Source organism: Somniosus microcephalus, unplaced genomic scaffold (assembly GCF_052327205.1).
Source record: "Somniosus microcephalus isolate GS21.2 unplaced genomic scaffold, FLI_Smic_1.0 unresolved_chr3, whole genome shotgun sequence".
NCBI classification, from domain to species: domain Eukaryota; kingdom Metazoa; phylum Chordata; class Chondrichthyes; order Squaliformes; family Somniosidae; genus Somniosus; species Somniosus microcephalus.
The window spans coordinates 8,767,250-8,839,338 of NW_028225181.1; the positions used below are offsets into that span (position 1 = coordinate 8,767,250).

General features: G+C 46.9%; 1 protein-coding gene across 1 annotated transcript; it reads left to right on the forward strand.

Moving 5' to 3' along the window:
• Positions 1 to 36,773: 36,773 nt before the first annotated feature.
• LOC147091188 (putative G protein-coupled receptor 139) lies at positions 36,774 to 41,890 on the forward strand. The gene is made up of 2 exons (XM_085976520.1): positions 36,774 to 36,944; positions 40,793 to 41,890. Exons 1-2 carry the CDS (start codon positions 36,809 to 36,811, stop codon positions 41,692 to 41,694), a joined length of 1,038 nt encoding a protein of 345 aa, XP_085832646.1. The 5' UTR covers positions 36,774 to 36,808; the 3' UTR covers positions 41,695 to 41,890.
• The last annotated feature ends 30,199 nt before the right edge of the window (positions 41,891 to 72,089 follow it).

Here is a 72,089-nt window from a genome sequence, read left to right on the forward strand (position 1 = left end):
TGCCAATCCAATTGTATTTTTCTGATCCATTCACATCCCAATAATGGTGGTCCTCCATCTTGTAGTATATATAGATACAGTTTCTGTGTTTCCTTGCTGTTGTATTTAACGGGCACCCTTATTTTTCATCTGGGGTAGACTTTTTGCCCAGTATATGTCTTCAAGACAATGGACGTGTCCTTCAAGGGTATGTGTGAGAATAGCCGCTCATAGTCTCGTCAATTCATGACAGTTAGGGCTGATCCTGTGTCCAATCCCATCTTTACTTGGGACCCTGCTATCATGAGGGTGACCCAAATGGTTCAGTGATCCTCCTTTGCGATCACATTGTGTAACTTTAGACAACTTAGTCTCCTGCTCCCGGAGTCATTATCACCCTTCTGATCTTCTGAACTACTGTCCGTCATCTTTTGTACTTTCTTGTACTTTTCCTTAGTGGTTCTTTTAGTGTTGGTTTTCTTTCCCGACCTGCAGACTCGTGCTATGTGTCCCACTTTTCCACATTGCCTGCATACTTTGTCCTTAAACCAGCAATCCTTCTGGTCATGGGTTGTTCTGCCGCAGCGATAGCACTTTTCTGCTCCATATGCCATTTCATTGGTGCTATATTCTTGCGGTTTCTGTTGTATTTCCGCAGCTCCCCATGCTGCTGTTTCATTGGATACTGCCACGCTGAAAGCCTTTTCTAGCGTGAGGTCCTTTTCCGAAAGTAGTTGTTTCTGGGTTCCTTCACTCTGGAGCCCGCAGACAAACTTGTCCCTTAAGGTATCTGCCAGTCCTGCTCCGAACTGGCAGTGTTTTGATAACTTGCATAGTTCCGTAAGATAGTCAGCATTACTCTCGTCTTTGTGCTCGTTTCTTTTATGGAACTTGACTTTTTCTGCTATCAGCAGCCGTGTAGGGTTTAGATGTTCCTGTAAGATATTGACAATCTCTTCAAAGCTTTTCTCCATTGGTTTAGCTGGGGTAATTAAATTCCACAATAGGCCTTACGTTCTCGCGCCCATCAAATTCAATAATACCGATGCCTTCTTTTCATCGGCCACCTCATTTGCCTTGCAGTACACTTCAATTCTTTCCACATACGTGGTCCAGTCTTCTATTTCGTTGTCGAAAGCAGTGATGCTGCCACTCTTCGGCATCTTGGGTGGTTTAAAATGGCGCCTTCCGCGCTTTTCCTTCTTCTCCAATGGATTAAAATGGCGCCTCCTGCGCTTTTCCTTCTTCCCCCTGCTGCCAATGCTTCTCCTAGCATTCTAAATAGTAATGGCGGCGCCCCGCGGCTTTCTGCGCGTCTCTCTTTTGTTAATTAATTTCCTTCGTGTTATTCTTCTGCAACACTGTCCACTGCGCATCTCTTTTCCTTCCCCATTTCTTATTTTCTTTAACGCTGCCTGGCTCTTGAGCACCGGCCGCACCCTGTGCGCTCCACCTTCTCTCTCTCTTTTCCTGCCCGACGATGCTGCTCGGACCCCTTGCAGAGCTGTTCGATCGAGCTCTAGCCCACGTCAGTCCAGGAAGGGTCAGTGCATTACCTGCTACCAGCCCGATTTGCTGGAAAACCTTCACTGGGGAGCCAAGCCCAGCTCTCCACAGCTTCCCCTGTGATTCTCTGAACTCCGATGGATCACTGGGCTGTTGCCCACGGTCGATGCCCGTTGCTCTGGCTTCGACTTCCAAGAAGCTTCTTTCCAGGGATGGATCCCCGTGAGGTGATGCAGTGCTGCAGGTGAGTTTGAACCTGCTCATCGCCACTGTAGTGTCCACGTATCAATAACACACGGACTGCAGGAGAACGGTAATAACAGGTGTTTACTGAACAGAGGGTATGCTGGAACTAACTGTACAAATTACTACACGGTGTTATATACAGGTGTGGTCACTACTGGTACTGCAGTATACAGGGACTGTAAAAGATAGTTCCTCTCTTAAAGGTACATACATTACAGATATGTCTGATCAGCCTGAAGGCAAATCAGCTGGGTTTTACTGGCAACCCAAGTAAAACCGCCCCACTGGCAACACCCAGGGAAAGGTTGGTCAGGGAGTCAGAGGTCCCACGACAACCACCTACAGCTCCGAGCTTTCAGGAGCTCTGGCAGCAAGGTGGGGTGGAGGATAGGAAGGTAGAGGAAGCACAGCAGGCCCCGCTAGATAGGCCGGGACCAGGACCAGTGTACCCCCTCCGACAATGGAGGTACGGCCCGCCTGTTGATGAAGATGACCCAGGGATCATCCAAAATCAGTTTCTGGTGCTGTATGGCACCCACCAGTTCAGGGACATAGTTAGGCACGTCCCCAAGCTCACTAAAAAGGGAGACCCCTCTCTGCACATCAGGGAGATAGGGCAAGCAGCTTGTGTAAACGACTGCGATGAGGCAGAGCAAGCAAAAATGCTGCTGTTTTCCCTGGCAGGTGACCTCCTCCAGTCCCTATCTGGCGAGTGCAAAAGGGGGCAGAGGGATTATGAGGGTCTCAAGAATGAGGTATTGGAGGCAATGGGACTCAATGATGGTAGCCCGTTCGCCCGGGTGGAAAGAATGGTGCAGCTCCTAGGGGAGTCCCCGCAGGCATTCGCAGACTGTCTGTGGCCAGTCTATTGGAGCGCATGCCCGGGAATGCCAGGGCGGGCAGCACTGGACCCAGTCCAATTGACTCATTGGCTCTGGTGTCTCATGACAAACAGCCGACCCCAGATCCAAGCCCAGATCATGGCTTGGTTTGACCCCCGAAACCCCCAGACCACTGAAGAAGTGGTGATCCGCTGGCTCACAGTAGCCTTCAGGAAAATGAGGGGTATTGAGGCTCCCCAACCCAAGGGAAGAGTCCATGAGGTTAAACCTGAGAGCCAGAGTAAGAAAGAATGGCACCAGGAGGGGGACCGGCCCTCTCAGGCTCGGGTAAATAGCTACTGGTTTGGGAAAGATGGTCACTGGAGTAAAGACTGTAAACGTCCTTGGAAAGACAGGGGAAAGGAACCCACAGCCCCAGCCCAAAAGGCAGGGCCAAACCTCCCTCCCGCAGCAATTGAGTCATTTTTGTGGTCCCTAAGGTCTCTTCTGACCAACCAGGGAAAAAGAGCAGCCACCACCGGTGCTGTGACCCCGTCTGCCCCACCGCACTCCGAGCAATGATTAGAGCCAGCGCAGCCTGTTGACCTGTGTCCCCGTGAAAATGCTGAGGGGAGCAGGCCCTATGTTGAGATGGGGGTGGAGATGGTGCAGGGGAGATATTTGGTGGAGACTGGAGCCTCCAGCATGGTGGTCCACTCAGAGGGCCTGACCCACTCACCCCGGTCTAACAAGATCCCATTTAGCTTAATGGGACCCACAGGGAAACAGGCGGCTGGGTGTGAACGTAAGAATAGTAATCCCCAGCCCACAGCAGATCCAAGTTCACAGGCTGCACAGGCAAGCACCGTGGCTTGCGTTAGGGGAGGAGCTATTTTTGATTTTGAACAGGATTACTGGCAGGCAGCCAGTTATATCATACAACGCGGTTTGTTTAAGCAGGGGGCAGGGGAACAAGCAGCTGGGATTATAGAAGCTCACCAGCACTTGACCCGAGCAATCCCCCCTCTCTTGTGGGACTCTGGGGAGGAGCCTGAACCAGGTTTTAGAACTGAAGGGGAAGGCTCTCAGCCACCGGCAGCCAGTGGCAAGGGATTGCCTGTCCCCAGCCCAGGTTTGGGAAGGGAGGGACCCGAAGGAGGAGATCCCCAGCCAGCAGGGAGTGTGACCCGAGCTAAGGGCCTGCTCAACAGGGTAGCCTCACCGGCGACACTCCCTAGGAAATCTCTTTGGGTACCCCAGCCCAAGGAAGTATGGTCACCCACTGTCCAGTGGAGTAGGGTGGTCTCCTGAGTCAGGGAGAGGCCAAAAGGCAGAGGTCCCCAACTGGCAGCCATAAGCTGTGAGGGACTGGAAGCTGGAGTCAGGGCAGCCATGTCACCAGAAGCAGCCTGTGGCAGCCCAACCAGCGATTAAGCTGGACGCCCGGAGATGGGCGGAGCTTGTATATAGTTTTGGTCAAGTAATGTGTGATTAATGAATTAAGGTAGAACGTGTTATTAAGGTAGAACGTGTTAAGTTTAGTTTTTATATTGAAATTAATATTAGAGTATAAGTTTTAAGTGTGGTACCGGTCCAGAATTATATTGTGGATCAAGGTCGCGGGACCTGGTTACACTTCCCCGAGCCAGGGGACCTGGCGAGATGTTTTCTTTTGTTTTTTCAGAGTTCTGGAAGGCACCCATGACCAGCATGTTGTGAGACCCGAGGAAGAAAGCACTCCCAGCTCGCGAAGAAAAGTGGACCGCGGGAGGCGGATGCCCACAACATTTAAACTGTTGCTGAAAACACAGTTTACCGAATTTTTACTGCTTGTTTGGAGTTAGGGGAACGGATTGCATACGCCTAGGAATTGTTGTGCCTGCAGTCCAGGAATATTTAAAATACATTTCTGGCTGAAGAACAGTGCCATTTAATAAAGTGCCTCATTGTAATAAAAGGAAAAGGAAGCTTGTTGTCTTCCATCTGTTTTTTTGGAGATATGTTGGCTGGGTGACAATCCCTATAAAGATGTTAAAATTATGTTTCAAGCGGTGCAGGGGTGTAGGACCCCCTCCATGCTTGACTTACTATGAATATAAGCGGTGCTGGGGTGTAGGATCCCCTCCATGCTTGACTTATTATGAATATAAGCGGTGCAGGGGCGTAGGTCCCCTCCATGCTTGACTTATTATGAATATAAGCGGTGCAGTGGCGTAGGATCCCCCCCATGTTTTGATTATTTAATTAATTTTGGGTTTTCTTTCAACAGATGCCTGCCGTACTACGATTCTCTCTGGGCAGGGGAGATGGAGGTGTCGGGGGATCAAAGATAGATTTAGTTAAGTATAAGGGAAGGTTGTTTGTGGGGGGTCAGAAATTATTACACACTTTTGGCAAGGAAACTACAAGCAAGTTTTAGTATCTGAGGGGGGACTGCAGGATTCGCAATAATTTCAAAATTTCCTACAGCTCCGAAGATAAATTTTGATTGAAGAATCCCTGGGGGATATATCTTTAAGAAATCCATGGATCAAAGTGGTCTTCGGACTGCATAGCCGAAGACAAAAGGACTTGGAAACAGCTTGCTGTGTCTGTGGAAAAAAAGGTTTAATGGGACAGTCTATCCGCCAATCAAAGGGGATTTGCTTCCGGCAACAGACAATCGACGTGTTTACAGAAACTGATACTATGTTTACAAACCACTTAGGCTGCGGTTTCAGCCTGACCAGAAGAACAATGGCTTTTGTTTACACTAGCCTCCCAAGCTGTTTACTCAGCAATCACAGGAAGACATGTTTTTATCACACCAAGACAGCTCCATTCAAACCCATCATTGATAAATGGAAATACATTCAAAGCCAAACACAGACAATTGAAGAGACATTTAAACTGAGAAAAGGAGCAGTTTAAACGAATGGATAATTCATCAAAACGCATTACAGACACTGGGCAGTTTGGATCTCTTTTGTTTAGCCCAGATACATCTGGATCTGGGCGGGCTCCAAATGGGGTATAAAAGATAGCTTCCCAGAAGCATCTCTCTCTCTGTGGCCTCGCCTCCGTGCTCTCTACAACACAGGAGTCTGCCTGAAGAAGTGGAACACCAGCAGTTTACTTTTAAAACACTGGGGTGTTTATATTTCAGGGCAGTGAAGATCAAAGATTGCAGAGCACGGTGCAGGCATTTTTTCATTGGTGAGCATATATTTTTCTGGCCCATTACAAGGCAACTTAGACTAGGTATAGGGGTGGGAATTTATGTGGGAATTTTGTTAGAACTGTGATTTTAGTCAATTTTCTCTCGTTGTGTCTGTTCTCTCCTCCCCTCTTTAAGTAACACAGAGTTGCACTGAGCAGAGAAGTGCTCCAGTGGACACTGAGAATAGCTGTATTTAAAAGTGCTGTATTTTTACTAAAGGGGTGCTGCACTGAGCAGAGAAGTACTCCAGTGGACACTGTCGCTGTTTTTAAAGTACTGTATTTAAAGGAGTGTTGCACTGAGCAAGGAGCGCTCTAGTGGACACTAAGTGTACTGCGTTAAGCAAAAGTGCTGTACCAGGCATAGGTGTGTTGTATCATTTATTTTAAATTGTTTATTTCTTTTGTTTCAAAAAATACTGATCTGTTTTGCACCCAAAGCATGATTCACGTTTTTCTGTCTACATCGCTACCGAATAAGTCCGGCAGTCAGAACCAGGAATAGGGGAGCACTTCAAAACCGCACGGGGGTCCCTGGAGCAGCTCAGAGGCTTCTGACTGGCCAGAGACAGATAACTCCAACCCCACTAGCGTGTGCTAATTCCTTACACTACAGGTTAGATACAGTGTAAAGCTGCTTCTACACTGTCCAATCCAACACTCCTAGTTGCGGTAAAGCAAAGGTTAGATACAGAGTGAAAATGCCCCTACATTTTGCCATCAAACAAGCCCAGGGCAGGTACAGCAAAGGTAAAACCCCTCTACATTGTCCGGTCAAACACTCTCAGTGCACAGGTTCGATACAAAGTGAATCTCTCTCTGCAATGTTGCAACAAACACTCCCAGGGTAGGTACATCATTGGTTAGATACAGAGTAAATCTCCCTCATCACTGTCCCATCAACTACTCCCAGGGAAGGTATAGCATGGGTTAGATATAGCGTAAAGCTCCCTCTACACTGTCCCATCAAACACTCCCAGGGAAGGTATAGCATGGGTTAGATACAGAGTAAAGCTCCCTCTGTACTGTGTCATTAATCACTCCCAGGTCAGGTACAGCACCGTTTAGATACAGAGTAAATCTCATTCTACACTGTCCAATCCAACACTCCCAGGTGAGGTAAGGCACGGGTTGGATACAGAGTGAAAATCCGTCTACTTTGTGCCATTACAAAATCCCAGGGCAGGTACAGCAAAGGCTAGATATAGAGGATGGCTGCCTCTACACAGTCGCATCAAACACTCCCAGACAGGATAGATACAGAGTAAAGCTCCCTCTATCACCCCACTCCCCCATTCTCTGGTCCCTCCCCCAATCTCTCATTTACTGGCCCCTTCCCCAATCCCCCATTTACTGGTGCCCTTGACCCATCCCCCATTTACTGGTGCCCTTCCCCAATCCCCCATTTACTGGTACCCTTCCACAATCCCCAAATACTGGTGCGCTCCCCTCCATCCCCAATTTACTGGTGCCCTTCCACAATCCCCCATCTACAGGTGCTCTCCCCATCCCCATTTACTGGTGCCCTCCTCTCAATCCACAATTTTCTGGTGCTTTCCCCAATTCCCCATTTACTGGTGCCCTTCCCCAATCTCCCATTTCCAGGTGCTCTCCCCATCCCCATTTACTGGTGCCCTCCCCTCAATCCACAATTTACTGGTGCTTCCCCCAATTCCCCATTTACTGGTGCCCTTCTCCAATCTCCCACCTACAGGTGCTCTCCCCATCCCCATTTACTGGTGCCCTCCCCTCAATCCACAATTTACTGGTGCTTTCTCCAATTCCACATTTACTGGTGCCCTTCCCCAATCCCACATTTACTGGTGCTTTCCCCAATTCCACATTTACTGGTGCCCTTCCCCAATCACCCATTTACTGGTGCCCTCCCCAATCACCCATTTACTGCTGCCCTCCCCATTCCCCCATTTACTGGTGCTTTCCACAATCTCTCATTTACTGGTGCCTTCCCCAATCACCCATTTACTGCTTGCCTCCCCATTCCCCATTTACTGGTGCCTTTCCCAATCTCCCGTTTACTGGAGCCCTCCCTAATCCCCCGTTTACTGGTGCTCTCCCCCAATCCCCCATTTAATGTTGCTCTCCCCCAATCCCCCATTTACTGGTGCCATCCCCCAATCCCCCATCTACTGGTGCCCTTCCCCAGTCACCCAATTACTGGTGCCTTCCCTAATCCCACATTTACTGATGCCCTTCGCCAATCGCCATTTACTGGTGCTCTCCCCAACACCCTATTTACTGGTGCCCTTTCACAATCTCACATTACTGGTGCCCTCCCCCAATCACCCATTTACTGGTGCTTCCCTCAATCCCCCATTAACTGGTACCTCCCCATGTCCAATATTTACTGGTGCTCTCCACAATCTCCCATTTACTGATGCCCTGCAATCTCCCATTTAGTGGTGCCTTCCCCAATCGCCCATTTACTGGTGCCCTCCCCAATACACTTTTTATTGGTGCCCATCCCCAATCCCCTATTTACTGTTGCCCTACCAATCCCATATTTACTTGTGCCCCCTAATCCTCCATTTAATGGTACCCTCCTCCAAGCCCCCATTTAATAGTGCCCTCCCCAATCCCCCATTTACTGGTCCCTTCATCAATCCCTCGTTCACTGAGGCCGTCCCATAATCCTCCATTTATTGATGCCTTCCCCAATCCCCCATTTACTGGTGCATTCCACAATCCCCCATTTACTGGTGCCTTCCCCATTCCCCCATTTACTGGTGCCTTCCCCATTCCCCCATTTACTGCTGCCCTCCCCAATCCCCCATTTACTGGTGCCTCCCCCAATCCCCCATTTACTGCTGCCTTCCCCAATCCCCCATTTACTGGTGTCTTCCCCAATCCTCCATTTCCTAGTGCACTTCCCCAATCCCCCATTTACTGGTCCCTTCCCCCAATCCCCCATTTACAGGTGCACTTCCCCAATCCCCCATTTACAGGTGCACTTCCCCAATCCCCCATTTACTGATGCCTTCCCCAATCCCCCATTTACTGATGCCTTCACCAATCCCCCATTTACTGGTCCCTTCCCCAATCCCCCATTTACAGGTGCACTTCCCCAATCCCCCATTTACGAGTGCCCACCCAATTCCACATTTAATGTTACCTTCCCCCTACCCCCATTTACTGGTGCCTTCCCCATCCCCCATTTAGAGGTGCTATTTCCCAATAGCCCTTTTACTGGTGCCCACCCAATGCCACATTTACCTGTGCCCACTCCAATCCCCCATTTACAGTTGCCATTCCCTAATCCCCCATTTACGGGTGCCTTCGCCAATCCACCATTTACTGGTGCCATCCCCAAACCCCTATTTACTGGTGCCTTCCTCAAACCTCTTTAATGTTGCCCTCTCCAATCTCCCATTTACTGGTGTTTTCTGCCAATTCCACAATCTATTGGTGGCCTCCCCAATTCCTATATGTGCTGGTGCTTTCTCCAATTTACACATTTACTGGTGCTCTTCCATGTTTGCTGCTTCATTCCTCCAATCTCCCCATTCACTGGTACCCTAAACAAATTCCCCATTTACTGGTGCCTTCCTCAAATGTCCCATTTACTGGTGCCATCCCCAAATCCAACATTCTGGTGCATTCCACAGTTCGCACAATTACTGGTGCACTCCCCCAATAACACACTTACTGGCGCCTTCCTGCAATTCCCCTATTTAGTGGAACTCTCGCCGTTTATTGCTACTCTTCCCTAATTCCACACTTTACTGCTGGCAAACTCCAATAGCTCCATTTGCTGGTCCCATCCAATTGCTCCATTTACTGGTACCCGTCCCAATTAATCTATTCACTGATACTCTTCCTCAACATTTATTGGTGCAACGTGAATATTTTCTCAGTTCAGTGCTCATTTATGTTCCATAAGAACATTAGAAATAGGAGCACGAGTCGGCCATTCGGCCCTTTGATCCTGCTCCGCCATTCAATTAGATGATGGCTGGACTTCGGCCTTATCTTCACTTTACTGCACTATTCCCATATTCAAATATCTATCGATCGCTGTCTTGAATATACTCAGCGATTGAGTGGCCACAGCCCTCTGGGGTAGACAATTCCAAAGATTCAACACCCTCTGAGTGGAGAAATTTCTCCTCATCTCAGTCCTACATGGTGGATCTCTTATCTTTACATTGTGGCCCCTGGTTCTGGACTCCCCCGCCATCGGGAACATCCTTCCTGCATCTAGTCTGTCTAGTCCTGTTAGAATTTTATAAGTTTCAATGACATCCCCTCTCATTCTTCTAAACTCTAGCGAATACAAGCCTAATCTACCCAACCTCTATTCATAGGTCAGTCCTGCCGTCCCAGGAATCAGTCTGGTGAATCTTGGAAGGTGAGCTTCAGCTTTGAAGAGATGTTGGAGGAGTTAGGACTGCTCCTTGGAACAGAGAATGTGAAGAGGTGAGCTAATCGAGGTTATCAGGAAGATGGGAGGTTTTCAGAGAGACAATCTATTCCCTATGGTGAGCGGATTCATAACCAGAGGTAATAGATTTAAAATGATTGGGAAATGATATCGAGGGGAGATGAGGAGCATTGTTTCCACTCAGATTTGTTGGGCTCTGTGATGCTCCACTTCAAAACGTGGCAGAAGCTCATTCCTTTAATAATTTTAAAAGGCGGTTGCATAGGTTCTTGAGGATGAGGATTTACAGGGTTACGGGCAATAGGTGGGGTCATGGCTCAAAGCACCACTGCTCTTTCAGAGAGCCAATGTGGCAGGACTGGCTGAATGGACTCCTTCTACGGTAGGTTGCTATGATTCTAAGATTACATAGTTTATATAAGATATATGGCACAGAATCAGGCCATTCGACCCAACCAGTCCATGCTGTCGTTTATGCTCCACATGAGACTCTTCCCGTCTTTCCTCATCGAAATCTATCAGCATAACCCTCAAATGCTTGTCCAGCCTCCCCTTAAATGCAAAGATACTATTCGCTTCAACCATTCCCTGTGGTAGCGAGATCCACATTCTCACCAGTCTTTGGGTAAAGTAGTCTCGTCTGAATTCCCTATTGGATTTCTTGGTGGTCTCTGTAATGATCAATAACATGTCATTCTAGAATGGTACACTAGATGGAGCCGTAGAGCTGTAGTGCTGTGTATATAGTTGTCTGTGTTTAAGACTACACTACCCACGATGCACTAGGCTACCCAGAAGGCAGTAGTCAAGATAGAAGCCTGCACACAGAAGCACACATGCGGAATCTCTACAGAAGCTGTACCTAGAGAACGTGTACTGAATAAATGTCTAGCTAGAAGCTAGCTGTTCATAATAAGAATGTCTAGTTATTAATGAACATAACATGGTACCAGGATTGGTGAAGATCTGCTGAAAATTGTGAAAAGTGACATGGAGAATTTGAGGCCACCAACGTTTTGGAATCTCACGGGAATGTCGACTGCAATTGGCGGACTTTCAAACAACAATTCGAACTCTACATTGCTGCCATCGGATTCGGTACGATGCCAGATGCAAGAAAAATAGCGGTGCTGCTCACGGTTGCAGGCCCACAGGCGATAGAGGTATTTAATACATTTGTATTTAATCCAGAGGAGAACAGAGAAAAAATAGACAATGTGCTAAAGAAATTTGATACACATTGTTCTCCCAAAACGAACGAAACCTGAGAGGAATGTTTTCTGTTCTCGGACACAGCAGCAAAATGAGACTTTTGATAGCTTTGTGACTGATCTGAAACTGAAAGCACAGACATGTAATTTCTCTGAGCTGATAGCATACATGACTCATGACCAAATTGTGTTTGGTATTCATGATAAAAAGGTCAGGGAACGTCTGTTGAGAGAAACCGAAGTAATATTGGAAAATGCCATGAAAATATGCCAAGCCAGTGAGCTTGCTCGACAGCATGTGAAGACTTTCAGTGTGATTGGAGTAAGTGCTGCTGTCGGTGCTGTGTCCTACAAAGGAGAGAAACATGGGCAGAATAGGAATGAAAAGCAATCAGAGGATGAAATTTTTAATTGTAAACGCTGTGGTTACAAACACCAGTTAAAACAATGCCCAGCGTTTGGAAAAATGTGCACAAAATGTCATGGAAAGAATCACTTTGCCAAACAATGCTTTTCAAAAGTAAAAACAAAGAAAGGGCAACAAGTCCAAGTCAATGTGATTGAGGACACTGATTTAAGTGAGACATTTTTTGTACGAATGGTGTCATGTGACAATATCAAAAAGGATACAGAAAATGTGCAGCCCTCAGGAATGGACAATGCTGAACATAACGTCAATACAGTAACAGAGGACAAATGGATGATCCCACTGCAGGTAAACGGAGCATTAGTTACATTGAAACTAGACACTGGGGCAAAAGCAAACTTAATCAGTATGAGTGACATTAAAAACATGAAAGAAAAGCCCAAATACAGAAAAAATCAGTACTACTGAAGGACTATAATGGACAGAAAATAGATAGCTTGGTGTATGCAGACTTATAGTGACAGTCAAAGACAAAGTGCATCATTTCATGTTTTCTGTTGTGGCTGAAGGACTTGATTGACAACTAGGTGACAAAGCTTGTGAAGACTTAGAACTGGTCAAGAGAGTCTACCGTATAAACTGTGCCATAAGCAGACCAGATGACTCAGTGGATTCTGTAGTGAGTAATTTCCAGGTTGTGTTCAAAGGATTTGGAGTTCTACCATTCACTTACAAGATCCAGCTAAAGGAGGATGCTCAGCCAGTGGTACATGCACCACGAAGAGTTCCAGCACCCCTGCGTGACCAGCTCAAGAAAGAACTGGACAGAATGACCACACTAGGAGCCATCAGGAAAGTCGAAGAGCCAACAGACTGGGTTAACTCTATGGTATGTGTGAAGAAAAAGAACAATGATCTAAGAATATGCATGGATCCAAAGGACTTAAATGCAAACATAAAACGTGAACACTACCAGATTCCCAAGCGAGAAGATATCACCAGTGAAATGTCAGGTGCCAGATACTTTACAAAGCTCGATCCCTCACAAGGATTTTGGCAACTAAAACTGGATGAAGAAAGCACCAAATGCTGCACCTTCAACACACTAATTGGCAGGTATTGTTTCCTCAGAATGCCTTTTGGGGTAATATCTGCATCTGAAATCTTTCATAGAGCGAGGGAACACATCAAATCAAATCAAATCAAATCAACTTTTATTGTCATTGTTAGTGCACAAGTGCAGTACAATGAAATGTAGGCTTGCAGCTCCCGAGAGTGTACATTTGGATTAAGACATTTAAACATTCAACATACATTTGGCTTGTAGTATATTAACATAAATATAACCATAATAAAGTGCATTGGCAGATGTGCAGGCTTTAGAGTTTATTTGTGGAGTTCAGTAGGATGACAGCCCTGGGAAAGAAGCTGTTCCTAAATCTGGTCATACGGGTGCGAATGCATCTGTAGCATTTCCAGATGGCAGGAGGGTAAACAGACTGTGGCTGGGTTGGGTAGGGTCTTTGATGATGGACCGTGACCTCCGTAGACAGCGTTTCTGGTATATGTGCTCTATGGTCAGTAGCCGGGTGACAGTAATGCGTTGGGCAGGTCTGGAAGGACTCCGGTCTATGTTGATGACATCATCATCTGGGGCTCCACACTGAAAGAACACAATGAGCGACTGACTAAAGTGCTACAGAGCATACGCCAGAATGGACTGAAGCTCAACAAAGCCAACTGTCAGTTTGGCATCCAGGAAGTCACTTTCCTAGGAGATAATGTATCTGGTAAAGGAATAGAGCCTGATATGGAAAAAGTAAACGCCATACTCAACTTGCCCCGACCCACTGACAAAAAAGGAGTGCTACGCATCATGGGGATGATAAACTTCATCAGAAAGTTCATTCCTAACTTGTCACCCAAGACAACCTGTCTGCGAGACCTGCTACATAAAACAAATGAGTTCGCATGGACAGAAAGACATGAACAAGAGTGGATGAACCTCAAAACAGTGCTGACAACCACACCTGTATTCACTTTCTTTGACCCAACAAGGAGAATCAAAGTGTCAACGGATGCATCAAAGGATGGCCTAGGCGCGGTCTTGCTACAAGCAGAGGGTGATGATTGGAAGCCTGTTGCCTATGCCTCCAGGTCTATGACTGATACTGAGTGTCGATACACCCAGATTGAAAAGGAATGTCTAGGCTTTGTAGTTGGATTTGAAAAGTTCCATGGCTACATATATGAACTTCCCACCTTCACAGTTGAGACAGACCACAGCCCACTGGTTGCCATCATAAAAAAAATCTGAATGAGATGTCTCCAAGGATGCAACGACTCATGATGAAGCTGCAAAGATATGACTTTGAACTGATCTACACACCAGGCAAATACATAGTGTTAGCCGATGCACTATCCCGAGCACCCACAATGAGTCAAGTGAGCTCTACTGAAGAAGATGTGGATGTTCATGTGAGTATGGTCACTGCTGCGCTGCCCGTGTCAGACACAAAATCAAAGCAAATAGCAGAAGAAACGGTAAAAGATACAGTGTTACAAACAGTAATAAAGAACATTCACCATGGTTGGCCAAAATGTTCCTGTCCAAAATATTTTCACATAATGTCAGAATTGAGTGTCGCAGGTGGACTATTACTAATACAGAACAGAATAGTCATTTAACAGGCTCTATGTCAAGACATGCTCAAAAGGATTCATGAGGGACACATCGGAATTGAAAAAATGCAAAAGGAGAGCAAGAGACACTGTTTATTGGCCTGGCATAAATAAGGACATTGAGAACATGATAGGCATATGTGAGACATGTCAGAAACACCAAAACAAATAAACAAAGGAACAAATGATAGTAGCTGACACACCAACAGCACCATGGCAAAAGGTTGGTATGGACCTTTTTAATTTAAATGGTAAAGAATATCTAATAGTGCTTGACTACTATTCTAACTATCCTGAGATGACGCTGCTCTCAAGCATCACAGCAAGCAGTGTCATAATGCATGTGAAATCCATCTTCGCCAGACATGGAATTCCCAGGATTGCCATTAGCGAAAATGGCCCGTGCTTCAACTGTAAGGAGTGGCAACAGTTTGCAGCACATTATGACTTTCAGCACATCACATCCAGTCCTCTGTATGCTCAGTCGAATGGTAAGGCAGAGAAAGGTGTTCAAGTTCTCGAGCAACTACTGAAGAAAGCGACAGAAAGCAAGTCTGATCCTTATCTCGCCCTGCTGAGCTACAGAGCCTCACCTTTAGACTGTGGTTCTTCACCTGCTGAACTACTAATGGGTCGCAAGTTGTGCACCACGCTGCCCTGCTGTGCAAATGAAAAGCAAAGTCAGGAACTAAGACAGAGACTTAATTGTTAAAGCTGAAACAGAAATCATACTATGACAAGTCGTCCAAAACTCTAAAACCATTGACAAGGGATGATGTTTCAGGATTGAGGATCCAGATGCATGGAACAGGAAAGCTACAGTTCTTGAGGAAGTATGACCAAGGTCATACACTGTTAGAACTGAGGAAGGACAGATTCTCAGGAGGAACCGCCGTTCCCTCCAGAAGACAGGGGGGCAGCACGGTGGCATAGTTGTTAGCACTTTTGCCTCACAGCGCCAGGGACCCGGGTTCGAATCTGGCCTCGGGTGACTGTCTGTTTGGAGTTTGCACATTCTCCCCGTGTTTGCGTGGGTTTCCTCCGGGTGCTCCGGTTTCCTCCCGCAGTCCAAAGATGTGCGGGTTAGGTTGATTGGCTATGATAAAATTGACCCTTAGTGCTAGGGGGATTAAATACGTGGGATTACGGGGATCGGGTGGGATATGTGTCGGTGCAGGCTCGATGGGCCGAAATGGCCTCTATCTGCACTGTGGGGTTTCTGTGAATTCTGTTTCTGTGAAAAGACACAAGAAACTATCCAAGAGCAGATTAATGACAATGCCGCAACTGAATCTTGTCATTCACCACCAGAACAATCTCATGCAAACACATCAGACTTACCCATGCTGAGAAGATCCACACGTGAAGTAAAAAAGCCTGATAGACTTAATCTTTGAGTATAAAGTAAAGCTTTGAAAATGTGTTGACTGTTGTGAAAATGTTTATGTTTATAGAGCACTAGCAAAAGTGTTACTGATATCATCTTTATCGTTTTTCTTGAAAGTTGATTGATATTGATTGATGTTGATTTTGTTTAACCTCAAAGATAGGGGGATGAAATGATCAATAACATGTCATTCTAGAATGGTGCATTAGATGGAGCCGTAGAGCTGTATCGCTGTGTATATAGTTGTATGTGTTTAAGACTACACTACCCACGATGCACTAGGCTAACCAGAAGGCAGTAGTCAAGATGGAAGCCTGCACACAGAAGCACACAGGCGGAATCTCTACAGATGCTGTACCTAGAGAACGTGTACTGAATAAATGTCTAGCTAGAAGCTAGCTGTTCATAATAAGAATGTTTAGTTATTAATGAACATAACAGCCTCTAGTTATCCTTTCCTCACTGGAAACATTGTCTCTGTATCTACTCTATCAAAACTTTTCATAATTTAGGTCACCACTTAGCCTACTTTTATCAAGAGAAAAGAGAGCCAGCCTATTCATCCTTTCCTGATATGTATACCCTGGCATTTCTGGAATCATCCTTGTAAATCTTCTCTTCAACCTCTCCAGTGCCTCTATATTCTTTTTATAATTTGGTGACCAGAACTACACGCAGTCCTCCAAGTGTGGTCTAACCAAGATTCGGTACAGGTTCAGCATATCATTCCTGCATTTCATTTCTATCCATCTAGAAATAATTGCTAGTGCTTGGTTTGCTGATATCTGTGCCAATTTTTTCTACTGCCATTATGTTATCACTAATAAGAGCAGCTACTCCAGCTCCCGCTTTCCTCTGCCTATCTTTTCTAAATAGGTTTTACTCTGCAATGTTTAATTCTCAGTCCTGTTTTTCTGTAGCCATGTCTCAGTAATCCCTACTTTGTCTGGTTCCTCACAGCACATGATTACCTCCAGCTCCCCTGTTTTATTATGGACACTGTGTGCATTGATATACAGACAGTTTAACTCATTTTAATAGGTTTTCCTCTCAATTTATGCTTAACTATCCTTTTAGACTCCTGTTCCTTAACTATTTATCCCCTTGCCATCAGTGTCCTCCCTCACCTTTATTCGTTCTTATGCTCTCTTTTTCTGTTTTGTTTATATTTAGGCTGCTTACATTTGTTGTAGATGTCTCCCCCCATGATACTATTTTAAAGCCTTTGCCACCTTCTTATTTACCCATTCTGCTAGGACGCGGGAACCATTCTGGTTCAGGTGGAGCCGGTACCCTTGGTACAGGTCCTTCCTGTCCCAGAACTGGTACCAGTGTCCAATGAAAAGAACCCCTCTTTCCCAAACCAGACCTTTCGCCACATGTTAATTCTCATGATCTATCTTCTTCTGTGCCAATTTGCACGTGGCTTTGGCAGTAATCCAGAGATGATTCCCATCGAGTTACGGCTTTTTAATTTAGATCCTAACTCCTGATACTCTTTAGGCAGGACTTCCTACCTGCTCCTACTTATTTTACTTGTTCCAACATGGACCATGACAACTGGATTTACCTCTTCCCTGTCCAATTTCCTCTCCAGCTGCCGTGAGATATCGCTTACCATGGCACCGGGTAGGCAACACTCCCTTTGGGATAGTCGTTCTTGGCTGCAGAGGATGCTATCTATCCCCCTAATTATAGCATCCCCTATCAATACCACATTTCTATTCAGCTCTTCACACACCCCCGCTCCCTCTGAGCCATGGTGCCTTGGTCTGCATTGTGGCTCTCCTCCCTGCAGTCTTCCTCCTTGTCCTCACAGGGAGTACAGCGTACCTGTTGGACAGGACCAGTGTCTGTGAGACCTCCTGCTCAACCTCTCCTAAATCCCTACTACCCACCTCCCTAATAGTCACACCCTCCCTATCCTGAATCTGCGATTTCCTCTGGTGTGTGCCTGTATTGTCTTTAAAACTGTCCAGAAATTCTTCTCCCTCCCTTATGTGTTTGAGTGTCTTCAACTTGCACTCCAGCTAAATGTCTCTGAGCCAAATTCTATTACTCTTGATGATTTTTTATCTCCAGCAGTGCCAATTAAAAGTCCAGCTTACAGAATCATTGCCTAATACTGGCACAGGTGCATGGCAGATGCAGTATAATGTGGATAAATAAGAGGCTATCCACTTTGGTGGCAAAAACAGGAAGACAGATTATTATCTGAATGGCAATAGTTTGGGAGAAGGGGAAATGTAATGTATGTACCTTTAAGGGGGAGAACTAATTTTAACAGCTCCTGTATCTTGTAGTACCGGCAGTGACCACACCAGTATATAAACCCTGAGTAGTGATCTGTACAGTCAGTTGCAGTTTGAACCCTCATTCAGTAAATACCTGTTGATCGTTCCCTGCAGTCTATTGTCTGATTATTGAAGGACACAACATTAAGATACATGGATATAACATTGGCGATGACGCAGATTCGAACCTAGCTGCAACTCTGCATCACCTCCCAGGGATTCGCTCCTGGAGAACAGTGGAAGGAGCTGGAGTTCAGAAGCATCGGCGTTGACCACGGGCAACCGCCCAGTCATCCAGCAGAGATTTGAGCATCGCAGGGGAGGCTGTCGAGAGCCAGGCTTGGCTTTCCAGTCACGGTGGTCCAGCGAAACGGGCTGGCAACAGGTACTGTGCAGGCCCTTCCTGGACAGCGGTGGCTAGATCCGACCGAGCAGCTAGAGCCGACCGAGCGGCACAGAAAAAGGCCGAGCAGCATCGACGGGGAGAGAGACGGGAGAGAGCAGAGGGCAGCCAGTGTTCAAGGGCTGAGCAGCGTCAACGGGGGAGAGAGGCGGCAGGAAAATGCGAGGCGCTGCCATTGCCACAAGGACCGCAGAGAGCGGCATTGGCAGCAGCGCAGGAGCAGCGTATGAAACCCACAGGGCATCGCCATTTGCCACGAGGACCACCGAGAGCGGCGTTGGCAGCAGCGTGGGAGGCGCCATTTTAAGCCCAGCGGGGAAGAAAGGAAAGCGCGGGAGATGCCATTTTAAGCCAGTCTAACCACACCCAAAAATGCTGAAGAGTGGCAGTATCACAGCGTTCGACAATGAAGTCGAAGATTGGACGGCATATGTTGAACGGATAGAAGTGCACTGCTAGGTGAATGAAGTGCCAGATGACAAGAGAGCGCTGGTATTGTTGAATTCAATGGGTGCAAAAAAGTATGGCTTACTACGAAACCTAGTAACCCCAGAGAAGGCAGTAGAAAAGGATTTGAAAACATAGTGTCAATCCTACAGAACCACTTAAACCCCACACCGCTGCTGATAGCAGAAAGATTTAAATTTCACAAAAGGAACCAGCATAAAGATGAAAGTAATGCTGAGTATTTAACGGAACTGCGCAAGCTATCAAAACACTGCCAGTTTGGAACGGGACTAGCAGATACTTTAAGGGACAAGTTTGTGTGTGGGCTACAAAGTGAAGGAACCCAGAAACGGCTTCTATCAGAAAAGGATCTTATGCTGGATAAGGCTTTCAGCATTGCAGTATCACACGAAGCAGCCGCACGGGATGCTGCAGAGATACAATGGAGACCACAAGAATATGGCACAAATGAAATGTCATACGGAACAGTGAAGTGATATCGCTGCGGCAGAACAACACATGACCAAAATGATTGCTGGTCCAAGGACAAAGTGTGCAGACAGTGTGGAAAAGTAGGACACATAGCAAGAGTCTGCAGGTCGGGAAAGAAAACCAGCAGCAAGAAATCTCCACAGGAGAAGTACAAGAAGGTACATAAGGTGACGGAGAGTAGTTCAGGAGAACAGAAGAGTGATACAGACTCCGGACGCAAGGAGCTGGGTTGTCTGAATTTAAATAATGTGATCAAAATGGAGGATCACCAAACTATCTGGGTCACGCTCAAGATAGCAGGAGTCCAAGTGAAAATGAAATTGGACACAGGATCAGCCCTAACAGTCATATACCGAAGGGACTACAAGCGGCTATTCTCACATATACTCTTGAGAGATACAAAGATTGTCTTGAAGACGTACACGGGGCAAAAAGTCTACCCCAAAGGAGAAATAAGGGTGAACGTTATATATAACGGCAAGGAAACACCAAAAATGGACCTATATGTATTGCCAGATGGAGGACCACCACTACTAGGACGTGAATGGATCCAGAAGATACAGCTAGATTGGCACTGACTGTAGATGCCAAAAAGGATGACGACGTCGCACCTGGGCGCCTGTCAAAAATGCTAACTGATGCACAAGAAGTGTTCCAGCAGAGACTCGGAGCAGTAAAAGGCATAACAGCGATGATCAAAATAGAGGAAAATGCATGCCCAAAGTTTTTAAGGCCAGACCGGTACCTTATGCGATCCGCCCAGCCATCAAAGCAGAGCTGGAAGGTTTGGAGTGTTCAGGAGTACTGTCCAAAGTGGACTGGAGCGAGTGGGCTACAGCCATCGTTCCTGTAATGAAGAGGTCATTGAGTAATACGCCTGGGGAACCTAAGAAGGTTCACATCTGTGGGGACTTTAAGGTGACAGTGAACCCATTCCTTCACACTGTACAATATCCGCTTCCGCGGGTTGAAGATATTTTCGCCTCGCTACCTGGAGGGAAATGCTTCACTAAGATTGATCTGGCCCAGGCGTACCTGCAAATGCAGGTTGAAGAAGCCTCGAAACAGTACCTCACGATCAACACTCATAAAGGTCTCTACCAATACAACCGGCTGGTGTTCGGGGTAGCATCAGCTCCGGCTATTTGGCAAAGGGCACTGGAACAAGCCCTGCAAGGGATTCCAGGGACCCAGTGTTATTTGGACGACATCCTGGTCACGGGCGAAAATGACAGTGATCACCTCGCCAACCTTGAGCAGGTGCTCACTAGATTGAAGGAACATGGGCTCCGAGCTAATCGCCACAAATGCAAGTTTTTCCAGAAGCAGATCTCGTATTGTGGCCACGTTATTGATAAAGAGGGGTTACATAAGTCCCCTGAAAAGATTGAGGCAGTAGTCAAGGCTCCAGCACCGGAAAATGTGTCACAACTGATGTCGTTCCTCGGGCTGGTGAGCTACTACCATAAGTTCTTGCTGAATTTGTCTACCGTACTACACCCACTGAACAACCTACTGCAAATGGGGGTGCCATGGAAGTGGAGTGACTAATGTAAACGATCCATTCCAGAAGAGCAAAGCATTGATCACATCAAAAGAGGTGTTGGCTCATTTCAACCCAGCACTACCAATTCGGTTGGTGTGTGATGCATCACCCTATGGCATTGGAGCGGTGCTGTCGCACAAATTCCCGGACGGCTCGGAGAGGCCAGTAGCCTTTGCGTCTCGGTCACTAACCTCAGCCGAGCGTAACTATGCCCAGATTGACAGGGAGGCCCTTAGCCTAGTGTGGGGTGTGAAAAAGTTCAATCACTATCTGCAGGGGCAGAAGTTCACCTTGCTGACTGACCACCAACCACTTGTCTCCATCTTCAATCCAAAGAAGTGCGTTCCGGTGATGACTGCGCAACGGCTACAAAGATGGTCCCTTTTTCTAGGGGTGCACCAATATGAAATCGTGTATAAGGGCACGAAACAGCATGGAAATGCTGATGGGCTATCACGCCTGCCACTGCCTACTGCGGAGGAAGCACCAGCAGTGGATCCTGTTGAAATATTTCAATCGACTACAATTGAATGCTTGCCAGTAACAAACGCTGATATAGAGAAGGAGACCTAAAATGACCCGACACTGTCTCGGGTAAATGATTCTACGGTGAATGGATGGCCAGCACATGGCGACTCACTGTTGCCAGCATTCTCATCCAGAAGAGAACAGCTGTCAGTATGCCAGGGGAGCTTGATGTGTGGATCCCGAGTGGTAATTCCACCCAAGTTAAGGGAGAGAGTGCTCAATTAGCTTACGAAGGTCATCTGGGAGGGGTGAAAATGAAAGACCTTGCAAGGGCTTATGTGTGGTGGCCAGGGATCGATCAGCAAATCGAGTACCTGACAAAGAGCTGTTCTGGATGCCAGAATGTCCAAAATGCACCACCACATGCCCCTCTACACCCATGGGAGTGGCTCTCATCTCCATGGCAACGGGTGCATATTAATTTTGCTGGTCCATTCATGGACTCAATGTTTTTAATAGCCGTGGATGCGCACTCGAAATGGCCTGAGGTGATCAAAATGTCCTCCACCACCACGGAGAAAACTATTGCAGTCCTACGGACTATTTTTGCCAGGAACGGCTTGCCAGAGCAGATTTGCTCTGATAACAGAACACAGTTTGTGTCCGAAGAGTTTCGAAGATTTATGAAAAGGAATGGGGTAAGGCATTACACATCCACCCCGCGTCATCCAGCCACAAATGGATTGGCTGAGAGGTTCGTACAAACCTTTAAAAAAGCAGTAAAGGCCATGTGTGATGATGACATTCCACTGCAGCATAAGGTGGACAATTTCCTGTTAGCCTAAAGAAATGCGACACATGCAGTCACCAACCAGGCCCCGGCCATGATGTTCTTTAACCGAAGGTTCAGATCTCGTCTGGATTTGCTCAGACCAAATGTACGAAGAGATGTTGAGAGTAAGCAATTCCAGCACATCAATGAGAAGCCGACAAGGAGCTTCAATGTAGGGCAACCAGTCATGGCCTGTGACTACCGAACAGAGAAATGGCAACCAGGAATGATATGCACATGGCAGGGGCCACTAATGTACACAGTGGATGTTGGGGAGAACATTGTGAGATGCCATGCTGACCAGATCCTAGAGTCACAGGAACGAGTCAACCCCATGTCTCGGCCATACGTAACTGGTGAGGAACCCGACGTACAGGTCGCACCCACCTCAGAAACAATAGCATTGGATGCTGATGAATCAACTGACGACAGGGTGCTAGAATTGCCTCCGCACCACGAGCGAGACACTCGGGAAAGGCGTTATCCAGAAAGAATCAGGAAGCCTCCCCAGAGACTGAATATATGAATGGACAATTTTCATATAACATTGTATATTAAAAATGTTAATTGTTAAATGAGTATTATGGCACTGTTTATCTATAAGGGGAGGAATTGTAATGTATGTAATGTATATATACTTTAAGGGAGAGAACTACTTTTTACAGCTCCTGTATACTGCAGTACCGGCAGTGACCACACCTCTATATAAACCCTGAGTAGTGACCTGTACAGTTAGTTCTAGAGTAACCCTCATTCAGTAAACACCTGTTGAATCGTTCCCTGCAGTCTGATTATTGAAGGACACAACATTAAGATACACGGACATAACAAGTGGCTCTCAACTGTTTTGCCACCGGCTCATTTCAATCAGCTACTGGGGACATAGATAATATATCCCTGTTAGCGGTGCATTGCTGCATCTGTCAGGTCACAAATGCCCTCTTTAAAAGGAGACGAGAGTACATCTCTTTCCCCATGACCCCGGACAAGCAGCAAGAACGCACAATGGGCTTTGTGATGATAGCGGGCTTCCCCATGGTGCAGGGCACCACTGTCTGCACGCATGTGGCTTTGCGTGCACTGCAAGAGAATGCCGAGGATTTCAGCAACTGAAAGGGCTTCCATTCCTTAAACGTTCAGTTGTTCTGTGACCACAGACAGCTGATACTCGCTGTCAATGCAACCTTTCCTGGCAGCAGCCAGGATGCCTTCATCCTACATCAGACTTCTGTGGCAGACCTTTTCCAGGCACCGCCTCACCCAGGAGGTTGGCTTCTCGTGAGCAATGGCTATCCTCTGTGCACCTGGCTGTTGATAATGCTCTGTATGCCCAACACCCGTGATGAGCTGAGATACAACGAGAGCCAGCAAGCTACCAGGGACATCGTTCAGCAGACAATCAGTGTGCCCAAGCAACGGTTCCACTTTCTGGACCTTTCTGGAGGAGCCCTTCAGTACTCGCCTGAGCGAGTCTCCCACTTCGTTGTTGTTTGCTGCATGCTGCAAAACCTTGCAATCCTCAGGACCCAGTCAATGCTATCAGGCATTGAAGCACCAGCAGAGGAGGAGGAGGAAGATGAGGAGGATGATCATCAGCAGAAATAAGGTGGGAGGGAGGCACACAATGTACAAAGTGGAAGGGCCGTCCGTCGAAGGCTCATAGCAAGTTGCTTCTAGGCCGCCTCTGAGGAAATGGCTTCTGCCATTCAAACAACCTGAATGAAACCATCCTGAAACCTCTAAGCCGGTCAAGGCAACAATGCTTGCAAAGACCAAACACGTACATTTTGAATACAGAAACATTTATATTGGACAAACTCTGTGTGTCTCATTTCCGTATTACAAACTAATAGAAAGAAACACAAAAAAAACAGTCATTAACATCGTTCTGCCTTATAATTGCAGGAGTTACGTTTTGTTGCCGCCAGTAGGTGGCAGTAAATGGAAATGGCCAGTAGGGTCACTCAACAGGAAGCAGTATAGTGATAGCAAAACAAAGAGGTCACATCAGCATGGAGCGTGCTGCAAGTTAATCCGCTGTAATCTTACATTGTTACGCCTTCGAAAGCATTGCCTGTGAGTTGAATGGTTTCATTACATATTCATGTCTAAATCTCATATATGTAACAAGGTGCATTTCTTTCTTTTTTCTTTCTCAGTTTTACTCCAACCCAATGCAACTGATTTGCATTGTTTCATTGACCTCATGCAAGTGTGGCATTATTAAACACCGGAGCTTGGATGCTACATCCTGACTCCCATGTCGTTATTGACAGGAGTTTGGCTGGCTGTCTAAGTGCGTACAGACACATACATGTAAGGAGGACAGTACAGTAAAAAGGCAAGTCATCAGCTGGCGCAACAAGCAACATTCGCAATGCAGCACGGTGCAACCACGGATGGCAAGAGCTTCCAAGACGAGCAGAGATCTGTGACCAGCTCAAGAAGTACACGCTCATCTAGATCATCAACAGCCAGTGTAGCAGCAGCTAGAGCCTGGGCTAAAGCTAATGCAGCACAGGCTCACGTGACCTTTGCTAAACAGGAACTGGCCGTGAAGAAAGAGAAGGTCCGACTACAAGCAGAGGCTGCTACATTGGAGAAAGAGAAGGCCCGACTACAAGCAAAGGCTGCTACATTGGACGCCACGCTGGAGGCACTACACATTGAGAAAGGAGCAGCTGCTGCTACTGCTGAAGCAGAGATATGGGAAGCGGCACTAGAAGCAGAGGTGGGAGAGCACCGCAGCTTTGCTCGTCCTGCATCACCTCAAAGCACTGAGAGGCGGACAAGCGACTATGTCCAGGAGCAGGCTAGGATATGCACAGACATCTCCTCCTTCCCAAACTTTGAACCATTGCACGAGAACACGGAATCGCTATCACCAACCCAACATGAGGTCACTCAGGTGGATCATTCATGCTACACTGATGACGACCCCTTCCTTGTTATTGACGACTGGTCACACGAAGGAGAGTTTGCAGCGCTCCCGAAGAAACATGTGCCTCAATCCACCACTCCCAACCACTTGGAAGGTACTCATGCTAAAATTCCACACACCAAAAAAGTACCCTTTTTAAAGGCTAGAACAGGTCATCCGGCATGGCAGTCTCCCATCCAATCACAGCCCTTCCGATGCGATCATACTCTGGCAACCCATGCACAGGCTCCTAATATGACAGGCATTACCCAATATTTGGCACGTAGTGAACTTGTAAGGACAGGTCTCACAAAATTTGACGACAAGCCAGAGAGTTTTAGAGCATGGCAGTCATCCTTCCTTAATGCCACTGGCGGCTTGAGCCTGAGTGCTAGTGAGTAGTTGGATTTATTGTCATCATGGCTGGGCAAAGAATCGTCAGAACATGCCCGTAGGATCCGGTTTCTGTACACAAATGACCCAAGCACAGCCCTTAGAATGGTCTGGGCAAGACTCAGGGAGTGTTACTGTGCTCCTGAGGTGATCGAGAAAGCCCTCTTCAGTAAGCTGGAAAACTTTCCTAAAATAGGTAACAGAGACTACCTTAAGCTTAGAGATCTTGGAGACCTTTTAATGGAGTTACTGACAGCCAAAACAGATGGATACTTACCTGGGCTCTCCTACTTAGATACTGCTCGCGGCATCAACCCAATAGTGGAGAAGTTGCCCCACCCTCTCCAAGAAAAATGGATCAACATCGGCTCAAAGTTCAAGAAGACAACCACATGTGGTTTCCACCATTTCCCTTCTTTGTGAATTTTATCTGCAGAGAGGCCAGAATTAGAAATGTTCCAAGCTTTGACCTGCCAGCTACTGTAGTGGACCCTCAACATATGAGAAGCCCATGTCAAAGTACATAGGTACAAGAATGCCTATATCTGTGCATAAGATGTATGTCACTGCAAAGACCGACATCAGCATAGATGCAGCAAAGAATGAAGAAGATCCCGGAAAACACTGCCCATCCATCATAAGCCTCATCCGCTCGCCAAATGTAGAGGCTTCAGAAACAAGACCGTAGATGAACGCAGAGCCTACCTCAGAGATAATGGGATATGTTTTAGGCATTGCGCCTCTGTTTCCCACACTGAAAGAGACTGTAGGATAGCGTTGAGTTGCAGGGAGTGTGGGAGTGACCGCCACAGCACAGCTATGCACCCAGGTCCTACCCCCACAACGGAAAAGCCAACCATCAAAGATTCTGAGCCCAGAGACGAGAGAAAGGGAACCCTTACTACCGCACCAACGGTGACCTCCATATGCACTGAGGAGTGTGGACAAGGCCTCACAGGACGATCGTGTTCCAAAATACGCCTTGCAAGAGTCTACCCACAAGGACAGCACGACCACTCAGATAACATGTACGCAATACTCGATGACCAAAGTAACCGGTCACTTGCACGTTCAGACTTTTTTGACATATTTGGTGTTGAGAGTAGCCCAGCCCCTTACTCACTGAGAACCAGTGCCGGACTCTTGGAGATGGCAGGAAGGAAAGCAGATGGGTTCTGTGCCGAGGCAGTGAGTGAATGGGTGAGCATAGACTTACCACCACTGATAGAGTGAAATCCCTAACAACCGATCGGAGATACCAACGCCTGAGACAGCACTTCACCATGCCCACCTAAAGCCCATAGCATCATGCATCCCAGCATTGGATCCAAAGGCCCAGATTCCCCTCCTGCTTGGGAGAGATGTGGTGAGGGTGCATAAGGTGAGAGAGCAACTTAACGGGCCACACGATGCCACCTTTGCCCAAAGACTCGACTTAGGCTGGTTGCTAATGGGAGAAGTGTGCCTAGGCCAAGCTCACAAGCCCAACGTAAGCACCTTTAAGGCCAACGTACTAGCAAGTGGACGACCCTCTTTCCTCACTCCCTGCCCAAGTCACATCCATCTGAAAGAGAGAGCGAGCTACGGTGGGGAGCAACAAGGTGATTTCTCTCACACAGCATGGGGTGCTCGGCTGACACCAGAGCTGTCGACAAACTGGGGCACACCGTGTTTGAAAAGACAAAAGATGACGACAAAGGTGCTCTCTCCTTCGAAGACGAAGCTTTCATGAATATTATGGAGAAAGAATTTCACAAAGGTGAGGCGACAGCTGGGTTGCGCCTCTCCCCTTCAAGGTACCCCGGCTTCTTCTGCCTAACAATCACGATCAGGCACTGTCACGCCTCGCATCACTGTGGCGCACATTAGATAGAAAGCCTGACATGAAGGAACAATTCATTGCCTTCATGGAAAAGGTTTTCGAGAGTAACCATGCTGAATTAGCACCTCCACTCAAAGAAGGAGAAGAGTGCTGTTATCTTCCGATTTTTGGAGCTTATCACCCCCAGAAGCCTAGCCAAATAAGAGTAGTTTTCGACTCCAGCGCTCAGCACTGTGGCATCTCACTCAGCAACGTTCTGCTCACGGGTCCAGACCTAAGCAACACCCTCCTTGGCGCTTTAGGAAAGAGCTCGTAGCAGTAACCGCAGACATCCAACAGATGTTCTATTGCTTTGTGGTGGAAGAGGACCCTAGGAACTATCTGAGGTTCTTCTGGTATCGCGACAATAACATGTCAAAGGACATCACTGAATACAGGATGCGGGTCCACGTTTTTGGTAACAGCCCCTCCCCTGCAGTCTCCATCTATGGGCTCAGAAGTGCAGCCAAAGAGGGAGAACACAAGCATGGAACGGACACAAGACCGTTTGTGGAGGGACATTTTTATGTTGATGACGGCCTCATAACCTTACCTTCAGAAGCAGAAGCCATCAACCTGCTGAAGCGAACTCAAGCTTCATTATCACAGTCCAACCTGAGGCTGCACAAAATTGCCTCAAACAGTGTAGCAGTGATGAAGGCCTTTCCAACTGAAGTTCTCGCCAAGGGCATTAAAGACTTAGACCTCAGAGATGAAACCATGCCAGCCCAGCTAAGCCTTGGTTTACGTTGGGAAATTGAATCTGACACCTTCACCTTTGCAGTGTCTGTAGGTGACAAGCCATTTACACGCCGTGGAGTGCTGTCAATGGTCAACTCGCTCTTTGACCCTCTCGGCATGGTGGCGCCCGTGACAATTCAGGGATGAGCTCTACTACGAGAACTCTGCAGAGACACGAGCGACTGGGAATCTCCACTCCCCGAAGGCAGGTTAACAGAATGGAGAAATTCTCTCAAAAATCTAAAAAAATCTTCATATCCCACGCACTTACTCACCAGACACACTCTCCAAATCTAAATGCACCGAGTTGTGTGTATTCTCAGATGCGTCCGAGAAAGCTATTGGCGCGGTAGCCTACCTGAGATCCCTGGATGATGAGGGCCAAAGCAACGTGGGATTTGTCCTGGATAAGGACATTTAGGACAGAAATTAGGAGGAATTTCTTCACCCAGAGTGGCGAACCTGTGAAATTCACTACCACAGAAGGCAGTAGCGGCCAATTCATTAAATATATTCAAGAAGGAGTTGGATATATTTCTTAAGGCTAAAGGTATCAAGGTTTATGGGGAGAAAGCAAGGACCGGGTACTGAATTTGGATGATCAGCCCTGATCGCATTGAATGGCGGAGCAGGTTCATGGGGCCGAATGGCCTACTCCTGCTCCTATCTTCTATGTTTCTATGTTTCTGAGGCGGGAGCAGTGTAATCTGCACGGATTTGTGAATTTGATTCCGGGACTGAGGAAGAAACAGTGTAATCCAGGTAGGCATTTGAATGAAATACCTGGACAGAGCAGTTTAATCTTGGTTTCCCTGGGAATAAAATTCGTTGACGGAGACGGGAGTAGTGTAATCGACTGCCCTGGGAAAGATACTGCCCACTGGAGTGGCAGCATATCTTGGTTGCCTGGGAATAAAATACCTGTACTTAGGCGAGAGCAGTGTTTTCTAGGCAGCCCTAGGATTGATTTGCCTGAAATAAGGCGGAACCAGTGAAATCAGGGCGACCCTGGGAATAATATTCCTGCACTGAGGGAGGAGCAGAGTTATGTAAGAAGGCTTGGGAATGTAATTACTGTACTGAGGGAGCAGTGTAATCTCGGCGGCCCTGGGAACCAGAATTCTTGGACTGAGACGGCAGCATTGTAATGTAGGGGGCCCTGGGCATGGAATTAATGGATTGAGGCAGGGTTGGTGATAATCTGGTGGTCGAATTAATGAAATAGCAGGAATGAGACGGGAGCTGTGTAAACTGGCCAGCCTTGGGAATGAAAATTCTGCACTGAGGCGGGATCAGTCTAAGCTAGGCTGTCCTGGGAAATACATTCATCGTCTGTGGTGGGAACAAAGCAATAGAGAATGCACTTGGAATGACATGACTGGATTGAGACTGGAGCTATGTAAACATGACAGAGCTTGGAAAGGAATTCCTGGAATCAGGCGGTATTATTGGAATCTGGATAACATTCCGGCTTAGGCTGATAAGTGGAAAGTTACATTTGCGCCACACAAGTGGCCAGGCAATGGATCCACCAACAATAGAGAATCTAACCACCACCCTTTGCCAGAAACAGCATTACCATCACCGAAACCCCCAGCATCAACATCCTGGAGGTCATCATTGACCAGAAACACAACTAGACAAGCCACATAAATACTGTTGCTGCAAGAGCAGGTCAGTGGCTGGGTATTTTGCTGCGAGTGATGCACCTCTTGACTCCAGAGAGCCTTTCACCATCGACAAGGCACAAGTAAGGAATGTGATGGAATACTTCCACTTGCCTGGATGAGTGCAGCGCCAACAACACTCAAGAAGCAAAACACCATCCAGGAAAAAGCAGCCCACTTCATTGGTGCCCCATCCACCACTATAAATATTCACTCGCTCCACTGCCAGCGTAAAGCTGGTGCAGTGTGTAGAATCTAAAAGATGAACTGCAACAAATCGCCAATGGTTTTTCGACAGCACCGCCATAACACACGACCTCTACCACCTGGAAGGACTAGGGTAGCAGCCACATGGTAACACCATCACCCCCAACTTCCCCTCAACACCATCCTGAATTGGAAATATATTGCAGTTCCTTCATTGTCGATGGGTCAAAATCCTGGATCTCTCTCCCTAACAGCACTGTGGGAGTACTTTCAAGGCACTGACTAGCGGTTCAATAAGGCAGCTCACTACCACGTTCTCAAGGACAATTACATATGGGCAATAAATGCTGGCCTTTCCAGTGACGCCCACATCCCAGTAACCAATAAAGTAAATCTTGGTGAACCTGGCATTGAAATGCTATGTTTGAGGCGGGAGCTGGCAAATCTACGCTGTCCAGTGAATGAAATTTCTGGATTGAGGCAGGAGGAGTGTAATATAGTCAGCCCTATGGTTGAAATACTGTAGTGTATGTACATTTACGAGAGAACTACTTTTACAGCTCCTGTATACTGTAGTACTGACTGTGACCACACTTGTTAATAAGCCTTGAGCATGCCTCTGTAACCCCAGTCTTGAGACTAACCTACTTCAGTAAGCACCTGTTGATTGTTAAGTTACAGCATCCGTGTAGTTATTTGAAAACACCATGCTCTCAGAATCACAGACCTAACAGTGGCGACGAGTGTCGATTCGAATCTACCTGCAACTCTGCATTTCCCTTCAAGGATTCGCTCCGGGAGGGCGGTGGAAGAAAGTCGAGGCCGGAAGCACGGGCGTCGACCACGAGCAACCGCCCAGTCATCCGGCAGAGAGTGAACATCGCAAGGGAGGCTGTTGAGAGCCGGGCTTTTTTCCCCAGCCACGACGATCCAGCAACAGACTGACAACAGGACAGCGGCGGCTGGATCCAACCGACGGCAGAGAAAAAGCCGAGCAGCGTCAACGGGGTAAGAGAGACGGTGAAGCACACAGGGCGCAGCCGGGGGTTGAAAACCGAGCGGCGTCGAGGAAAAACGAAATGGAGATAAAGAGGGTAAAGCAGCAGCCGGGTTCAGGACCGAGCGGTGGAAACGGGAAAGGCGCACAAAAAAAAAAAAAAACGCGCAGAGCACAGCCAGGTCTCAAGGGCTAAACAGTGTCTGCGGGGAGAAGAAGGAAGAGCGCGGGAGATGGCATTTTTAGAAGCCGCAGTGGAGAAGAAGGGTGAGCGCGGGAAAAAAGGAAAGCATGGGAGACGCCATTTTATGCCAGCGGAGAGGAAGGGGGAGCGGGGGAGACGCCATTTTTGACAGTTAAATCACACACAGGGATGCCGAAGAGTGGCAGTATCTCTATGTTCGACAATGAAGTCGAAGATTGGGCGACATATGTGGAACACATTGAGGTGTACTGCAGGGCGAATGAAGTGCCAGATGCGAGGAAAGCACCGGTTTTGTTAAATTCCATGGGTGCAAAAACTAATGGCTTCCTGCAAAACCTAATAACCACAGAGGAGCCTGTGGATAAGAATTTCGGAAGCATAGTAGAAATCCTACAGAACCACTTAAACCCCACACCGCTGCTGATAGCAGAAAGATTTAAGTTCAACAAAAGGAACCAGCATAAAGACGAAAGTAATGCTGAGTACTTAACGGAATGGTGCAAGCTATCGAAACACTGCCAGTTTGGAGTGGGACTAGCAGATACGTTAAGGGATAAGTTTGTGTGTGGGCTTCAAAGTGAAGGAACCCAGAAACGGATTCTGTCAGAAAAGGATCTTACGCTGGACAAGGCTTTCAGCATGGCAGTATCACATGAAGCAGCCGCAAGGGGCGCTGCAGAGATACCATGGAGACCACAAGAATATGGCACCAATGAAATGTCATATGGAACAGGGAAGTGCTATCGCTGTGGCAGAACAACACATGACCAGATGGATTGTTGGTTCAAGGACCAAGTGTGCAGACAGTGTGGAAAAGCCGGACAAATAGCAAGAGTCTGCAGGTCAGGGAAGAAAACCAACAGCAAGAAATCTCCACAGGAGAAGTACAAAAAGGTACATAAGGTGATGGACAGTAGTTCAGACGAACAGAAAAGTGATACAGACTCCGGAAGCAAGGAGCTAGCTTGTCTGAAACTACATAAGGTAACCAAAACGGAGGATCACCAGACTATCTGGGTCGCACTCAAGATAGACTGAGTCCAAGTGAAAATGGAATTGGACACAGGATCAGCCCTAACAGTCATAAACCAAAGGGACTACAAGCGGCTATTTTCACACATACCCTTGAAAGCTACAGAGATTGTCTTGAAGATGGACACGGGGCAAAAAGTCTACCCCAAAGTAAAAATAAGGGTGAAAGTGATATACAAAGGCTAGGAAATACCTAAAATGGACCTATATGTATTGCCAGATGGAGGACCACCACTACTAGGACGTGAATGGATCCGGAAGATACAATTATATTGGCATTCCATACAGGCACTGAAGGTTGAGGCCAAAAAGGATGATGACGTCACACCTGGACGACTGTCAAAAATGCTAACTGATGCAAAAGAAGTGTTCCAGGAGGGACTCGGAACACTAAAAGGCATAACATCAACGATTAAAATAGCGGAAAATGCAAGCCCAAAGTTTCTTATGGCCAGACCAGTGCCTTATGCGATCAGACCAGACGTCGAAGCAGAGCTGGAAGGGTTGGAACGTTCAGGAGTACTGTCCAAAGTAGACTGGAGCGAGTGGTTCCTGTAGTGAAGAGGTCGGTGAGTAATACGCCTGGGGAACCAAAGAAGGTCCGCATCAGTGGGGAATTTAAGGTGACAGTGAACTCAGTCCTTCGCACGGCACAATATCCACTTCCACGAATTGAGGATATTTTCGCCTCACTATCTGGAGGTAAATACTTCACCAAAATTGAACTAGCCCAGGCGTACTTGCAAATGGAGGTAGAAGAAGCCTCGAAACAATACCTCACGATCAACACTCATAAAGGTCTCTACTAATACCACCGGCTGGTGTTCGGGGTAACATCGGCTCCGGCTATTTGGCAAAGGTCGATGGATCAAGTCCTGCAAGGGATTCCAGGGACCCAGTGTTATTTGGACGACATGCTGGTCACGGGTAAAAATGACAGTGATCACCTCGCCAACCTGGAGAAGGTGCTCACTAGATTAAAGGAATATGGGCTACGAGCTAATCGCCACAAGTGCGAGTTTTTCCAGAAGCAGATCTCGTATTGTGGCCACGTTATCGATGAAGAGGGGTTACATATGTCCCCTGAAAAGGTTGAGGCAGTAGTCAAGGCTCCAGCACTGGATAATGTGTCACAACTGAGGTCGTTCCTCAGGCTGGTAATCTACTACCATAAGTTCTTACCAAATTTGTCTACGGTATTACACCCACTGAACACCCTACTGCAAACAGGGGTACAATGGAAGTGGAATGACGAACGTAAACGAGCTTTCCAGAAGTGCAAAGAATTGATCACATCAAAAGAGGTGTTGGCATGTGATGCATCGCCCTATGGTATTGGAGCGGTGCTGTCGCACAAATTCCCAGACGGGTTGGAGAGGCCAGTAGCCTTGGCGTCTCGGTCACTAACGTCAGCTGAGCGTAACTGTGCCCAGATTTACAGGGAGGCCCTCAGCCTCGTATGGGGAGTAAATAAATTCAACCACTATCTGCATGGGCAGAAGTTCACCTTGATGACTGATCACCAACCACTTGTCTCCATCTTTAATCCAAAGAAGTGCGTTCCGGTGATGACTGCACAACGGTTACAAAGATGGTCCCTTTTTCTAGGGGCGAACCAATATGAAATATAATATAAAGGCACGAAACAGCTTTGAAACGCTGATGGGCTATCACGCCTGCCACTGCCTACTGTGGAGGAAGCACCAGCAGTGGAACCTATCGAGATATTTTATTCGTCAATAATTGAATGATTGCCAGTAACTAATGTGGATATAGAGAAGGAGACCCGCAATGATCCGACACTGTCTCGGGTATTTGATTTGACAGTGAGGAATGGCCAACACATGGTGACTCACTGTTGTCAGCATTCTCATCCAGAAGAGAACAGCTGTCAGTATGCCAGGGGACAGTGATGTGTGGATCCCGAGTGGTGATTCCACCCAAGTTAAGGGAGAGAGTGCTAAATGAGCTTCATGAAGGTCATCTGTGAGGGGTGAAAATGAAAAGCCTTGCTAGGGCTTATGTGTGGTGGCTGGGGATCGATCACAAATCGAGGACCTAACCAAGAGCTGCTCAGGATGCCAGAAGGTCCAAAATGCACCACCACATGCCCCTCTACACCCATGGGAGTGGCCCTCCTCTCCATGGCAACGGGTGCATATTGATTTTGCTGGTCCATTCATGGAATCAATGTTCCTAATAGCAGTGGATGCTCACTCGAAATGGCCTGAGGTGATACAAATGTCCTCAACCACTACAGAGAAAACGATTGCAGTCCTACGGACCATATTTGCCAGGAACGGCTTGCCAGAGCAGATTTGCTCTGATAATGGACCACAGTTTGTGTCCGCAGAGCTTCGGAAATTTATGAGAAGGAATGGGGTAAGGCATTACACATCCGCCCCGTATCATCCAGCCACAAATGGATTGGCTGAGAGGTTCGTACAAATGTTTAAAAAGGCGATAAAGGCCATGTGCGATGACGAAATTCCACTACAGCATAAGGTGGACAATTTCCTATTAGCCTACAGAAATGCGACACATGCAGTTACCAACCAGACCCCGGCCATGATGTTCTTTAACCGAAGGTTGAGATCTCGTCTGGATTTGCTCAGACCCAATGTGTGAAGAAATGTTAAGGATAAACAATTCCAGCACATCAATGAAAAGCCGACAAGGAGCTTCAATGTAGGACAACCACTCTTGGTCCGTGACTACCGAAGAGAGAAATGGCAACCCGGAATGATATGCAGAAGGCAGGGGCCATTAATGTACACAGTGGATGTCGGGGAGAACATTGTGAGATGCCACGTCGATCAGATATTAGCGTCACAGGAATGAGTCAACCCCATGTCTCGAGTACCTGCGGATGAACCTGACATACTGGTAGCATCTACCTCAGAACCAGTAGCAGTGTAAACTGATGAACTAACCGACGAAAAGGGGCCAGAATGGCCTCTGCACCAAGAACAAGAACCTCAGGGAAGGCGCGATCCAGAAAGGATCAGGAAGCCACCCCAAAGACTGAATCTATAAATGGACTATTTTTGTTTAATGTGCATGTTAAAGTGTTAATTGTTATTTGAATATTATGGGTACTGCTAATCAAAAAGGGGAGGAATTGTAGTGTATGTACCTTTAAGAGAGAACTACTTTTACAGCTCCTGTATACTGTAGTACCGGCTTTGACCACACTTGTATATAAGCCTTGAGCATGCCTCTGTACCCCCAGTCTTGAGACTACCCTACTCCCGTAAACACCTGTTGATTGTTAAGTTACAGCATTCGTGTAGTTATTTGAAAACATCATACTCTCAGAATCACGGAGCTAACAAATACCTTGACTGAGGTGGGAGCAGGGAAATCTAGGCGGTCCATGGAATTACATTTCTTGATTCAGATGGGAACAGTTTAATCTGGGCGGCTGTGAAAATGAAATAACTGGACTGAGGAGGGAACAGTGTAATGTAGGTACCCTGGGAATTGAATTCCGTGATTGAGGAGGTATCTGTGTAATCTAGGCGGCCCAGAGAAATAAACTCCTGGCTTGAGTTGGGAGCAGTGCAATCTACCTGTTACAGGGAATAAAATTCCTGAACTCAGATTGGAGCAGTGTAATGAAGGCCTCCCTGGCAATGATTTTCCCGGAATTAGGTGGGTCAGTGTAACCTAGGCGGTGCAGGGATTTAAAACCCTAGTCTGAAGCGGGAGCATTGTATCTAGGTGGTCCGGGGAATAACATTCTTGTACTGAGGTGGGAGCAAGGTATTTGAGCTGGAACTAGGAATGCAATTCCTGGATTGAGGAAGGAGCAATGCAATCCAGCCGGTCCTAGGATTGAAATTACTGAACTGAGGTGGGAGCAGTGTAATCTAGCAAGCCTGGGAATGATATTCCTGGACTAAGCCATCAACAGTTTAATCCCGGCAGTCCGGGGAATAGATACAAAGTAATCTAGTTAGCCCAGGGAATGTAATTCCTGGGTTGAAGCCGGTACAGTGTCATGTGTCATTACAATCTTTCCATCACTGAGTTCATCGCTAAGATCCTGCCGTTTAGGAACGTTTATTGATGGTGAATATCTTTAACCTGATGGTCTGGGTTTGAATAAATCAGATAACAAGTTTGGGGCAATCCTGCCTTCTTCCTTCTTTTATTCAACCAGTTTTCTGTAACTTGCTCGTCAATTGTTCTCGGGTTTTGTTCAAAACAGAAAGAGAAACTCCATTCTCTTTGTTCTATCTGTAATTTATGGGGGGCTGAAATATTCCGCATTCACTCACTTTTAACATGAAACTGTGTACAATATCGTTAGATAGATTGTGTTGCAGTAAAGTGTTGTTGTAACAAGAATCAATTAATCTGTTTGTTCAATGACTGTAATTAATGCCAGTTACAGTGGGACCTAATGATGTCACTGGGGGATTTTGCTCTGCTATAAATAAGGAGCTCCCTTCATACAGTCAGCACGCTGCCTCCAGCACAAAGACCACCAGCGACTCACAGAATGGAAGACATGGCTGTGCCACCTCCCCCGCCACCGCCCCTTCCAGATAATTGGCTTGAAAATATGCAGACATTAAAACTATGTTATGAAATACGAAAGATTTACTATCCCCTCCTCGCTGTTGTTGGTGTTCCGAGTAAGTATCAATGCCCAGTTATAAATTGCATAATAGTAAGAATTTATATTACAGTGTAATATGATTTTTTTTATTAATGATATTCTGTGTTTCAATTTTTTGAATCATCTAAGTCGTATGAATGCAAGTCTTTCTTTCTTTATGTCGTTGTTAATGCATGGGTTGTTGTACAAAAGTGCTCGAACAGCCTCACTACAGTTGGTGCTCCAGTTAAGACTTAATTCTGTAAATTATGTATAACAGAATTACTAATCTTGTAATTTTCTCCACAACCCCGGCAGCCCTCGCTGCTGTTGGTGTCCCTAGTACGTCTCTGTACCCAGCTTTTAATTCTGTAAATAATGCTGAACTGTATTTCTTTCCTTCTTCCAATATTCCTTGTCATTCCCCATGCTTTCGGCGCCGCTGTACGCTACTAATTCTGAACGTGATATGGTGTTACCTAAATTGCAATAGTCTATGTTCATTTCAAGCAAAAATATCGGACCCGGACTCATTATTTAACGAATTTACTTCTGTTATCCACACTGAACTTTTCTATCAGATCAGAAGAATGTTTGCTTGGTTTAGGAGACTTAGCACCTAATGGCAAAGGTCATCGACCTGAAACAGTAACTCTGTGTCTCTCTCTCCACAGGTGCTGCCTCACCTGCTGAGTATTTACATCATTTTTTTGCTTTCATTTCAGATTTCCAGTATCAGCAGTATTTTGCTTTTGTTTTCGTCTGATGCTCGGTATGGTTATTTAAACAGTGTCATAGGAAGAAAATCCTGGCAGGCCATATACATGTCTTTAAATGTGTGAAATATCAGCTAATCATTCAGTTCCAGTTACTGACTCCTTTTCCACCAACTCCAGTTCTGCATTAATGGCACTGCTTCTATAGGTTGGAATGAGATTACAAGTATAATTTATATTCTCATAAAATGTTCATTTAGCCAGATTTCAATAGTTGATTGCAATTTTGATTTGATTTTACAATTGAGTCAAATACCCATCTGTCACATTTCAGTGGATCTCTGAGACCCAGAGTGGTTCTCTATTGCCTCCTGCTGTACTTCAGGATAAACAATCGCAGCTGAGGTAAAGATAATCCTTTGATATTTTCTCTTCTAATATTTTCTGCACATAGTTGGAAACCAACGTGTGAAATATAAGGATAATAACTATCTCCGTTTGTGTTCAGATACTTAACAAAACCGTTCGGCAGCACATTGCCTGTTGGATAATTCAACTGAATTCGATGTTGATAAACACATTTACTGAGGCATGCACTGTCAAATATAACTATTTATTATAATTTAGATTATTTGAAAATATTCCTTTCAATGAGCTACAATTTGTATGTTTCAAAAAAATGCGATAATCCCAATCTTCAAAGCACCTCTACAGCCTTTTTGTCTTCATAATGGCAATTCACTTGTATTTATCTTAACATTATCGTATTACATTCGTACATTTTAAATACAGTTGCCTGTAATTATTGCACGCCATCTTTGCAGTTTCTGTATGTTGCTATTGAAGTCATTTACTGTTCTATATATAAAGGATGGTCAAACCAAGATCAGCAATCCAAGCGGGAATTCAACATACCTTACATAGGGCATTGAAGCTAACTGCACCTCTGAAAATGCTGACTGATCCTGGGACACGAAGTCTTGTAAGAAAATAGGAACATAGGAATTGGAGTAACCCATTTATCCCCTCAAGCCTGTTTCGCCATTTAATGAGATAATGGCTGATCTGCGACTTAACTCCATATACCCGACATTGCCCCATATCCCCTAATAAATCTGGTTAATAAAATCTATCAATCTCAGATTGAAAGTTAACAATTGATCTAGCATCAATTTCGGTTTGCGGAAGTGAGTTTCAAACTTCTACCACCCTTTGTGCTTAGAAGTGTTCCTGATTTCACTCCTGAAAGGTCTGGCTCTAATTTTTAGATGCTGCTCCTTAGTCCTAGAATCCCCAACCAGGGAAAATAGCCTCTGCCTATCTACCAATCTGTCCGTCTTAATATCTTGAAAACTTCGATCAGATCACCCATTTACCGTCTAAATTCTAAAGAATTCATTCCTAATTCGTGTAATTTCTCCCCATAACATAACCCTTGGAGTCCGGGTGTCATTCTGGTATACATACGCTGCACTTCCTCCAAGCCCAATATATCCTCCCTAAGCTGTGGTGCCCAGAAATGCTCACAGTACTCCAGATGTTGTCTAACCAGGTCTTTGTGTAACTGCAGCATAACCTCTACCGCTTGTATGCTCGTGCTTTAGGTACAACATCCAGCATTCCATTAGTGTTTCTGATTATTTTCTCTACCTGTCGATGATATTTTAATGATCTTTATAGATGCTCCCCCGCTCTTTGGACGGCCACTCTTTTTACCTTTTCACCATTTAGAAAGTACACTGTTCTATTCTTTTTATGTACTAATTGGAAAACATCACATTTGACAACGTTAAAATCCATTTGCTACAGTTTTGCCCATTCATTTAACCTATCGATATTCCTATGTAATTTCTTGCTTTCATCTACACTGCCTACATTGCTGCCTAACGTTGTGTCATCCGCAAAATTTGGCGATATGACGTTCTATGCCATCATCTACGTCGTTAATAAACATTATGAATATTTGAGGCCGTATCTGGTGGTTGGAATGTGTCACACTTTAGAGTCATTACTTTATTTGTTACTCTCATTTTATTGACGTTAACGTTATTGAATAACTGTCTCTGATTCAATATTAATTTCCTTGGGATTTGCGGCATGCTATGCTCTTCATCTACTGTAAATACTGACACAAAGTCTTTTTTCAACTAGTCGGCCATTTCCATATTATCATTAACAATATCACCGCTTTCAGATTTTATGGGTTTAGCATTGCTCCTGACTACCTTATTTTCCTAATATAATTGTAAAAATTATTTGTGTTGATTTTGATATACCTTGCAAGTTTCTTGTCATAATACCCGTTGTAGCTATTTTTATCTGTTGTGTTACCCTTTGCTGTTCTTTGTATCTTTCCCATTCGCCACCATCTGTGCTACGTTTTGCATTTTTATAGGCTTTGTCTTTTATTTCCATGCTGTCCCTTACGTCTTTAGTCGTCCAGGGCTGTTTTTGACAAATAGAACCCGTGCCCCTCAGGGGTATAAACTGGTTCTGTATCGGATTCATTATTTTTGAACATTCCCACTGATTGTCTGTTGTTTTGCCCATTAACAGCTTTGCCCAGTTGACTGTGGACAGTCTCTGCCTCATCACGTTGAAGTCGGCCTTACTGAAACCTACAAACTTAGTAATGGTTTTGCGTTTCTCTTCATTGAACTCGATCATGTTATGATCACTATTAGAAAAAGTTTTCCACACCGTTAGGATTTTAAGTAAATCTGGCTCACTAGTAGATTACAAATCTAACATGCCAAGCCGCTTGTTGGTTAGAGAGCCTATTGTTAGTGAACACTATCCCTGACAAACTCAATAAATTCACTACCTTTCTGAAATTTGCTAATCTGCTTTTCCCAATCTATTCCTGAGATGCTCCAGTCCTTTGCATCCCTGCTACCTCAGCTGTTGCTTATTTTATGCTGGGCTAAAGGTAGATCTATCATTTCATCTCTCATTGAACAAACATCTGTTACTTTCATGTATTTATTCTCATTTCATTTATTGATTCATTATTCTGACAAAAACGACTCAGAGCTTCAAAGGTAATATAATTAGATTATATCAATGAATGTCGGTAATTAATTGCACATTTCACACCGAATTGCATTAAACTGCTCTTTTTGCTGTCAGCCTAATATAAAACTTCCCCGTGTATTTCCCTTCCACACAGTTAACTTAATAACCATTGTGATCCTGTCTCGGGGAAAGTGCGGTCTCTCCACATGTGTCACTCACTACCTGGTGGCCATGGCAGCGGCGGATCTACTGGTCGTTATCATCGATCTGATATTGAGGCAGATTCCGATGTCTTATAAGAAACCGTTTGCACCTGTCTATTCTATCCCCGTGTGCAATATCCATGCCGCCCTGCTTTATGCAGTCACAGACTGTTCTGTCTGGTTCACTGTCACCTTCACCTTTGATCGTTTTGTGGCAATTTGTTGCCAGAAGCTGAAAAGAAAATATTGCACCAAGAAAACGGCGGCTGTGGTTCTAGGAACAGTGACTGTGCTGAGCTGTTTAAAGAACGTTTTCTGGTATTTTATGTTGTCACATGAATATGGGCTAGCGAACACCCCCTGGTTTTGTGATGTAACATTCGAATTTCAGTTTTCACCGGCCTGGGGGGCAATCGAGCTCCTTCATCATATTCTCACCCCGGGTGTCCCATTTGTCGTGATCCTGCTGCTCAATGCTGTCACCATCAGACACATTTTAGTGTCCAGCAGAGCCCGCAGGAGACTCCGGTGTCCCAGCAGTGGGGAGAGTCCCAGAGACCCAGAGATGGAGAGCCGAAAGAAATCCATCATTTTACTGTTTGCTATTTCGTGCAATTTCATCCTGTTATGGTCACTGCTTATGGTGTATTCTATATATAACCGGGTGTGGCGATTGGTTGATTATGTTGTATCTCTACCTATATATTTTCCAGATTTGGGACAAATGCTCCAGCTCCTGAGTTGCTGCACAAACACTTGCATTTATGCCGTGACACAGACTAGGTTTAGACAGGAGTTGAAAAATGTGGTGAACTATCCCTTTACTTTAATTGTAAAACTCATTAAAGGATGAGAATAACTGAAAAAGTTCCTGCATCAGAACTGAATCCCGCCTCATATTCTGTCCGACCCTATCTCACCTGCGGGGCCAGTGATATATGTTAGTACTAGCTGGGGGGGCCCAGCATTGCCAGGGCAGTTTAGAGGGCCACGCGGTTGACGGCCGGCCGCTGCCGCTCCCCCGCTGTGTGTCTCAGGCCGCGCGGTTGTTGGCCGTCCGCTGCCGCTCCCCCGCTCTGTGTCTCAGGCCGAGCGGTTGTGAGGCCCGGCACGAGTGACCCCAACTCAACTCCCGCTCTGGCGGGCCGACGCAGCTGCCCTGCTCGCTGTTGAGGAAAAGCAGGGGAAAAAAAGGCGGCTATGTTTGGGGAGGCTGCAGGATTATGTCCCGCCCGTGACGCACCGATTGGTCAAGCATCAGGTCACTGAATGGTAGGATTGGTCAACAATTACGTCACTCAACGCTAATGAGTGGTAGGATTGGTCAACCACTAATGAGCGCATTTTTGAACTTTTTTTGTATACTGTCCGAACCCTTTTGTCTGACCAAAAAGTAGTTATACCTAAGACACTCCCCTGATCATCAGCTTTCTTTTGATATAACATATGTGTAGGTACGCTCTATAACTTTTGAGTGTATAGCGGACAGACAGACAGACAGACAAACCAACCACTTTATTATTTTAGAAAAAGATACTGACCTGGATTACCAAAGTTTTTAGCTGCCCTGGCTGCTGTATAATGGCTGACAGATCCCTGAGCTGAGAACGGTTAGTCCCGCCCACACACACACCGATTGGTCAACCATCAGGTGACTGAACTGTAGGATTGGTCAATCATCACGACACAGGATTGGTCGACCTTGACGTCACTCAATGGTAATGAGTGGAGAATGAGTGGAATTTTGAAGGTTTTTTGTATAATGTGCAAACAATTTTTGTGCGACGAAAAAGTAAATACGCTTATGGCCGTTCCGGAATCGTAAGCTTTCTTTCAACGTTCTATAACTTTCAATTGTATAGCCCGACAGACAGACAGATGTACCGCTTTTACATATAGACTAGCTGGGGGGAGCCCGGCTTTGCCAGGGCTGTTTTGGGCTGGGCAGTTTAAATCGAGTGCCAGGCTTTGGGCCCTGTCTGGGTCCCTCTGTGAATCTGCTGGCGGGCAACATTTCTACCTTTTAATACCTTGAAAGATGAAAGTGAAAGTACTTATAAAACGTTTTTGGTAAATCTTATGTTATTTTTAAAAGAAAAACTAACTTTTTCAAAGCTGGATAAGGAGAGTAGTTTGAGCTGCAAGCAGTGAAACAATGGCTGGCAGATCCCTGAGATGAAAACGATTAGTCCCGCCCACACACACACTTAATACCTTGAAAGATGAAAGTGAAAGTACTTATAAAACGTTTTTGGTAAATCTTATGTTATTTTTAAAAGAGATACTAACTTTCAAAATAGTTTGAGCTGGAAGCTGAAGTCATGGCACTGAAACAATGGCTGCCAGATCCCCGAGATGAAAATGATTAGTCCCGCCCACACACACACACACCGATTGGCCAACCATCAGGGGTCCGTACTGTAGGATTGGTCATTCGTGACGACACAGGATTGGTCGAACCTTGACGTCAGTCAATCAATGCTAGCAGATAATGAGTTTAATTTTGAAGGTTTTTTGCATAAGGCGCGAACAATTTTCGTCCGACCGAAAAGTAAATACACTTACCAGCATCCCGGAAGCGTAAGCTTTCTTCGGAGGTAACGCACGCATAGGTACGCCGTATAACTTTCGAGCGCATAGCCGGACAGACGCACACCCGAGGACAGACAGAAGGACAGACAGATCGACCGCTTTATATATATAGATATAGACTAGCAATCTGCTCTCAATCATCAGCAAAGTGATGGAAGATGTCATCGACAGTGCTATCAAGCGGCACTTACTCACCAATAACCTGCTCACTGATGCCCAGTTTGGGTTCCACCAAGACCACTCAGCTCCCGACCTCATTACAGCCTTGGTCCAAACATGGGCAAAGGAGTTGAATTTCAGAGGTGGGGTGAGAGTGACACCCTTGACATCAAGGCAGCATTTGACAGAGTCTGGTATCAAGGAGCCCTAGTAAAACTGAAGTCAATGGGAATCAGGGGGAAAACGCTCCAGTGGTTGGAGTCATACCTAGCACAAAGGAAGATGGTTGTGGTGGTTGAAGGTCAATCATCACAGCCCCAGGACATCACTGCAGCAGTTCCTCAGGGCAGTGTCCTAGGCCCAACCATGTTCAGCAGCTTCATCAATGACCTTCCCTCCAAAATTAAAAATAATCTATTTGAAAAGTGTTTCAAAAAATAACCATAACGCTTAACTACAAGACCCGAAATTTTTATTTTAAAAGATAAAACCCCGAGAGAAATAATGAACTATTAACGGAGAGTTTAATTATTTTTTTAGGGAAAGACTGAAGTAAAATCTATATATAAAGAAGAGATAATAACACACCGTGCGCCGCCGCTCACCTGCTCGCTTCCCTGTCCCCTGGGATTCCTGTAGTTCCCTGTATTAAAGTTCAGGTTGTTAAGCACAGTAGAGAGAGCTTTACTCGGTATTTAACCAGTGCTGTCGCTGCACTGGCACTGTTTGATGGGGCAATGCAGAGGGAGAGTTACCCTATATCTAACCCAGGCCCCGCCCACTAATGAGCATTAGGATTGGTCAACAGCTAATCAGCGGATTTAGTCCGTTTTTTGAACATTTTTAAAAAGTAAACGCGACCACGACACTCCCCTGGTTGGTCAACCGCCTAATGAGCAGATGATGAGCGTTTTTTAAAAGTAAAGACACCTCTGACACTCCCCTGATTGGTCAACCGCTAATGAGGTTGGCAACTCACCTCACTGTTTCTCTCAACAACAGCAAAACCCTTCCAATTGGTCAACGGCTAATGAGGTTTGCAATTCACCTCACTGTTTCTCTCAACAACAACAAAACCCCCCCGATTGGTCAACGGCTAATGAGGTTTGCAATTCATCTCACTGTTTCTCTCAACAACAACAAAACCCCCTCAATTGGTCAACGGCTAATGAGCGGATTTAGTCAGATTTTTTGAACATTTTTTAAAACTAAACACGCCTATGACACTCCCCTGATTGGTCACCTCACTGTTCTCTCAACAACAACAACCACCCCCTACCACTTTAGCCAGTCAGCCCGGGAGCCCTGAACGGAAGACAATTGAGTTCCTTCATACTTGAAATGGATCACTTCATTTCTAACTGTTTATAAAACTTTTAAAAACTGAATTCATTTGTTCTTTTCCTTAGTTCCCTGTATTAAAGTTCAAGTTTATAACCACCCCATAGCTAAGACAGACTGGGGGAGAGAGAGAGGGAGAGAGACTGGGGGGAGAGGGAGACTGGGGGGAGAGAGAGACTGGGGGGAGAGAGGGGGGAGAGGGGAGAGAGACAGAGGGAAGGACAGACAGAAGAGCAATTATATATATTTAAGATACTAGCTGGGGGGCCCAGCGTTGCCAAGGCTTTTTTGTAAAACGGCAGTTTACAGGGCCGCGCGGTTTACGGCCGGCCGCTGCCGCTCCCCCACTCTGTGTCTCGGGCTGAGCATTTGTGAGGCCCGGCCCGAGTGACCCCAACTCACCTCCCGCTCCAGCGGGCCGGGAGCGGGATACAGTGCCGGAGCCGACCTGTGGGGGTTTGTTGTGCTGGCGCTGTCGCTGTTGTTATTAAAAAAATGGCAGCGACAGTTTTGGAGGCTGCAGGATTAGGCCCGCCCACACATAGAATGAAATGCCCCCCGTGATGCAAGAGAGAGAGAGAGATTGGGGGGAGACGAGAGAGAGAGGGAAGGAGAGAAAGGGAAGGAGAGAGAGAGAGAGGGAAGGAGAGAGAGAGAGGGAAGGAGAGAGAGACAGAGAGAGGGAAGGAGAGAGAGAGACAGAGAGAGAGAGGGAAGGAGAGAGAGACAGAGAGAGAGAGGGAAGGAGAGAGAGAGAGGGAAGGAGAGAGAGACAGACAGAGACAGAGAGGGAAGGAGAGAGAGAGACTGGGGGGGAGAGAGAGAGAGACGGGGAGAGAGAAAGCGTAGAGAGACTGGGGGGAGAGATGGAGAGAGAGAGAGACGGGGAGATAGAGAGAGAGAGAGAAAGACTGGGGAGAGAGACTGAGGGGGGATAGAGAGCGCGACTGAGGGGGAGAGAGAGAGACAGGGGTAGAGAGAGAGAGACGGGGAGAGAGAGAGAGTAGAGAGACTGGGGGGGAGAGAGAAGAGAGAGACTGGGGAGAGAGAGAGAGAATGGGGAGATAGAGAGAGAGAGAGAGAGAGACTGAGGGGGAGAGAGTTAGTGACTGAGGGGGAGAGAGAGCTAGGGAGAGAGAGAGAGGGAGAGACTAGGGGAGAGAGAGAGACTGGGGAGATAGAGAGAGAGACTGAGGGGGAGAGAGAGAGCGACTGAGGGGGAGAGTGAGACTGGGGTGGAGAGAGAGAGAGAGAGTAGAGAGATTGGGGGGAGAGAGAAGAGAGAGACTGGGGAGAGAGAGAGAGAATGGGGAGAGAGAGAGAGAGAGAGAGAGAGAGAGAGACTGAGGGGGAGAGGGAGAGTGACTGAGGGGGCAGAGAGAGAGAGAGACGGGGAGAGAGAGAGGGAGAGACTGGGAGAGTTGGTGAGAGACTGGGGAGATAGAGAGAGAGAGACTGAGGGGGGAGAGAGAGAGCGACTGAGGGGGAGAGAGAGAGGCTGGGGGAGAGAGAGAGATGGGGAGAGAGAGAGAGTAGAGGGACTGTGGGGAGAGAGAGGAGAGAGACTGGGGAGAGAGAGAGAATGGGGAGATAGAGAGAGAGAGAGAGAGAGAAACTGAGGGGGAGCGAGAGAGAGACTGGGGGAGAGAGACGGGGAGAGAGAGAGAGACACTGTGGGAGAGAGAGAGAGAGAGAGATGGGGGAACGGAAAGGGAGACTGGGGAGAGAGAGAGACAGGAGATAGAGAGAGGGAGAGAGAGAGAGAGTGAGAGAGAGCGAGAGACAGACTGGGGGGAGAGAGAGAGACCGGGGGGGGTGGGGGGGAGAGAGAGAGAGACTGAGGGGAGAGAGAGAGAGATGGGGAGAGAGATAGAGAGACTTGGGGGGAGAGGGAGAGAGTGGAGGGAGAGGGAGAGAGTGGGGGAGAGAGAGAGAGAGACGGGGGGAGAGGGAGAGAGTGGGGGAGAGAGAGAGAGACTGGGGGGAGAGAGAGACTGGGGAGAGAGAGACTGGAGGGGAGAGAGCGAGAGACTGGGTGAGAGAGAGACTGGGGGAGAGAGAGACTGGAGGAGAGAGAGAGAGACGGGGAGAGAAAGAGAGAGAGCTGGGGAAGGGAGAGAGAGACTGGAGAGAGAGAGACGGGAGATAGAGAGAGAGAGAGAGAGAGAGAGAGAGCGAGAGAGAGACGGGGGGGGAGAGAGAGAGACCGGGGGGGAGAGAGAGAGAGACTGAGAGGAGAGAGAGAGAGATGGGGGGATAGAGAGAGAGAGATTGGGGGATAGGAAGAGAGTGGGGGGAGAGGGAGAGAGTGGGAGAGAGAGAGAGAGAGACTGGGGGGAGAGGGAGAGAGTGAGTGAGAGAGAGAGAGACTTGGGGGAGAGAGAGACTGGGTGAGAGAGAGACTGGAGGGGAGAGAGAGAGAGATGAGGAGAGAGAGAGAGAGAGAGACTTGGGGAGAGAGGGAGAGAGTGGAGGGAGAGGGAGAGAGTGGGGGAGAGAGAGAGACTGGGGGGAGAGGGAGAGAGTGGGGGAGAGAGAGATAGACTGGGGGGAGAGAGAGACTGGGGAGAGAGAGACTGGAGGGGAGAGAGAGAGACTTGAGGGAGAGAGAGACTCGGGGAGAGAGAGACTGAGGGGAGAGAGAGAGAGATGGGGAAGGGAGAGAGAGACTGGAGAGAGAGAGAGACTGGAGATAGAGAGAGAGAGAGAGAGAGAGAGAGAGAGAGAGGGAGAGAGAGACGGGGGGGGGGAGAGAGAGAGACCGGGGGTGTGGGGGGGAGAGAGAGAGAGACTGTGAGGAGAGAGAGAGAGATGGGGGGATAGTGAGAGAGAGAGACTTGGGGGGATAGGGAGAAAGTGGAGGGAGAGGGAGAGAGTGGGAGAGAGAGAGAGAGACTGGGGGGAGAGGGAGAGAGTGAGTGAGAGAGAGAGAGACTGGGGGGAGAGCGAGACTGGGGGAGAGAGAGACTGGAGGGGAGAGAGAGATGATCTTTTTTTCCCCCATTTAGACACGACAAACACGTATCATTCTTTAAACTATCATTGTAACAGATCAAACTTAACATGAAATCCTTATATATTTCGACCTGGAATATCCAAGGTCTACGCTCTTAAATGCCCGACGGGAAGAATATGACCCCAGAGTTCCTGGATGAAACTAAAGATCTGGATATTATCATTTTACAGGAAACTTGGTATAGAGAAGGACGACACACTGGCCGTCCCCAAGGGTACACAGAGCTGGTGGTCCCCTCCAATAAATTGCCAGGAGTAACCCAAGGCAGAGACTCCGGAGGCATAATGATTTGGTTTAAAACAGAGCTTAAGAATTGCATCAAATTTATAAAAAAAGGGCGAAAACCACATGTGGCTCAAAATTGAGAGGGGGACTATCTCTAACACCCAAGATGTTTTCATTTGCGCACTCAATATCCCCCCAATGGAATCCCCGTACTTTAAAGAGGACACCTTCTCCAACATTGAGAGGGAGATTGTCCAATTCCAGGTACAGGGGAACGTGTTGATCTGTGGTGACCTCAATTCAAGACCTGGCGAAGAACCAGACTTCACCAATAATCAGGGAAGCAATTACATATTCGGGAATAACCACTTCGATATCCCTTCCCATCCATACAGGCATAACTGCGACAAGCAGACAAATACCAACGGAAAACAGCTACTGCAGCTCTGTCGAAGCCTGGGTCTGTACATTGTCAATGGTAGGTTCATGGGAGACCTCCTAGGAAGATCGACCTATTGCTCACCTCTTGGCTGTAGCACCGTAGACTATATGATTACGGATTTGGACCCATCCTCTTTCAGAGCATTCACAGTCAAACCACAAACAACACTGTCAGACCACAGTCAAATTACTATGTATCTTAACAAGGCAGAAACAACCAACACAGAAACACAACCCAGTAAACTGTACAACACCAAAAAATCATACAGATGGGCCAAAAACAGCACGGAAAAATACCATAAAGCAATTAGCCATGAATCAACTCAAGCTCTCTTGGAGACCTTTCTGGATAACATATACACTGACAATGAAGAAGGCGTAAACTGGGCAATGAATAACCTAAACAATATTTTTGATAATTTGGCAACAAGGTCAAACTTGAAAGTTCACAAGAATAAACCCAAAACAAAAAACTATGAAAAATGGTTTGACCCAGATTGCCATAACATGAGGAAAAAACACAGAAAAATATCAAACCAAAAACACGGACAGCCAGTAAACGAGGAATTATGCCTTACTTATTGTCAGACACTAACACAATACAGAAACACACTCAGAACCAAAAAAGAGCAGTATATTAAGAATACACTCAGCTCCATTGAGGAATCCATTGATTCCAACTGTTTCTGGGACAAATGGAATACATTACACAAAAAACAACACGACGAATTGGCCATTCAAAATGGAGACACATGGGAAAACCACTTTGAAAATTATATCAGAAAAACACACTAAGGCCAGAGCAACACCAAATATGCAAAAAACTGGAAAAGCTCGAAATGGCCATAAAAGATAAACAAAACCCGCTAGACTCCATAATAACAGAAAAATAACTATTTGAAAAACTCAAGGACCTGCGACCAGGAAAAGCTTGCGGTGCAGACGGCATACTAAGCGAGATGATTAAACACACACATGATAAAATGAAACTGGCTATCCTAAAACTCTTCAACTTGGTTCTGAGTGTCGGTTACTTCCCTGATATCTGGAACAAAGGACTCATAACGCCCATATACAAAAGTGGGGACAAAGTCGGCCCAAATAACTATCGAGGCATCTGTGTAAACAGTAACCTGGGGAAGGTGTTCTGTAGTATCATAAACAAAAGACTTATAAACTTCCTTGAGGAGCACAATGTCTTGAGTAAAAGTCAAATTGGATTCCTGCCAAACTATAGAACATCAGATCATATCTTCACCCTACAGAACCTAATTGACAAACACGTTCATCAAAACAAAAGCAAAATCTACGCATGCTTTAAAGATTTCCAGAAGGCTTTCAACTTCATCTGGCATGAAGGTTCATTCCTGAAACTTATCGAAAGCGGGGTAGGGGGAAAAACATATGATGTAATTAAATCAATGTATACAAACAACAAATGTGCAGTTAAAATTGGAGACAAACAAACAAAATACTTCCCACAGGGGTGGGGGGTGACGCAGGGCTCGCCCATCTCACCGACACTCTTTAATATTTAAATAAATGAATTGGCAAAACTACTTGAACAATCTACAGCACACGGCCTCAACCTATATGAATCCAAGGTTAAATTCCTCCTCTATGCAGATGACCTGGTTCTGCTGTCACCAACTGAGGAGGGTCTACAGCAGAACCTGGATCTGCTGGAGTCGTTCTGCCAGACCTGGGCCCTGACAATGAATCCCCAAAAAAACAAAATCCTTGTGTTCCAGCAAAGATCCAGACATCAGGGACCCAAAATAAATTTCACACTAGGAACAACCAAAATTGAACAAACCACTAACTACACATACTTGGGCCTAAAAATCAGTTCTATGGGAAATTTTCATCTGGCTGTGAATGAACTGAAAGAGAAAGCAAGAAGGGCTTTCTATGCCATTAAAAAATCAATCCAAATAGAAACCCCAATTAGCATTTGGCTCAAAATTTTTAAATCAGTAATTGAACCAATTGCACTCTATGGCAGTGAGGTGTGGGGACCGCTAACACAACAAGAATTTGCAAAATGGGACAAACACCAAATTGAGATCCTACATGCAGAATTCTGTAAGAGCATCCTCCGGACTCAAAGGAAAACTGTAAGCAATGCATGCAGGGCAGAACTAGGCCAATATCCATTAATAATCACTGTCTAAAAAAGAGCCACCAAATTTTGGAAACACCTAGAAATGAGCAACCCCCAATGTTATCATTACGAAGCCCTGAAATGCCAAGAGAGGACCATAAAGAAGAATACCCTCAGTCAACTAGTCCTGGGACTCAGTGAAGTAACTACTAACACTACTAGCAAGAACCAGCCACAGGACAGTGACAGCGTAACAGAAATAATTCGACCCAACACAATCGTCGCTAAGCAAAAGGAAAAATACCTGTCATATTGGGCAGAAACAACAAAAACCCAAAGCAAACTCAATTGCTACTTGTCCCTACACAGACAATAATACATGGCTGATTACCTGACCATGGTAAAGGATAGCAAACTGAGAAAAACCTTGACAATGTACAGACTTAGCGAACATAGCCTGACGATCGATAAAAGTAGACACAGGCAGACCCGGCTACCAAGAGAGGACAGGATATGCTCTCACTGCAGTCAGGGAGTGGTGGAGACAGAGATGCACTTCCTCACAGCTTGTAGAGAATATCAGGGCATAAGGGAGAATTTCTACCCAAAATTCACAAAAAATATGCCCGGAATTCAGAAATTTGAATGACGACCAAAAACTCCCATACCTACTAGGGGAAGAGAGAAATTGTGTAACCTTAGCGGCACACTATGTTGCAGCTTGCCATAAACAGAGGGACAACCACTAAATATAAGAAAAGAGTATATACAAATTATATGAATGTATATTTATACACTCAGGGATGTATCTGGTTATACACTGTATGGATAGATCCGTATTTTTGTGGACAACCATGAATGTTGTTCGATGCTTTGGCAACATAAGATGTACCTTGCCATGCCAATAAAGCCATTTGAATTCAATTGAATTGAATTGATCGACTGGGGGGAGAGAGAGACTGGCGGAGAGAGAGGCTGGAGGAGAGGGAGAGAGACTGGGGGAGAGAGAGAGACTGGGGGAGAGAGAGAGAGACTGGGGGGAGAGAGAGCGACTGGGAGAGAGAGAGACTGGGGGGGAGAGGGAGCGACTGAGGGGGGAGAGAGAGAGACGGGGAGAGAGATAGAGACGGGAGAGAGAGAGAGTAGAGAGACTGGGGGAGAGAGAGGAGAGAGACTGGGAAGAGAAAGAGAGAGACTGGGGGAGAGAGAGTGAGAGACTGGGGAGATAGTGAGAGAGAGACGGAGGGGGAGAGAGAGAGTGACTGAGGGGGAGAGAGAGACTGGGGGAGAGAGGGAGAGAGAGAGGTAAGGAGAGATAGAGGGGAGGAGAGAGAGACAGAGAGGGAAGGAGAGAGAGAGACAGAGAGGGAAGGAGAGAGAGACAGAGAGAGAGCGTCAAGGAGAGAGAGAGAGAGCTACACTAAATGGGAAAAACATACAATAGAAACCCTACATGCAGAATTCTGCCGAAGCATCCTTCGCACCCAAAGAAAAACGCCAACAAATGCATGCAGAGCCGAACTAGGCAGATACCCACTGATAATAAACATCCAAAAACGAGCACTAAACTTCCTAAATCACCTCAAATCTAGCTCCCCAGACACCCTTCATTTCAAAGCCTTTCAGACCCAAGAGCTAAACCCAGAAAAGAGTCCCCTGAGTCAGCTGCTATGGAAACTAAGTACTCAGCCGGACCCTGACCAGCCCCAGACCAACACAGCCGTCCAAACACCAATCCGAGTGAACCAAATCATTAAAAAATGCAAAGAAACCTACCTGGAACATTGGAACAAAATAACCGAAAGCCAAAGCAGATTAGAATGTTACCGGGCCCTAAAAAGAGAATATAAACTGGCAGACTACCTCACGACCATCAGAGACACAAAACAGAGACAGACCCTCACCAGGTACAGACTAAGCGACCACCAACTGGAAATTGAAAAAGGCAGATACAAGAAATCCTGGCAGCCTAGAGAGAATAGAATATGCGATCAATGTCTGGCTGGCGAGGTTGAAACAGAAATGCATTTCCTCCTAAAATGCGAAAAATTCAACACATCAAGAAACATATTATTCAACAAGCTAAGCCAAACAACCCCAGATTTCAAGGAATTGGATGATCTGTCAAAATTGAGATTAGTCCTAGGAGAAGGAGACAGACCATACCTTGGGGCCAAATATGTAACAACATGTCACAACCTGAGGACTGTTTAAAATTAAGACTGTTTAAAATTAATATTGAACGTACCAAATGAAGTACAAAGACTGTTTAAAATTAATATTGTTTAAAAGTAATATTGTATGTACCCAACAAATGTCAAATCGATTGACACCTACAGAATGTTGGAAAACTGTACCTTTTTGCTATGTAAGCTTTGGCAATATGGTTCTCTGTAAACTTTCATGCCAATAAAGCATTTTAATTGGAATTGGAATTGGAATTGGAATTGGAATTGGAATTGGAGAGAGGGAAGGAGAGAGAGACAGAGAGAGAGGGAAGGAGAGAGAGAGACAGAGAGGGCAGGAGAGAGAGACAGAGAGAGAGAGGGAAGGAGAGAGAGAGAGAGAGAGAGGGAAGGAGATCGAGAGAGAGAGGGAAGGAGAGAGAGAGAGAGAGAGGGAAGGAGAGACAGAGAGAGAGAGGGAAGGAGAGAGAGAGAGAGAGAGGGGGAAGGAGAGAGAGACAGAGAGAGAGGGAAGGAGAGAGAGAGAGAGGGAAGGAGAGAGAGAGAGAGAGAGAGGGAAGGAGAGAGAGAGAAAAGGAGAGAGTGAGGGAAGGAGATAGAGAAGAGAGGAAGAGGCCCGGCCCGAGTTACCCCAGCTGAGTAGGCTGGGCACAGTGAAAGCATTGATTTCTTTAAGACAGCACAAAAACTGCCCTGACATCATAGCAGCTCTTCGACATCATAGTCACTCAATGCTAATGAGGGGATAATGAGCATAATTTTGAAAGTTTTTAGGATACCGTCGCAACAATTTTTGTGTCACCGAAAAGTATGTACTCTTATGACCTTTCCGGAATCGTAAGCTTTCTTTTGATGCAACACACGTGTAGGTACGCTCTATAACTTTTGAGTGTATAGAGGACAGACAGACAGACAGAAGAGCAATGATATATATATAGATGCTAACTGGAGTACCCAGCGTTGACGAGTGAAATGAAGAAACCTCCGCCATGTTTATAAAACTATTTATGAAACTGTAGGGATTGAAGAACTATTCCTAAGTACCCAGGAGGTGGTTCTTTAACTTCGTTTTTTGTTAATGCTGCATCCAAGTCTGTTACTTTTTTTGAGGGCATGCTGTTATGAAAAAAGAATGAATAATTTTTTTAATATAAATGAGTTTGTCTGTCTGTCTGTCTGTGTGGGAAGGAGAGAGAGAGAGAGAGGGAAAGAGAGAGAGACAGGGAAAGAGAGTGGAGGAAGGGGAGAGAGAGAAAGGAGGAAGGAGAGAGAGAGAGAGGGGGCAGGAGAGAGAGAGGGGAAGGAGAGAGAAGGAGGGGGAAGGAGAGAGAGAGAGTGGGGAAGGAGAGAGAGAGCGAGGGGGAAGGAGAGAGAGAGAAAGGGGGAAGGAGAGAGAGAGAAAGGGGGAAGAAGAGAGAGAGATAGGGGGAAGGAGAGAGAGAGAGGGGGGAAGGAGAGATAGAGAGAGAGTGAAGGAGAGAGAAAGAGAGAGAGAGGGAAGGAGAGAGAGAGAGGGGGAAGGAGAGAGAGGGGGGAAGGAGCGGGATAGAGAAAAAGAGAGAGAGAGAGGGGGAAGGAGAGAGGGGGAAGGAGAGAGAGGGGGAATGAGAGAGAGAGAAAGGGGGAAGGAGAGTGAGAGAGGGGAAAGGAGAGAGAGAGCGAGAGGGAAGGAGATAGAGTGAGAGAGAGAGAGGGAAGGAGAGAGAGGGGAAGGAGAGAGAGGGGGAAGGAGAGAGAGTGAGGGGGAAGGATAGAGAGGGTGAAGGAGAGAGAGGGGGAATGAGAAAGAGGGGGCATGAGAGAGAGAGCGAGAGGGGGAAGGAGAGAGAGAGAGGGCGAAGGAGCGAGAGAGGGGGAAGGAGAGAGAGAGAGACGGGGAAGGAGAGATAGAGGGGGTGAAGGAGAGAAAGAGAGGGAAGGAGAGACAGAGAGGGAAGGAGAGACAGAGAGGGAGAGAGAGCGAGAGTGTTAAGGAGAGAGAGGGGGAAGGAGAGAGAGAGAATGGGGTAAGGTGAGAGAGAGAGGGGGAAGGAGAGAGAGAGAGGGAAGGTTAGAGAGAGAGAGGGAAGGAGAGAGCGAGAGAGAGAGAGGGAAGGAGAGAGAGGGGGAAGGAGAGAGAGAGAGGGGGAAGGAACCAACTCGGGAACAGGCTATATTGGACTGGGTACTGTGCAATGAGAAGGGACTAATCAGTAATCTTGTTGTACGGGGACCCTTGGGTCAGAGCGATCATAACATGATCGATTTCTCACTCGAAATGGAGAGCGAAGAAATTGACTCAGAGACTAAGGTCCTGAATTTAAACAAGGGGAATTATGATGCCATGAGACGGGAACTGAGTAGGTCTGATTGGACAACGTTCCTGAGAGGACTGGAGGTAGATAAACAATGGCAAACATTTAAAGATAGAATGACAAAATTGCAAAAATTGTTTATACCAATCTGGCATAAAAGGAAATCTAAAAAGGTGACTCAACCGTGGATAACAGGGGAAATTAGAGACAGCATAAAATCCAAAGATAGGGCGTATAAAATAGCCAAAAAAAGCGCCAGAGCGGAAGATTGGGAACAGTTTAAGATAGAGCAAAGGAGGGCAAAGGGCATGATCAAGAGGGGCAAAATAGCTTACGAAAACAAGCTGGCGGAAAATATAAAAACTAACTCCAAAAGCTTTTATAAATATATCAAAAGGAAAAGACTGGTGAAAACCAAAGTTGGTCCATTGCAGTCAGATACGGGGGAATATATAATGGGAAATAAGGAAATGGCAGATCAACTAAATGCATACTTTGGGTCAGTCTTTACGAAGGAAGACACAAAAAACCTCCCTGGGATATCGGGAAAAATAGGGACATTGGCAAAGGAGGAACTGACGCAAATCAATATCTCTAAGGATATGGTGTTAAGGAAGCTAAAGGGATTGAAGGTGGACAAATCCCCAGGGCCTGATAACATGCATCCTAGGGTACTGAAGGAGGTGGCCCTAGAGATAGCGGATGCACTAAGGATGATTTTTCAGAATTCATTAAACTCGGGAACAGTGCCGATGGATTGGAGGGTAGCTAACGTTACCCCACTATTCAAAAAGGGGGGTAGGGAAAAAGCAGGTAATTACAGACCTGTAAGCCTTACATCAGTTGTGGGCAAAATGCTGGAGTCCATCATTAAGGATGAAATAGCGGAGCACTTAGCAAATGGGGACAGGATAGGACAGAGTCAACATGGATTTACAAAGGGTAAATCGTGCTTGACTAATCTATTGGAATTTTTTGAGGGAGTAACTGGTAGAATAGATGGGGGAGAGCCAGTAGATGTGGTGTACCTGGACTTCCAAAAGGCCTTCGATAAGGTCCCACATAAAAGATTAGCATGGAAAATTGAGGCTCATGGGATAAAGGGGAAAGTTTTGGCGTGGATAGGGAACTGGCTGTCAGATAGAAAACAGAGAGTTGGAATAAACGGCTCATTTTCTGAATGGCAGGCAGTAACAAGTGGGGTACCACAGGGATCTGTCCTGGGCCCCCAGCTGTTCACAATTTACATTAATGACCTGGATCAGGGAGTCGGATGCAGCATTTCCAAATTTGCAGACGACACTAAACTAGGAGGTGGGGTGGGCTCAGAGGAAGAGACCAGGAAGCTCCAGAGCGATTTGGACAGACTGGGCGATTGGGCGGATAAATGGCAGATGCACTATAATGTGGACAAGTGCGAAGTTATCCACCTTGGGTGCAGGAACGGGAGGGCAAATTATTATTTAAATGGCAATAGATTGGGAGAGGGGGAAGTACAGAGAGACCTGGGTGTTCTTGTACACCAGTCACTGAAGGCGAGCATGCAGGTGCAACAGGCGGTCAAGAAGGCAAACGGTATGCTGGCCTTCATAGCAAAAGGGTTAGAATACAGGAACAGGGATACCTTGCTGCAGCTGTACAGGGCACTGGTGAGACCACACCTCGAGTACTGTGTACAGTTTTGGTCGCCTCATCTGAGGAAGGATGTTCTTGCCATGGAGGGGGTGCAGCGGCGATTCACCAGGCTGATACCAGGAATGGCGGGAATGACCTATGAGGAGAGACTATGTAGTTTAGGGATGTACACACTGGAGTTTAGAAGATTGAGAGGGGACCTCATAGAAGTGTATAAAATTCTGACAGGTCTAGACAGACTGGATGCAGAAGGAATGTTTCCCTTGGCGGGTGAGAACAGAACTAGAGGACATAATTTAAGGATAAGGGCTAAACCATTTAGGACAGAGATGAGGGGGAATTTCTTCACTCAGAGAGTGGTGAACCTGTGGAACTCATTGCCACAGAGGGCAGTGTACGCCAGCTCATTAAATATATTTAAGAGGGAATTAGATATATTTCTACGGGCAAAAGGGGTTAAGGGTTACGGAGAGAAGGCGGGGACGGGATACTGAATTAAAGGATCAGCCATGATCTCATTAAATGGCGGAGCAGGCACGAAGGGCCGAATGGCCTACTCCTGCTCCTATCTTCTATGTATCTATCTATGTATCTATGAAAGAGAGAGAGGGGGAAGGAGAGAGAGGGCGAAGGAGAGAGAGAGGGGGAAGGAGAGAGAGAGGGGGGAAGGAGAGAGAGAGAGAGGGGGAAGGGGAGAGAGAGAGACAGGGGAATGGAGTGAGAGAGAGGGGGGAAGGAGAGAGAGCGGGGGAAGGAGAGAGAGAGGGAAGGTTAGAGAGAGAGAGGGAAGGAGAGAGAGAGAGAGGGAAGAATAGAGAGGGGAAGGAGAGAGAGAGAGAGGGGGAAGGAGAGAGAGAGAGGGGGAGGGAGAGAGAGGGGGAAGGAGAGAGAGAGGGGGAAGGAGAGAGAGAGAGAGGGGGAAGGGGAGAGAGAGAGAGACAGGGGGATGGAGAAAGAGAGAGAGGGGGAAGGAGAGAGAGAGAGGGGGAAGGAGAGCGAGAGAGTGGGAAGGAGAGAGAGAGGGGGAAGGAGAGAGAAAGAAAAAGAGCGAGAGAGAGAGGGTGAAGGAGAGAGAGAGGGGTAAGGAGCGAGAGGGTGAAGGAGAGACAGAGACAGGGGGATGGAGAGAGAGAGAGGGGGGAAGGAGAGAGAGGGGGAAGGAGAGAGAGAGAGGGGGAAGGAGAGAGAGACGGGAAGGAGAGAGAGAGAAAAAGAGAGAGAGAGAGGGGGAAGGAGAGTGAGAGGGGGAAGGAGAGAGAGGGAAGGAGAGAGAGAAAGGGCAGGAGAGAGAGAGGGAAGGAGAGAGAGAGAGAGAGAGAGAGGGAAGGAGAAAGGGAGAGGGGGAAGGAGAGAAGGAGAGATGGGGAAGGAGAGAGAGAGAGAGGGGGAAGGAGAGACAGGGGTTAGGAGAGAGAGAGGGGAAGGAGAGAGAGAGAGAGGGGGAAGGAGAGAGAGAGAGAGAGGGAAGGAGAGAGAGAGAGAAGGAGAGAGAGAGCGAGAGGGAAGGAGAGAGAGACAGAGAGAGAGAGAGAGGGAAGGAGAGTGTTACGGAAGGAGATAGAGAAGAGAGGAAGACACCCCGGGTAAGGGGTTGGACTCAGAGCCCGGCCGCGGTGACCTGTAGCCCCCGTGCATGGCCTAGTGCCTCAGGCCTGGCCCAACTCACCTCAGCTGAGCTCCCGCTCAGTGAATCTGTTTTCCCGGTCCCGCACTCACGGCGAGAGAGAGGGGGGGAAGGAGAGAGTGAGGGAAGGAGAGAGAGAGAGAGTGAGGGAAGAGGAGAGAGAGAGAGAGAGAGGGAAGAGGAGAGAGAGAGAGAGAGAGAGAGGGAAGGAGAGAGTGAGGGAAGGAGATAGAGAAGAGAGGAAGACACCCCGGGGAAGGGGTGAACTCAGAGCCCGGCCTTGGTGACCAGAGCCCCATGCGCGGCACAGTGCCTCAGGCCCGGCTTGAGTTACCCCAGCTCAGCTGACACTCCGACCCGCTGCCACCGCTAGTACGCTCGCTGTCTCTCGGGCCGCGCGGTTCTCTCTGTGTAGATAAATAGGAGGGAGGGGGGGAAGGAAAGAGAGGGGGGATGCGCGGGTGTATGTGTCTCTGTGTGTGTATGCTCGCTGTCTCTCGGGCTGTCGGGCCACGTGGTTGTCTCTGTCGATGTCTATGTATCTGTTTTCCCGCTCCCGCACTCATGGCAGGTGGCAGGATTAAGCCCCGCCCACATACGTCATGAAACGCATCCCCGTGACACAACGCGCTTCCCCCGTAGGATTGGTCAACCATCACGTCACTCAATGCTAATTAGCGGATTTTGTCCGTTGTTTGAACGTTTTTTGTAGACTGTCCGAGCAATTTTTGTCTGACCAAAAAGTAACTGCCTATGACACTCCCCTAAGCATAAGCATTCTTTTGATATAACATATATGTAGGTACGCTCTATAACTTTTGAGTGAAGCACGGACATACACACAGACAGGCAGACAGACAGACAGATCCTTTTATTTATATATATATACTTGCTTAAGTGCCCGGCGGTGCCGAGGGTTTTTTGAGGGCATGTTGCTGTTGGAAGAGTGAGAGAGAGCGACTGGGGGGAAGAGAGAGAGCGACTGGGGGGAAGAGAGAGTGCGACTGGTGGGAAGAGAGAGCGACTGGGGGGAAGAGAGAGAGCGACTGGGGGGAAGAGAGAGACCGACTGGGGGGAAGAGAGAGAGAGAGACTAGGGGGGAGAGAGAGAGAGAGTGAGAGAGAGGGACAGAGGGAGGGGAGAGAGAGAGAGGGAGAGAGAGACAGAGAGAGGGAGAGAGAGGCAGAGACAGAGGGAAGGAGAGAGAGAGGGAAGGAGAGAAAGGGGAAAGGGGTGGGGGGAAGGGGGGAAGGGGTGGGGAAAGAGGGTGGGGGAAGGGGGAAAGGGGTGGGTGAAAGGGGTGGGGGAAAGGGATGGGGGAAAGGGGTGGGGGGAAGGGGTGGGGAGAAAGGGGTAGAGGGGGAAAGGGAAAGGGGAAGAGGGGAGGGGGGAAGGGGAAGAGGGTGAGGTGGTAAGAGGGGGAGGGAGGAGGGGCAGAGCGGGTGGGGGGGAAGAGGGGGGAGGGAGGGGGGAGGGGGAGGGGCGTGAATGGGAGGGAAGGGGGTGTGTGGGAGGGGGGAAAGGGTTGGTGGGAGGGGGGAAAGGGGTTTGCGGGGGAAGGGTGGGTGAAGGAGGGGGAGGGGGAAGGAGGTGGGAGGGGCGAAGGAGGGGGGAGGGGGGAAGTGGTGGAAGGAGGGGGGAGGGGGGAAGCGGGGGAGAAAGGGAGGAGAGGGGCCAGCAGACCCTGTCCCTTCTGCCAGTGTTGAGAGTTGCGCTGCTGCCGGTGGTTGGAGAAGGATAGGCCCCGGGGCTTCGGGCACCCGCACTGACATGGCCCAGCGGAGCGCAGCGCCCCGGTCAGCCCGAGCTCTGCAGCTGCCATTCGGCTGCAGGCCACAAAGCAGCCGAGCCCAGCACCAGCGATGGCTCCGCGGAGCTCCGTGCCACCCCACCAGCATTTAGAATGATTGCGGCGGTCGCTACGCCCTGCTCAGACCCGCCCGGCCCACAAAGCAACCGAGCCCAGTGCCGGCGATGGCTCCACGGAACTCCGTGCTGCCCAACCAGCCTTTAGAAAGATGGCGGCGGTGGCTACGCTCAGCTCAGACCCGTCCGGCCAGCCTTTAGAAAGATGGCGGTGATTGCGGGCCGCTTGTTGAGCGGGACGGGAGGTGCCTACCTCGGGCGTGGCTGGGGAACAGAGGCCGAGGCTTCGAGGCCTGCAAAAACGATGAAAGGTAGGAAAATTAATGAGGTTAGAGAAAATATTTACAAATTAATGAACTTTTTTTAAAACCAATTTAATTGTGTTTTCAAAGCAACTTTTTTTTGCTGGAAATGTAGATTTGAAAATAAACACGCAGAAAGTGGGAAAAAGAAATGAAGAGTTAGGAATCAAGATGGCGACCACTCACTTCAGCTCAGAAGGAATAGGCCCACCCACACATGCACCGACTGGTCAACCATCAGGTCACTGAACTGAAGGATTGGTCAATTATCACGTCACTGAACTCTAGGATGGCTAGCCCGCACACGCAATGAACCAGCCCCGTGACACCGCGATTGGTCAACCGTCAGGTCGCTCGACTGTACGATTGCTCAACCTTCATGTCACTGAATTCTAATGAGTGGATAATGAGCAGAATGTTGAAAGTTTTTTGTATACCGCCTGAACAATTTTTGTCTGACCAAAAAGTAAATACGCTTAAGACCATTCCGGAATCATAAGCTTTCTTTTGATATAACACATGTGTGGGTACGCTCAAAACTTTTGAGTGTATAGAGTACATACAGACAGACAGACAGACAGACAGACAGACAGAAGAGTTCTCTTATATTTATAGAGACTGGCTGAAGTGCCCGGCGGTGCCGAGGGTTTTTTGAGGGCATGTTTTTGCTGGAAGAGAGAGAGAGAGCGACTGGGGGGAAGAGAAAGAGTGACTTGGGGGGAAGAGAGAGAGTGACTGGGGGGAAGAGAGAGAGCGACTGGGGGGAAGAGAGGGAGTGACTGGGGGAAGAGAGAGAGCAACTGGGGGTAAGAGAGAGAGCGACTGGGGGGAAGAGAGAGAACGACTGGGGGGAAGAGAGAGAGCGACTGGGGGGAAGAGAAAGAGCGACTGGGGAAGAGAAAGAGCGACTGGGGGAAGAGAGAGAGCAACTGCGGGGAAGAGAGAGAGCAACTGGGGGAAGAGATAGAGCGACTGGGGGAAGAGAGAGAGAGAGAGACTTGGTGGAGAGAGAGAGAGAGAAACTGGGGGGAAGAGAGAGAGAGAGAGAGATAGGGAGAGAGAGAGAGGGAGAGAGAGAGAGGGAGAGAGAGACAGAGAGAGAGGGAGAGAGAGACAGAGACAGGGGGAAGGAGAGAGAGAGGGAAGGAGAAAAAGGGGAAAGGGGTGGGGGGAAGGGGTGGGGGGGAAGGGGTGGGGGAGAGAGGGGGGAGGAAAGGGGTGGGGGAAAGGGGGGAAGAAGGGGGGAGGGGCATGGGGGTAGGGAGGGGGGAGGGGGTGTCGAAGTCTCGACTCCCGAGTAAGATTGTTTAAACACAAAGTATCATCAAAGGAAGACCTTATTAGTTCTTGTATACAAGGGAAGCGGACATGTAGACAATGGCTACGCTGACCACTTCTAAGGTCATAGGCAAAAGCTAACATATTTATAGTTAAAGCAAGCCTTCAGAATCACATGATCGAAGTCTGAGATCATAATTAGTTACAAGAAAAATATAGTGTTAGTAAAAATGTAATCAAGGACAAAAAGGGCTGGAACAAAAAGGAATGTCTATAGATAGGGTTATCTAATCTATAAGTTCTGTTCTTCTTTGACTCCCTATCCTGGTTTATTCATGACACAAGGACTCTCTTCATCTAGCTATGTGAAAGAGATAGGGAGGCTTACAGTATGTACCGCTGAACGTCTTTGTTCTAATTAACAGATGAGGTCATCTGTTAATTTGGAGAGTTCTGCTTTTTCAGCAGAACTAGCAATTACTAATCTATGGAAGCCATTTTGTGTTTTCTATTCTGTACCTTGTGAAGCCATTTTGTAATATAAAAGTACACTTCCTCATTCCCCCCTTTTGTCCTTACTAGGACAATCCAATCCTAAGGATTTTACTTAATTCACTGTGCTCTGTTCAATTGCCGGGGCCTTTATTGTCTATTGATATATTTTGTGCTTATGTCTGCTTTATTCTCCTGCAGCTTATGTTAGCCTGCAGGTTTTATTCTATTTCCTGCAGCTTATGTTAGCCTGCAAGTTTCTCCTTTATTTCCTGCAGCTTATGTTAGCCTGCAGGTTGGGCGTGACTAAACACCTTCTAAGGAGATAGGGAACAAACAGCTTATAGAGGAGGACTAACAATATGGTGGTGACCCGCACAGTTTATGCCTGACCTGTGGAGTCTTCATGAGCTCAAGTGCTCCTGGAGTCCTCTTTCTTTTCCCTAGCCTGTTGTTCCCAATCTAGCCCCTAAATGTTTATCTTATTCAATCGTCTCATTTCTTCCCCTAGGGGACCATTCTTCTCCTCTTCTTCATTTACTTCCCTCTGCATCATCATACTTCCTCCTGGTATAGCTGCCTCACCTAGCCTATTGCAACAGCATTTAATCACTGTGAAAAATAGTAGTTGGGCTGATACCACCCCTGAAAGGTATTTAGTTTACACCCCGCCGATTTCCACTGTCCTACATCCGAGGTCTTAGTCGGGTCCCCTGAACTGTTCTGCCTTATCACGCATTCTGCTGTTTCAGATGTATTAAAGGGAATCGATCTTAGGGGAATTACCCCCGTGGTGTGAATAGGCACATGGGCACAGACCCAACAATTAGATTTGCACCAGCTTTAGCATATTCCTAAGACATGTACAAAAAAGTATTCACGTGTAATTCTCGTTTCTTTCGGGATATTTCCCCATCTCCTTGGCATATTAGACTCAGTAGTCCAATTAGTATACAAAATATAAGTAACGTCTTCAATGTTTAAGTCTTTCAAGATTCAATTGTCTCTGTTCGGTGCCTTCTTGCAGAGGGAAGTGTGAATCCAGGAATATCTTTCCTTGACTTTTATGGCTGTGTTTGTTGTTAAGAGCACTTGATACGGTCCTTCAAAGCGTGGCTGCAGACCGTTCTTTCTTTTGAAAACTTTTACGTAGACGCCATCTCCAGGTTTCAAGTTGTGGCACTTTCCTTCTGCTGGTTCCGTTTGAGTTTCCCTTACCTGTTGGTGAAAGCGTAAATGGTGCTGAGAATGGCAGTTTTAGGGGTCGTCCCATGACAACCTCATGTGGTGACAGTCCATTTGTCCTGTTAGTTGCTGCTCGCATTATCATCAATGCTAAGGGTAATAGTTCGACCCATTTAAGTCCGGTTTCATTGCTAAGTTTAGCAAGTTTATTCTTCAGTACTCCGTTATATCTTTCTACCAGTCCTGAAGATTCAGGATGATGGCTGCAGTGAAAATGCTGGTTAATCTGCAAAGCTTTACATAGTTCTTTTACAATCGTTCCAGTGAAGTGAGATCCTCTGTCACTTGAAAGCTGCTTAGGTATTCCAAACCTTGGTATGATTTCTTTTAACAAGCACTTTGCTACTGTTACAGCATCGTTCTTTTTACATGGAAAGGCTTCGACCCATCTTGAAAACATATCTATAATTACCAACACATACTTAAATCCTAAACATGGAGGTAAATCAGTAAAATGCATTTGTAAATTTACAAAAGGGCCTGATGGATTCGGGTGGGAGGCAGACTGCACTTTCTCTGTTTTACCTGGATTCATTTCCTGGCAAATGGTGCACCTTTCACGGATTTGTTTTGCAATTGCCGAAATACCTGGTGCATACCATGTTTGATTAATATAGTCTGCCATCCCCCTTTGCCTGCTTGTGTGAACACATGAACGCATCGGGCAATCCATGTGAGTAAAGATTTAGGGGCTACCATGGTGTACCCATAGCCCTTCAGACGTTTTAAAACAAGAATCCTTTGCCCAACTTAACACTTCGTCCGAGTTAGCCTGTGACTGAAAGGCTAAACCATCATTAATAGGAGGTGGGTCATTGTCTGATTTCTGTTGATGCAGAACAAAGGCTGAAACTTGTGGTCCTGTATCAGACAAAGCCGCTGACTTAGCAGCTCCATCTGCTCGTTCGTTACCCAGTGCTATCTGATCCTGACTACCTGTATGAGCCTGACATTTAATAACTGAAATTTTAGTGGGACACATTAGAGCCTTTAAAAGATTATCGATTTGTTCGGCATACTTAATAGTTGATCCTGAAGAGGTTAAAAATCCCCTTAATTTTCAGATCTGTCCGTAATCATGAGCAACCCCAAAAGCGTACCTGGAGTCGGTATAAATATTAATGGTTTGATCAGTAGCCAATATGCAAGCTCTTGTAAGGGTGAAGAGTTCTGCTTGTTGCGCTGAAAAGGATTGAGGTAGTGAGAGTGCTTCCACAATCGAGTGATCATCTGATATGGCACATCCAGCCCTAAGTGATCCCTTGTCATCCCTAAGGGCTGACCCGTCTACGTAGTACGCTAAGTCACTATTGGAGATAGGAGTTTCTGATAAATCTGTTCGGGGCTTGGTCACCAATTGGGTGATCGTTTCGCAGCAAAAACGGGGGGCCATTGGCCCTAGATCTCTTGGGTGACGGCCGTTTGCGACAGCGAGAGTGCAGTGTGGTTTAGAGTCCTTGACTTGAAACAGTTCTCATGCTTCTGGAGTTAACGTTACGGCAGCTGCTATTCCTTTGGGTCCAATAAAGATTGTCCGAATTTTAAACAGGAAGTTCTGGCCCAAAAAGGGTTTGTAACAGTCTTTTATAGTCGTGTCCTTTCCCGTGTCGTCATAAAAGGCAGTGCAATGCAGATTCATGTGCCAGCTGTCTAATTTCAAATCCTTCTTGTACTCTGAGACTGTTCTTGAGGCACATTGCACTGCTCCTACAATCATCATTAATGTGTGGCTTAATTCTTGGTTTTTGTTTGTCCACTGGTAGACGATGGGAGGGGGGCATTCTTGTAAAGGGCACATAGTACATCTATCGGTAGGGATGTGCACCTGCAGTCCTTTTTCTGAACAAATTATTGTTGCCTGCATTTTGCACAGCAAATCTCTCCCTAAAAGGTTCATGAGGGCTTCGTCTGATAGAAGAAAGGCATGCTGGCCAGATAAATTTTCTGCTTGTATTTCTAATGGTTGTGACCACGTCACAGTCTGTGAGACGCCGGAAAGTCCTACACATGTGACATTCTTTCCAGTACACGGAGTTCCTCTAGCGTATTGCTTTGTTAATAGTGAGGTTGTGGCTCCTGTGTCAACGAGAAAAGGGACCCTATTGCCCTGCATTTCTATGGATAAATATGGCTCATCGCTAGAATTTAGTGATACTGAAGGTAATTGAAGAATGTGGGTAACGTTCGGGGCTGTTTCTCCGCATTATGCTGAATAATTTTGCCCTGGGGATCCGAATTGTCCTTCCGTATTTTGACCTCCCCAAGGATTCCCTGTTGTAAAACCTGTCTGTGGACGAGTGTGAACCTGGGCTTGAGTATTTACATTGTTTGGGGCACCTCCCCATGCTTGATTCTGCTGCTTGGGGAACGGGCAGTCGGACTTCCAGTGTCCGATCTGACCACAGTTAAAACACGGAGAGTTTGCACCTCTTCCATTCCACTGGCCTCTGCCAGTACCTCCTCTACTATTTCCTCTACATCCGCCTCTGTTATACACTCTGCCTCGTCCTCTGTAGTGGCCCTGATAATAAATGGTAGTCTGGGCAGTCAGAGCTGCGGGAGCTGTCTGCTCCATTAAGAGGGAAACCTTACTATTTTGGTCTCTATGTCTCTCCTGAATTCCTTTCAGAATTTGTGTTAATTCAGGAGTTGTTTTATGTCTCCAATCTAGGCAGACTAAAGTCAATGGTTCTTTAAGTTCTGTTCTGAGACCATTTACAAGGGCATTAATTAAAGGGATCTGGTAATTTTCTTTGGTCATTCCAGAATGTTGCCCCATAATTGCTTCTACTCTTTTTCTTTAATCCTCAACATCTTCATCCTTTTTCTGAGTGGTCTCAATTATTATTTTTGTCCAATTAGTTCTGTTTTGGGAATTTTGCATGCATTGTTGTATATAAGTTGGTCCAAAATGTATCGTTTGGTAGTATTTCAGGATTCCATTGCTGATGTATTCTATGGTTGCTAAACTACCTGGACCACCTGTTAACAGGTGGTATTAGGAATCTTTTAACCAAGCTCTGAGTAGCTGGTCGACGTCCACAATAGTGGGCTGATGGCAAATAACGATGCTTTTGAGCTCATTAATTGCTTTTTCTAAGTCCTCTGAGGGGTCCGATAACTCATGGACTATTGTCCATAGCTCAGAACAGGTGTTTGTCTTTCTTGGTCCATTTAGACCATTTAGATAAATCATTTGTGGACATTCGACCATAGTTGTTAAAGATGTAAAAAGCAGGAGTCCCTTTTTCTGGGATCTTACTCTGTGAAGCTCCCATCTTAGTAAAGTTTAAGTTCTTAATTTATACTAGGCTCTCTTCTTCTAGATCGCATGTTTCGCCCTTTAACCCCTTGCGACTATTACTGACTGTCCAAAGGACCATAAGTGATGAACAATAAAAAGTAATAACAACAATCAAAGTAATGACAAGTAATGCAGCAGCCCAAACAGGCAAACAGACCAAATGCTCAGACATTGAGCTTATACTCTAAACTAAACAAATAGTCAATTCTCAGTTTGCATTGTACGCCACTACAAGCTGAGTCCTTAACATTTAACTTATACTTTATGTGAAAGTCTTCTGTCTTAATTTTGTCAACAATCAACAAACGAAAGAGAAAACAATGGTTGTGATAATTCTTAACCTCTATGTTCATATAAAATCCTTGTGCTTTAATGCGAGGGGCTTGAACTCTCGGAGAAGGTACCTCAATGGAGAATAATCCTGAGCCTGGTAATACAGGTCTTTAAAACACAGTGACAATCCTCAAACGATACTTTCTGCCACGGGACTCTAACCCCGGCTCAAGGGACCCACCCTTGATACTGCAGTTTAAATCTTTAGCGCTCTCTTTCACAACCTGGTACCTTTATTAGTCCGGGATGCAACCGTGCCGACTTTTCCCTTGTCTCTTTTGCCCGATAGTTTTGAGACCTGAGCCATCAGTATCCTCCTCCTTTTAACATTAAAATAAAAGAAGCAAAAGTTACAGGATTCAACTCAAATCTAAAACACGAGTCTTAACTTGATCGCAGTACTCCCGTCAGAAGAAACAGACTACACCAATTCAGTATCTAATGAGAAATCCTTATTATGTGATAAAACATCACTGTGGCCATTCAGGATCTGTCACTAGAAATTCCTGATGTCTTTGTCCGTGACTTACCGAAAGGCAGCAAGCAATCTCGGTGGAACCTCCAAGTAATACTGTCGAAGTCTCGACTCCCCAGTAAGACTCTTTAAACACAAAGTATCGTCAAAGGAAGACTTTATTAGTTCTTGTATACAAGGGAAGCGGACATGTAGACAATGGCTACGCTGACCACTTCTAACATAATAGGCAAAAGGTAACATATTTATAGTTAAAGCAAGCCTTCAGAATCACATGATCGAAGTCTGAGATCATAATTAGTTACAAGAAAAATATAGTGTTAGTAAAAATGTAATCAAGGACATAAAGGGCTGGAACAAAAAGGAATGCCAATAGATAGGGTTACTCTAATCTATAAGTTGTGTTCTTCTTTGACTCCCTATCCTGCTTTATTCATGACTCAAGGACTCTCTTCATCCAGCTATGTGAATGAGATAGGGAGGCTTACAGTATGTTGCTCTGAAGGTCTTTGTTCTAATTAACAGTTGAGGTCAGCTGTTAATTTGGAGAGTTCTGCTTTTTCAGCAGAACTTGCAATTACTAATCTATGGAAGCCATTTTGTGTTTTCTATTCTGTACCTTGTGAAGCCATTTTGTAATATAAAAGTACACTTCCTCAGGTGGGAGGGAGAGGGGGAAGAAGGGGAGAGGGGGGAGGGAGTGGGGAGGGGGAGGGGGGAGGGGAGGGTGAGGGGAGGGCGCGGGGGGGATGGTGGTGTGTGGGGGGGAAATGGGGGGTGGGAAGAGGGTGTGGGGTGGAAGGGTGGGGGAAGAAGGGGGGAGGAGGAAGGAGGGGGGAGGGTGGAAGGGGGGAAGGAGGAGGGAGCGGGCAAGGGGGGCAGAATGGGAGGGGGGAGAAAGGGAAGAGGGGAGCCAGCAGACCCTCTCCCCTCTGCCAGTGTTGAGAGTTGAGCTGCCGGCGGCGGTTGGCGAAGTCTAGGCCCCGGGGTCTTGGGCACCTGCACTGTTTGCGTGGGTTTTCTCCGGGTGCTCCGGTTTCCTCCCACAGTCCAAAGATGTGCGGGTTAGGTTGATTGGCCATGGTAAATAAATTGACCCTTAGTGTTAGGGGGGATTAAATATGTGGGGTTAAGGGGTTATGGGGATAGGGCTTGGGTGGGATGGCAGTCGGTGTAGGGACCGGGTGCTAGGGTTTGGATGATCAGCCATGATCTCGTTGAATGGCGGAGCAGGCTCGAAGGGCCAAATGGCCTACTCCTGCTCCTATCTTCTATGTTTCTATGTTTCTATGACATGGCCCAGCCGAGTGCAGCGCCCTGGTCAGCCCGAGCTCTGCAGCCACCATTCGGCCGCAGGCCACAAAGCACCCGAGCCCAGTGCCGGCAATGGCTCCACGGAGCTCCGTGACGCCTCCCCAGCCATTACAAAGATGGCAGCGGTGGCTACGCTCGGCTCAGACCCGCCCGGCCCACAAAGCACCTGAGACCAGCACCAGCGATGGCTCCACGGAGCTCCGTGCCACCCCATCAGCCTTTGGAAAGATGGCGGCGGTGGCTACGCTCTGCTCAGATTTGCCTGGCCAGCCTTTAGAATGATGGCTGCAATCGCGGGCCACTTGTTGAGTGGGACGGGAGGTGCCTAGCTCGGGCGTGGCTGGGGAACAGAGGCCGAGGCTTCGAGGCCTGCAAAAATGGTGAAAGGTCGGAAAATTAACGAGGTTAGAGAAAATATTTACAAATTAATTAACTTTTTTTAAGAACAATTTACTTGTGTTTTAAAAACAAATTTTTTTTTGCTGGAAATGTAGATTTGAAAATAAACACGGAGAATGTGGGAAAATGAAATGAAGAGTTAGGAATCAAGATGGCGGCCACTCACCTCAGCTCAGAAGGATTAGGCCCCCCCACACATGCACCGATTGGTCAACCACCAGGTCACTGAACTCTAGGATGGCCCGCCCGCACACGCAATTAACCCGCCCCCCGTGATGCAGCGATTGGTCAACCATCACGTCGTTCAACTGTACGATTGGTCAACCTTCACGTCACTCAATGCTAATGAGTGCAGAATGAGTGGAATTTTGAACGTTTTTTGGATACCGTCTTAACAATTTTTGTCTGACCAAAAAGTAAATACGCTTATGACCATTCCGGAATCATAAGCTTTCTTTTGATATAACACATGTGTAGGTACGCTCGAAAACTTTTGAGTGTATCAAGTACATACAGACAGACAGACAGACAGACAGTCGGAAGAACAGACAGAAGAGCTCTTTTATATATATAGATATACTGGCTGGAGTTCCCGGCGGTGCTGAGGGTTTTTTCAGGGCATGTTGTTATGAAAAACGTAGAAATATTTTTATATATATAAAAGAGTTTGTCTGTCTGTCTGTGTGGGAAGGAGAGAATGAGAGAGGGGGAAAGAGAGAGGGGGAAGGAGAGAGAGAGAAAGCGGGAAGGAGAGAGAGAGATGGGGAAGTAGAGAGAGGGAGGGGGAAGGAGAGAGAGAGAGGGGGAAGGAGAGAGAGGGGGTAAGGAGAGAGAGAGAGAGTGGGAAGGAGAGAGAGAGAAAGGGGGAAGGAGGGAGAGATGGGGAAAGATAGAGAGAGAGGGGGAAGGAGAGAGGGGGGGAAGGAGAGAGAGAGAGACTGCGGAGAGAAGAGAGAGAGTGGTGCAGATGTCATCGGGTGACTGTCTGTGTGGAGTTTGCACATTCTCCCCATGTTTGCGTGGGTTTCCTCCGGGTGCTCCGGTTTCCTCCCACAGTCCAAAGATGTGCGGGTTAGGTTGATTGGCTATGATAAGTTGACCCTTAGTGTTAGGGGGATTAAATACGTGGGGTTACGGGGATCGGGTGGGATATGTGTCAGTGCAGGCTCGATGGGCCGAAATGGCCTCTATCTGCACTGTGGGGTTTCTGTGATTCTGTAAGCGAGATGATTAAACACACTGATGAAAAATGAAATTGGCTATCCTAAAACTCTTCAACTTGGTTCTGAGTGTCAGCTACTCCCCTGATATCTGGAACAAAGGACTCATAACGCCCTTATACAAAAGTGGATACAAAGTTGACCCGAATAACTATCGAGGCATCTGTGTAAACAGTAACCTGGGAAGGTATTCTGTAGTATCATAAACAAAAGACTTATAAACTTCCTTGAGGAGCACAATGTCTTGAGTAAAAGCCAAATTGGATTCTACCAAATTATAGAACATCGGATCATATCTTCACCCTACACACCCTAATTGACAAACATGTTCACCAAAACAAAAGCAAAATTTATGCCTGCTTATAGATTTCCAGAAGGCTTTCAATTCTATTTGGCACGACGGTCTATTCTTGAAACTTATTGAAAGTGGTGCAGAGGGAAAAACATATGATGTAATTAAATCAATGTATACAAACAATAAATGTGCAGTTAAAATTGGAGACAAACAAACAAAATACTTCTCACAGGGGCGTGGTATGGCGCAGGGCTCACCCATTTCACCGACATTCTTAATCTATATATATATAAAACAGTATGGCCTAGAAATTCAATTCAGTAGGCTTTGCGCCCAGTTTTCGCCCAAAGAGGGCTTTTGCGCCACTTGCTGAGCTTTCACCGATATTCAGCGCTGCGGTAATGGCGGCGTTAACCAATAGCGCTGCGCCGCCACCAATGACGTCATCAGTGTGCGCAGTGCCCCGCTACCGCCCCGCTACCGGCCCGAAAGCCATATTGAGTTGCGGCCGCCTCTTCCGCAGCGGCCGCAAACAGCGATCAGAAAACGGGGCAGTACTGTAGCGTTAGTGGGGCGAGTTAAGGCGGATGTGCGGCCGGCCGCTTTTTCGGCGGCCGCCTGCCCGCACCTCCTTCCCCGGCTTCCTCCACCCCACCCCCCCCCACGGCATTGCCGGCTGTTTTCCGGGAGCCCGACACTTCTCCGTGGTGCCGGGCTCATTTGCCGGCACTAGCGACTGGAGATCTCGCTGTTGCAGGCACCTTCCCCTTAAGAGAGGGAGGAAGGCCTGCAGTACCGCAGCCTGCCACTCCGCAGCGGGTGGCGCTGCGGCACCTAGCGCGCTGATATTCAGTTTCAGCGCCCCAAGCGGGGGCGCCGAAATCTTGAATAGCAGCCGGCTTCGACGTGGGGCGCTGAAACTGAATTTCCGGTGGGCGCAAGTGGCTCCGCGCACAGCGGTAACTTCTGGGCGCAAGCGAGTTGGCGGGACAAACTGAATTTCTTGGCCTATGTCTCTCTGTCTGTCTGTCTCTCTGTCTCTCTGCCTGTCTGTCTGTCTGGCTATACAATCACAAGTTATAGAGCGTACCTACACATATGTTATAGC

What these genes read in the sequence shown, in the direction of transcription:
- LOC147091188 (XM_085976520.1), top strand. Translation starts at nt 36,809, where the DNA reads ATGGAAGACATGGCTGTGCCACCTCCCCCGCCACCGCCCCTTCCAGAT. An exon ending in CGCTGTTGTTGGTGTTCCGA is followed by an intron (nt 36,945 to 40,792) that starts GTAAGTATCAAT and finishes CCTTCCACACAG; the next exon opens with TTAACTTAATAACCATTGTG.